The sequence below is a fragment of the Lactuca saligna genome, chromosome 9, assembly GCF_052625555.1.
Source record: "Lactuca saligna cultivar CGN05327 chromosome 9, ASM5262555v1, whole genome shotgun sequence".
In the NCBI taxonomy this organism is placed as follows: domain Eukaryota; kingdom Viridiplantae; phylum Streptophyta; class Magnoliopsida; order Asterales; family Asteraceae; genus Lactuca; species Lactuca saligna.
In genome coordinates this window covers 40,217,524-40,288,669 of record NC_136425.1, presented here as the reverse complement: position 1 = coordinate 40,288,669, position 71,146 = coordinate 40,217,524, and the positions used below count along the sequence as shown (strand labels likewise).

At 34.5% G+C, this 71,146-nt stretch overlaps 7 protein-coding genes across 10 annotated transcripts; 4 read left to right on the top strand and 3 right to left on the bottom strand.

Annotated features, from left to right (window-relative positions):
* Window positions 1–4,271: 4,271 nt before the first annotated feature.
* On the bottom strand, window positions 4,272–4,613 carry LOC145016258 (uncharacterized). The gene has a single exon (XM_078974636.1). It carries the CDS (start codon window positions 4,611–4,613, stop codon window positions 4,272–4,274), a length of 342 nt encoding a protein of 113 aa, XP_078830762.1.
* Window positions 4,614–15,436: 10,823 nt separating this feature from the next.
* On the top strand, window positions 15,437–16,941 carry LOC145014024 (F-box/LRR-repeat protein 25-like). The gene is made up of 2 exons (XM_078972377.1): window positions 15,437–16,544; window positions 16,628–16,941. Exons 1-2 carry the CDS (start codon window positions 15,555–15,557, stop codon window positions 16,718–16,720), a joined length of 1,083 nt encoding a protein of 360 aa, XP_078828503.1. The 5' UTR covers window positions 15,437–15,554; the 3' UTR covers window positions 16,721–16,941.
* Window positions 16,942–19,560: 2,619 nt separating this feature from the next.
* Window positions 19,561–24,070, top strand: LOC145015397 (cyclin-dependent kinase C-1-like). Of its 2 annotated transcripts, none has more exons than XM_078973862.1 (12): window positions 19,561–19,746; window positions 21,355–21,436; window positions 21,564–21,654; window positions 21,743–21,772; window positions 21,884–21,993; window positions 22,109–22,181; window positions 22,260–22,380; window positions 22,469–22,586; window positions 22,653–22,792; window positions 22,879–22,936; window positions 23,023–23,093; window positions 23,205–24,070. In XM_078973862.1, the coding sequence occupies exons 1-12, from the start codon at window positions 19,637–19,639 to the stop codon at window positions 23,776–23,778; spliced, it is 1,578 nt and encodes a 525-aa protein (XP_078829988.1). In that variant the 5' UTR covers window positions 19,561–19,636; the 3' UTR covers window positions 23,779–24,070. The 2 variants fall into 2 exon arrangements, with proteins under 2 accessions (XP_078829988.1, XP_078829989.1); XM_078973863.1 differs by lacking the exon at window positions 19,561–19,746 and adding an exon at window positions 20,902–21,035.
* A 2,255-nt stretch (window positions 24,071–26,325) lies between these two features.
* On the bottom strand, window positions 26,326–39,834 carry LOC145017701 (kinesin-like protein). The gene is made up of 11 exons (XM_078975684.1): window positions 39,398–39,834; window positions 39,036–39,084; window positions 38,890–38,941; window positions 38,607–38,770; window positions 38,381–38,494; window positions 37,849–38,114; window positions 37,726–37,772; window positions 27,061–27,327; window positions 26,926–26,971; window positions 26,726–26,801; window positions 26,326–26,599 (listed from the first exon to the last, which is right to left on the bottom strand). Exons 1-6 carry the CDS (start codon window positions 39,766–39,768, stop codon window positions 37,932–37,934), a joined length of 933 nt encoding a protein of 310 aa, XP_078831810.1. The 5' UTR covers window positions 39,769–39,834; the 3' UTR covers window positions 26,326–26,599; window positions 26,726–26,801; window positions 26,926–26,971; window positions 27,061–27,327; window positions 37,726–37,772; window positions 37,849–37,931.
* Window positions 26,533–27,276, bottom strand: LOC145016256 (uncharacterized). Its single transcript, XM_078974635.1, has 4 exons — window positions 27,061–27,276; window positions 26,926–26,971; window positions 26,726–26,801; window positions 26,533–26,599 (listed from the first exon to the last, which is right to left on the bottom strand). Exons 1-4 carry the CDS (start codon window positions 27,274–27,276, stop codon window positions 26,533–26,535), a joined length of 405 nt encoding a protein of 134 aa, XP_078830761.1.
* An 8,121-nt stretch (window positions 39,835–47,955) lies between the features above and the next one.
* Window positions 47,956–55,047, top strand: LOC145015396 (putative E3 ubiquitin-protein ligase LIN-1). 3 transcript variants are annotated; one of them, XM_078973861.1, is made up of 18 exons: window positions 47,956–48,177; window positions 48,645–49,216; window positions 49,286–49,565; window positions 49,656–49,710; window positions 50,147–50,506; window positions 50,597–50,682; window positions 50,758–51,996; window positions 52,081–52,225; window positions 52,318–52,575; window positions 52,655–52,967; window positions 53,054–53,178; window positions 53,243–53,362; window positions 53,445–53,576; window positions 53,658–53,780; window positions 53,865–53,975; window positions 54,064–54,207; window positions 54,316–54,552; window positions 54,641–55,047. In XM_078973861.1, the coding sequence occupies exons 2-18, from the start codon at window positions 48,652–48,654 to the stop codon at window positions 54,656–54,658; spliced, it is 4,311 nt and encodes a 1,436-aa protein (XP_078829987.1). In that variant the 5' UTR covers window positions 47,956–48,177; window positions 48,645–48,651; the 3' UTR covers window positions 54,659–55,047. The 3 variants fall into 3 exon arrangements, with proteins under 3 accessions (XP_078829987.1, XP_078829986.1, XP_078829985.1); XM_078973860.1 differs by having other exon boundaries at window positions 48,645–49,565; XM_078973859.1 differs by lacking the exon at window positions 47,956–48,177 and having other exon boundaries at window positions 48,628–49,565.
* A 2,503-nt stretch (window positions 55,048–57,550) lies between these two features.
* On the top strand, window positions 57,551–59,732 carry LOC145017278 (cyclin-L1-1-like). The gene is made up of 7 exons (XM_078975337.1): window positions 57,551–57,730; window positions 58,063–58,215; window positions 58,363–58,444; window positions 58,538–58,678; window positions 58,781–58,950; window positions 59,055–59,331; window positions 59,463–59,732. The coding sequence occupies exons 3-7, from the start codon at window positions 58,376–58,378 to the stop codon at window positions 59,652–59,654; spliced, it is 849 nt and encodes a 282-aa protein (XP_078831463.1). The 5' UTR covers window positions 57,551–57,730; window positions 58,063–58,215; window positions 58,363–58,375; the 3' UTR covers window positions 59,655–59,732.
* Window positions 59,733–71,146: the final 11,414 nt, after the last annotated feature.

Below are 71,146 nucleotides of genomic sequence, written 5' to 3'. Positions count from 1 at the left end.
AGTTGATGTTCTTAATCGAGCTCTTCTGAGGATTTTGTTTTAATCATTCGACTCGTTTGATTCAATCTTGTTCTATTATTTTACTGTGTTTATACCGTCATTGTTTATTTACTTGTTCAAGATCTAATCGATCTTCATAGATTAAAAGATTCGTTAATCTCATCATAATTATTGTGAATAATTCTTTTATCCATTAGTAGAACAAAGCTAAATTAACTAGCATCATTCAAAAATATCACAGGAGGGATGGCCTCCAGTTTTGGTTTATAAAAAAATTTATAATTTTTTCAAGTTATATGGAAATGAGGATTTGTAATTTAATATTACAAGTTTTATTATTATTACAGGTCTATCATATGTAATTGTATTTTATTATTACATAGTTTTTTATGGGTTTAGATTTCGAAAATGCTACCATTGATGTAGAATCGAGTTCAAAAAGATACAAACACATACAATGAATGTTATTTCAAAGCTGCAAATTCTTTTAGAATGAGCTAACACAATATTATTTTATAATGAGGTTAGGAACACTCATTGATTTGATGCCTATTATTCCGATAAACATGGTAAATGACAGTGTAAGAATTTATTCAAAACCTTTCAACAAAGCATCATGAAGCAATGAGTACATTCTATGAGCATTCTCATACAATATCATTATTATAAGAATGGTTTGCTAAAATTTACTATTTTTTCTATTGTACAAAAATTTCAAGATTGTTAAATTGCAAATTGTTTGTTTGTGAAGTTTTATCATCTAGAAATACGATTGCAAGTTGCAAGTAACAGGTTTTTAATTCTTTATAGTGGCAATTAAACTAGCTAAAATGTATTCTATGTATTATGTTAGAATGTATTCTATATATTCTTCTAGAATATATTATATGTATTCTGTCAAAATATATAAAGTGATAACATGTTCTTAACCATTCTTAGTTTTTGTTGTATTTGTGATAGGATGGCTGGAAGAATGTGTTAAAGACCTGATAGGAATAACTTGAAGAATGCATAATAGATTGATCACACTCAAAGTTAAAGAATGTTGTAATTTTTTAAGAAATTTGTTCATTTTTGTTGATATTCTTTTAGAATATGTATAATTATATTAAAATGTATAAGACTATTAGTCTGTAAGAATATATGTGTATTTGAATTAAGTTCAGATATATAAGAATAAATTAGAATGTTGTTATTCTTCAACTGGAAAGTCAAGAATCTATGATTATACAATAATATTCTAATAGAATAAAATTATAAAAGAACATCATTATAACAAAAAACATTCTGATGGAATAAAATCGGTTATTTTTACAAATTACGTTAGAATTAAAATTGAATTAATTTAAAATTTCATATTTTAAAATTAGGAGAATTAAGTATCCTTAAAAATCTGAAATGTCCTTTTTAAAATACAAGTAATTTTCCAAAGTACCCTTATGTTGAAATTTGTGTGATTATATGGTGTAAGTTACCCTATTGTAATATCATAGACTCTTAAATGTTGAATTTAGATTCTATTCCATCCGGTGGTCTCTATACATTTTGGCACACAATAGTTAGTAAAAACAAAATAATATATATATATATATATATATATATATATATATATATATATATATATATATATATATATATATATATATATATATGATCGAGTGAGTAGTCAAAAATTGATAAGGATTATAAAGACAAATATTTTCCATAACATTGAAAAAATAAAATGTAGAGATTTGATTTTATTTATCGTCAAAATCTCATGGAATGGTATGGCATTCTGGTAAATATGTGAGAGATTTTGATATTTTCCACTTACTTCGTTTTTTAGTCATAATTTTTTTTTCTTTGAAAAAAAAAACTGAAAAAACCAAAGTTCTTAAAATTTAATTATATACAAAACGAATACAACCATGAAAAAAAAATTAAAAATTATTTTTTACCAAGATAATTGTTGTAAATTCATAATAATAATACACAAAGCATAACCATTTATAAGATACACTGATTAATTCCAAGTTGCTAAAACCATGAAACCGGGAATTTATAATACACATATAAATTCCAAATTCCAAACCATGAACCAAGTAAACCAAGACCATGGCAATTGGCAATTCATAAACTAACCATTCATAACATACATATACCAATTCCTAATTGCAAAAACATGAACTAAGCAACGATAACCATGACAATGTCAATACTATAAAACCATAATAATAATTTTCATATCATTAACCAAAATATGAATTGTTTATTGATATTACTTAACAAAAGATATTAACAAAATACAATATTCATCTTTTTTTTTTTTTTTTTGAAAAGAGAATACAATACAATATTCATCTAAGTTCCTTAACTAAAAGCAATCTTCACACTTCACCAACCTAAATTGATTTCATCTTCTTTATCCATTCAATAAACTCATCGCCAATATAAATACCAAACCCATTGTCAGAAGTAACAATACCATCACCAGTAAAATGGCCATTGATAACAATCATTTTGGAATTGTTATATTTTTTTAAGAGCATGAAATTCTTTGATAACATAGTTGAAAAAGTATGTTTAATCATGTTTTATGTAGAACTTGACTTACATGTGGTTTGCAACAAGGTTAGAAAAAGCAATGACATATTTGTCATTGAATATGGCTAGAAGTAGGGATGAGTTTTTAACCTAAAAATCAAACCAAAATCGCATAGAGGTATTTAGTTTAGTTTCTGGTTCTTAATTTAAGGCTTATTTATTTATTGGTTTTCCGGTTTTGATTCCTGTTCCAAACACCTTCTTAGATAACACATTTCTTAATAGAAGTGCGGAACCGATTGGGATCGAATAGTGGTATTCGGTCTAATTTTCGGTTCTTAGTTTGAGACTTATTCGGTTACAGGCCGATTGCGGACCGAATAAATAGGATACTTTGATCATAACCTAGCTAGAAGGCATTTGTACAAATCAACATGGGGAACTAGGGAATGTTCATAAGTAGGGTACTTTGATCATAACTTAGGTGGTGTTTGTTTTTTTGAGGCAAAATGTCTGCAATCTGCGGACCACATTTGTAGACCTCTGCAGTAGAAGAGGTGGACCAAACGTCTGCAGTCTGAAAAATGAAGACTGTTTGTTTTTTTAACATCTGCGGGCTATTAAAATAAACTGAAATCTAAATAAACTGATTTTTTTAAACTTCAAAATGATTTTTTAATATTTTTCTGACTTTGTTATAAATAATTAACAAATTTAGAACAACTTTTATGTATTATTATATAAAAAATAAAAATAAAAATTGTATGAATTAACGTATACATTTTATAAAAACCAACAACTTTGGTTGCAAAGTTATAACTAAACATTATAATTAATGATCAAAGAATTTGATACATAAATAGATGGAAATCAACTTCGATTTTTTCAATTAAATCCATTAAAAACGTACTATAAATATTTTCTCGAGAAATTGACAATACTGTATTAAATAATGTTTTATAAAATTTGGCAAAAAAATATAAGAATATATTATAATTTTTTTTCATATTTATATAACCAACTTCATCGATTATTATTGTAATAAATTTTTATAAAAAAAGAATATTGTGGTACGTAAGCAAGAGATAAATGAAGTTCAAAAACGAGATTACAAAGTCGGACATCTTGGACGCTAGAATGAGAGACGACATTTTATCTATTAGATAATGAAGATATAAGATTATTGCCAAAAAAAAATACACAATACCTAGATGTAAACCGACATCTCACCCAATAGTCCGCTAAGGATCATGCATAGCATATAGAGGCGAACTTGATGGACTATATAATAATTTCGGAATAGGTGAAAGTAATGGACTATATAATAAGTTCGGATTTTGGAAGAAAGACACTTTAGAAATTACCCGAAGTAATGGACTTTAATTTCTTTACATCCAATCCTTCAAATTCTAACTCCAATGCGATGTTCCATATGTTTTGGGCTTCAGATGAAACAAACAAATTTCCTTATTTACCGGGAACCTCGTACATTCTGGACGTGTGACTATTCGCCCAAACCGGTTAAGTCGTTACGTACTCACGAGGATTCAACCTTTTGAAATTTATTTTGGATATAATTTTTTACTCCATTCCTTTAAATTATGTGAAATTATATTGTAAACTGAAAACTCTTCAAGAAAACAAAATTAATATACTATGATACTATACTATCCACCTATAAAATATTAAATACATTCTTTCTTAATTTTACTTTTTTTTTTACTTTTATTTTGGCTTGAATTATATCATTGCCGGTTCATGGTTTGCTGTTGAGGTAGCCTGAACCGGACTTGTGACGCCGGATACTTAACGGCAACACCGTGCCAACATATGCCACCTCGACACAGCTCATGTGCCACTTCCACCTCATCATGGCCACGAGTAACCACCGCACACGTCACCACCTTACGAGATACATCCCACGTCAGCGCTAGCACTAGCAACAATCCAACGACTGTCGTCGACAGAATCAGCATCGCCGCTCCGCCGTAGCACCGCCCGCTTAGTTGGCTGTAAACCTTGATCGCTGCTATCACCACCAAGTACAAGATCGTCAAATTACCAACCACCATATCAGAAATTGCCATCAAATCACACAGGGAGCAACGGAGAGGAATGAATTTAGGTGAAGAAACGATGAAGAGACGAATTTAGAAGAATTGACAGAGTCTGGAAGGGGTATTAAAGAGGAATGTTTGGTGGGGTTGGGGTTTTCAATGTAGATGTAGTGGCTTTTACGAAAACAAGTTTTGCTTGCTTCATTTACTCTCAAATCTCAATGATATTGGGGGTAGAGCTTATCCACCAAATTTTGTCTTTTTCATCCTTGCAAACTTACAAATAAAATATGTCTTTTTGAAGATCTTTAATTTTAAAAAGGGTCTGAAATCGATATGTAAAGGTTTATTTTAGAAGTTAGTGATTGGGTTTATTATGGACAGTAAATTGAAAATAATTTTTAAAATAAATAAAAACGACTAAAATTATTTTCTTTTATGTTCAATTTACATTTTTCATCTTTTTCCAAATCCGGTCAATAGCAGAATTGTAATTTGATTATAATTTTAAGATTTGTTAGTAAGGAAGTATTTGTAATTTTCGGAAACCGTTATTGGTCTAAGAAAATATTGCAGCATCAACTTTGCGTTTTTGTAAAGTGCCATTATTTTATGACATTTGACATTTTGAGAAAAAATATACCATAGCGATACACAATAACTATTTTAGGGTCTATGAATCAAATATTAGATGGGCTCACCACTCATCACTCATTTTCTCTACAAGTTTAATTTTTCTTTCATTCATCAAAAATCAACAAATTGTCATATTTCACTATTTTTTATTTTTATTTTTTAAAAATAAAATTAATCTTTAAAGTATATAACTAAAATAATAGAATTAATTAAAAAATTATTAATAAATGTAAACATTATATAACATAGAAATATTTCATTATTTAAAAATAAAAATTAAATAATAAAACCTAAAAACCATAATTAAAAATTACATAACAAAAATAAATATCCATTATTCAAAAAGACGTCACTTTGAATCGTTATCATCGCAATCTAAGTCCTAGTCCGAATCATCGGTGAACATATTCAAATATTCATCTGATTCATCAAACAATTTTTTTTTGAAAACGGCAAAACACTCGAAAGCAAGAAGTTACATGAGGCAGAGTAACAGTACAAGGCAGAAAAAGATAAGCATACGAAAGTTAAACAATAAAGAATACAAAAAACTAAGAGGAAAAGTGATTAAAAGACGAAATACACCGATCTACCCATGCACCGCAACCGAGATTACTTCTGTAATTAAAGTTTCTGTAATTAAAGTCATATATATGACAAGGAGATGATGATATCAGCAGTTTTGTTGGAGGTGCACTAATCTTCATGAAAATCTTTTCATTTCTCTCAACCATATATTCCAAACGTTTAATTTTTCATTCATAAATCCAAAATCAAGAAATTATCATATTTCACTATTTTTTATTTTTATTTTTTAAAAATAAAATTAACTTTTAAAGTATATAACTAAAATAAAAGAATTAATTAAAAAAATATTAATAAATATAAATATTAATTAACATAGAAATATTTCATTACTTAAAAATAAAAATTACATAATAAAACCTAGAATCATAATTAAAAATTACATAATAAAAATAAAAAACCATTATTCAAATTATTCAAAAAGTATGTCACTTTGAATCGTTGTCATTGCAATCTGAGTCCTCGTTCGAATCAATATTCAAATCTCCATTTGATTCAAAAAAAAATTGAAATGGTACATAGCATTAAAAAAGACACTTGAAAGCAAGAAGTTACACGAGGCAGAGTAAGAGTACAAGGAAAAAAAAAAGCATACAAAAGTTAAACAAGAAAGAAAACAAAAAACTAAGATGAAAAATGATTAAAAGGCAAAATACATCGGTCTGCCCATGCACCGCAATCAAAATTACTTCTATATTTAAGCCATATATATGACAAGGAATGAGGATATCAGCAGTTTTTGCTGGAGATGCATTAATCTTCATGAAAGTCTTTTTATTTCTAGCCAACCATATATTCCAAACGAAGCAATAGATCACCATAACTAGGATATATTTCTTTTTTGGGCAATTACCCTAAGTAGCCGCAAAGTCAATGAATTCTCTTACGGATGTGAATCTCATATTAGTAATCTCACACCATTTGAAAATCCAATCCTGTACCACCTGAGAATATTCGCACGTAATGAGAATATGATCAACAGTTTCAATCTCTTTATTGCATAGTGAATATGTGGTATTTGTTACATTAACCCCTTCTAGATAGAGCATCCGCCATTGGGATCCAGCTCATTGAAGCTCTCTAGACAAAGCATCTAACTTTTAGAGGAATTATATTTGACCAACTGATAGATTGCCTCTTGGATAGAATGATTTTTGATTCTATTAACCTCCTTATAACGCTAATAATGTAATCCACTTTGGAGTCTAATCTAAAGCTAAAACCATATTTGGAGGTGCACTCCGTATTCATCAAACCAATCTCTTTATAAATTTGAAGAAGTTCATTAAGTTCTACTGCGTCTGTTGGTTCATATCTCCACATCCAAGAAGCCATTGTTTGAGAGACGATCCTCCAGAAGACAACATTTGACCAATTCAAGTGATAACATTTGACCGATTCAAGTTAGTATAGATAAGGGAATTTTGTTTGAAATGGCTCGTTACCGCACCAAACATTTTTTCAAAAGAATATTTTGACCCCAAATCCTGGAATAAGGTTAAAAATCTCCTTAATATCTATCTTTAGCTTAGAAATGGAGTTCACTTCCTTGGATATGTTGCACCATACTCCATTAGAAGATTTCTTTGCCATGTAGGATGTCGGTTTGTTATGTAAATTATGAATACTTTTGATGACTTCTTTTGAAAGACCCTAACTTTCATATTTCTGAAAGACCCAAACTTTCATACTTCACAATACTGTTACTCCAAAACATGCTACATGCATATTCATAAAATAATATTTTACATTGATAGTTTGATTACAAAAATTGGATACAAACCGACTATTACAAAGTGTTATATATTACATAACTACCCAGGATATTGTAATTTATACAAACATAAACTGAAGTACAAAACTAGTATTACAAACTATTCTAAATCTTCCAACAGTATACAATCATACTGGTTACTTATCTCCTGCAATTGTTAAACATTGATAGGGTAAGTGGTGACACTTAGTGAGTTCAATAATAGATACAATATAACGTTATGCCATATATATATACTTCAATATGGCAGAAGCAAAGAGAAACAAGGAACAACAAAGGCATATGTGAATCATGTGTTAAGCTTTCCATATCAATTAATGACTTGATTTAAAGATATACAATCAATGAGACATAACAATTTCCATACTTGATATACATCAATAAAGCTTCGCCCCAAATGACATAGAAGACATAAGATTTATGATTAACATATTGGTAGATTTCAGGCTTATAGCCCTGTCTAACCATTTGTCAATGCTATAGAATAGAATTTATTCTCTTACGGAGACATGCTCTACATGGCCAGAGGCTACGTACCAGTACCAATGTGAATCTAAGTCCTTTCACTGATCACACGGTCAAAGGTATTACTTTTGCTATTAAAATAACGAATAAAATAACACGAGAAAATAACCCGGAATAATAACACTGAAAAACATATAGCACATATATCACATAACATACACTTGTTCTTATATATTTAACTCACCTTGAAATAAACGGGGGTTAAAATAGTAATTTGGGCAACACTTTGGCTCTAAATATAACTTTCTTCGTTGAAAACCAGGAGATTTATTGAAAACCAGGCATTGCAAAGGTAGAGCTTCAAACCGAAAAGATAAATTTCTCAGGCTCTCTGGACACTTCGGGACGTGTTTTGGGCTTTAAAAATGATATTGGGGCTTCGGGGGATGTCAAAATACTAAAAATATGGAAAAAGGGGTCAAAAATGGCAAAAATCCCATTTTACCCGGGCTGGTTTGCAGCTTCCCTTTCATAGGGTGCGAAGGTCGGCCGATCTTAAGGGGGAGTCAGTAGCGAATATACGTGCCAGCAGCAAGAGCGAAGCACGTGGCGCGGCACTGGCTCGGATGCAAGGAGGTGGCAGCGAGGGAGAGAGACACGGATACGAGGTCGTACGCGGACACCTGTGTTGTAACATACCGAAATATCAAGAGTAGAGTTGAAGGGATAAAAGTGTAAATTTTGAAGGGCAACTCGGCGAGTCCATGGATGGACTCGGCGAGTCCAAAGATGGACTCGGCGAGTAGGTGTTGAGTGGAGAAAACCCTAATTCTCGGGGTTGAGCCTTATATAAAGAACTTAACATCCATTCCCCTAGCCTCTTTACTCATCCTCAAGTCCAGAAACCCTTAGCATTCGTGTGTGAGTGGATCAAAGTTCATTTGGGAGCTTGAAGGGTATTTGTTGAAGGAATCTTGGGAGTTTGGAGGCTTGGAGCAAGGGGCTTTGCTTGGATTCGAGTTTCATTGCAGTTGGGGCGTTCTTTTGAGGTAATATCTCGTTCTTGGGCTGTTACTCATATGGATTCATCATTTTGGGGTTTATAGGGAGCTTATCGTGGTATATTTTGGAGTTTGGAGGTTAGATCTGAGGTTGCTACCTCAGATCTGGAATGGGGAAGGTCTAGAGTGCATTAAAGTCCCTGTGTTTGAGTGCTTAGTGAAGCCATCATGTCCCAAACCCTAGCTCTAAAGTGTATAAGGCCAAGATTTCTTTGGATTCATGTAAAGTTTGCCACTTTACGTGATGGATGGGTTGTAGGAGGCTAGATCTATGTTTTGGATCAATTGCACGGCCTGGAATGCTTCTGTATGGATTCAGACCGGTGGTACTCGGCGAGTCACATGGGTGGACTCGACGAGTTGCTTGAAGATGAGTTGGAACTCGACGAGTTGGATGAACAACTCGGCGAGTAGGTTGAAGATAGCCTTAGACTCGGCGAGTCTGTTCTTGGACTCGGCGAGTCTTGTCGAAGAGTCCCAATATTTTCTGGTTGAGTCGAGAATCAGTAAGTCAAGGGATGACTCGGTGAGTTGGGTGCGAGTGGACTCAGAGTTGTTGGACTCGGCGAGTTAGGTCGCGGATTGAGGGTAGTTCTGAGCTTGGGGACTCGGCGAGTCATCGGGTTGACTCGGCGAGTAGAGTCAGTCAGGGGTTGACTTTGACCTTGTCCAAGGGTTGACCAGTTGTCTTCCAGGGGTATTTTGGTAATTAAGGGTATTTATTGAGTTGAGTGTTTTGGTGTTCAGTGGAGGAGTTCGTGTCGGAGTTTGGAGCAGCGGGATCTTATCCTTTCAGCCGGCAGTTTCGAGGTGAGTTATCCTCACTATATCAACAGGGTCTAAGGCACCAAGGCCGGCCCTTTTATCGGATTGAGATCCGGGTATCTGTTGTTATGTTATTGCTTTGATATGTTTGCATCCGAGTAGTTAAGATGGTATTCGTTAGAGACCTGGTTAAGGTCGGTATCCTGGTAGATAAGATGATGTTATGCTAGTGACCGGTTAGGTCGGTATCCTGTTAGAGTATGTTGTTTTATGTGATCTGCTAGATCGGTTTGCCTGAATATGAATTGTTATGTCATTGTATGTTTATGTGCACATGGTTGTTTGGACTAGAGTTGGGTTGAGGCGGGTCCTGCTTCGTGCTGTAGGCCAAGATACCCAGGGCGGACCGGTTGTTCTGAAGGCCCAGCGAGCGGTCCGGATAGGCTGCAGGCCCCACGAGGGCGGACCAGACGTGTCGAGGCTCGGAGAGTGGACCAGGCCGACTGAAGGCTCGATGCGGGCGAACCAGTCATACTGTAGACTCAGAGAGTGGACCAGGTGAGTTGAAGGCCCGGTGCGGGCGGACCAACCACACTGCAGACTCAAGGGACATGATTGGACTCGGAGAGTGGACCAGGTGAGTTGAAGGCCCGGTGCGGGCGGACCAACCACACTGCAGACTCGAGGGACATGATTGGACTCGGAGGGTGGACTGAAGGCCCGACAAGGCGGACCAGTCCCACAGTAGACCCAATACGCATGGTTGTTCTGTGATTCGTTATGAGATAGCATGTTATGTGTATGGAATATGTGGTTGGTATTTTGGGGGTATCTCACTAAGCTTTCGGGCTTACAGTTGTGGTTTAAGGTTTTTCAGGTTCTTCAGGAGACTATGGCAAGGCAAAGGCGTGATCGTACCGCTCCTCGCGTTTATGTTTTATGAAATGGACCTGGGAATACTCTGATAATAAATGTATTGAAAACCTTTTTGTAATAACTTAATGAATTTGGTTGTTTTTGAAAAGTTTAAATTTTATTGAAATTTTGGTCGTTACATGTGCGAGGCGCGTCGGACGCACACGTGTCCGTGGTTCGGTCCAATCAGAAGGTTACACGTGTCGGACTCGAGGTTAATCGTGAGAGCGGTGATGTGGCCAGCACTATTCATGCGAAAATTCTTGAAAATTGTGCCCCAATCTTCTAAAATTCATAACTTTCGCATACGAGCTCCGGTTTTTACATTCTTTATATGCACGCGTAGGTGGGAATATATTCTACAACTTTCGGTTAGACTTCGTCGGCTAATTTTGACTTTAACTTTAATATTATTATTTTTAACAGACTAGGACAGAAAAATCCGTTAAAAATTCATAACTTTTTCATCTGACGTCCGTTTTTATCAGACTTTTTACCGTTGTACTACTATTCACGAGACCTTCAATTCTCGTTTAGGTTGTGTCGGTTAAATATTACTCGATTTTATTTCGAGTTTTTAGCTATCTACTGTTATTCCAAAACTTAGAAAAATCATAACTTCCTCATACGAAGTCAGATTTAAGAGTTCTTTATACGAAAGTTTATTATTTTAATGAGTTCTACAACTTTCATTTAGATTACTCAGGCTAAAAAGTAGTTTATTGAAAACTCACTTCTTATGTCATTCGGCATCGTGCCGGTTTTGTCACGGATCTTCGATTGGTCATAACTTCTTCGTTATAACTCGAATTTAGATGAGGTTTTCGCCTAAATGTTTTTAACGAAATTATTTACAACTTTAAATAATAAAATTTTACTTATTTCAAATTTTATATTTTCGCTAAATTTCACTATTTGACATCTGAATGGAATCTCATAAGACTTCCTATATTTTCCGAGTGATTCAAACATAGTTTTACTTCATTTCTAGTAAAAATATCTGTTAGAATTCAATACTCAAATTCACATAGTATTTCACAATATTATTCATTATAAAACACGATTTCAAAACGTGTATGTTACATCTTTCCATAAACTTCCTTTATCGTTCATCAATCTTCACCACCACTTTATTAATAAAGTTGTGTTATGGGCTATCAAAGTACCAACCTCTAAGCTACCGATTGATTTTGGCACGATAACTATTGACAAATCTACCCAATGAATTTTCTTTTTAAGATCACCATCGCCCCCATAAGAAATATCTTCTAATCTTTTCGAGTTCATCAATGATACCTTGTGGGGCTTTAAAAAGGGGCATATAGTAGTTTGGTAGGGATCTGAAAACAGATTTGATAAGGTTAAGACGACCGCCAAATGATAGCGATTTTGCTTTCCACATCGATAGTTTGGAACTAAGTTTGTCTAGGACCGGCTTCCAGTTTCTTTTGAGTGCCATGTTTGCACCTACAAATATGTTTCACCCAATATGGACGAAGGGAGTGACGAATATCACGATCATATAATTCTCTTCTGTTTGTCATATACTCTTGCGGGCCAAAAGCTACTCATTTGATGTATGGCAAAACTTCATTTTCGTCGTAGTAGTATATCGCTCTTCCTTTATCTTCTAGAATCATATTATGTAATATGATGCACATGTACATTATGTTGCAGCCTTTACACTTCAACGTACACGACATCATTTGCAAATTAGTCTTCTATAATACAATTGTGTTCGGCTTTGCGATTTCTCTTCAACGGAGGTCTTCTTATTTGAAAACATAAACGTGAACTTTGAGCTTGTCAGTTTTGAAAATATGTCACTGTTTTTGCCATGATGGAACCGACAAATGTAGCCTCTTATTGCACGATCGAATCAGACGAACTAGATAACAATGATGACATTGTGGTTGAGTGACCCTTTTGAGAGAAAGTATATGAATTTGTGTGAATAATATGTTAGATGTGTTTGGCATGTATAGTGGTAAATTATATATATATATATATATATATATATATATATATATATATATATATATATATATATATATAATGTTCTAGGTGTTAGGTGTAAACATTCAAAAATAATGAAAAAGGATTTTTTTTTATTTCCATCGAATGCAAATAAAAAACTAAAAAATTCGGCCATACACGAGAGAGAGAGAGAGAGATAGAGAAAGAGAGAGAGTGTGAGAGAGTGAGGGGAGAGAGAGAGAGAGAGAGTATGTGTCTGTGTGTAGGGATGACAAAGGGTACGAGTATACCGGGTCTTGTGTTCCCCATCCACATACCCGAATCTCCATCCCCATCCCCATCAGGGATTAAAAATCTATCCCCATCCCCTTCTCCATTGGGAATGGGATCCTTAATGGATAATCTGGGATTTTTCCCCATTATAAAGTTTTGAAGTTTTATGAAAAATAACTCAATTATATATTAACTAAGAAAACAAAACATAATAGAAATAATATAAAGCACTATAATTACAATGTCTTCAAACACAAACAATAATACTCAAACAATAACATTCAAGTTTACAAATTAAACATTTTTTTGAAGAAAAAAAAGTCTTCCAAAAATTACATGTTTGATTGTTAAAAAACCTATAATCAAACCTACTAATGTAATCGTCTTTGTGAGGAGTAGTTTATCCTTAGCGTTACTATTGTAACAATCCAAAATTTCAGATAAAAATTTTCATTTGATAATTATACATCTCATTCATATATGTTTTCCAAAATTCCATTACATAAACACATTGTTCAAAAGATCAGAGTATCCAAAACAACTCGTGCGGAAATACTGGAGAGTACACGCTACACCATCAAATCGGACCCTTGCCCTTTGAACCAGAAGTACCTGAAACACCTAACAAAACTGTAAGAAAACGCTTGGTGATTTCCCAAAATACACAAAACACATAACCATATAATGTCATGCACATATACACATAAATATGCCATGGACTCCCTCTATGGTCTTCAACCAGGATGTCATTGGCTACCCCCCATGGTCTTATACCCAAGTGCCATAGGCTCCCCCTCATGGTCTTACCAGGTGCCATGGGCTCCGCCCATGGTTTTCTCGTAAATCAATACATACCAAATAACAAACCCTTGCACATTCAACTATAGAAAGGTCATATCAAGTAATGGGCCGACATTAGTGCCTTCGACCCATTGGTATAGTGAGAAGACTCACCTCAATCTGCTGAACACAGAAGTTGCTTGACTACTAGCTCAAAATCTCACATTAAACAATATACAAATAACCCTAGTAAGGAATGTGGTATGACCTAGACATGGGCCCAAAACCTAAGTCCATGTCCCTTCATAATGGTCCAAAGGCCTTTCCATTACTAATGGGCCTAGCATTATAATCCAATTCTATATCGGGCTATAAGGCCCAAAAGGACCAACATGCCATCCTTGGCATAAAAGATAGATTCAAGCCTAAAACACCATCAAGTCCATGCCCAAACACTTAGGGCTCAAAAGATCGAAATACACTAACGACCCAAGACTTTCTGAGAGCGTACACCTAACGTACCTCTTCTTTACGCTTAGTGTAATGAGCTAAGGGGTTGTACGCACACCATACACCATATTACGTCCATCTTACAAACCATTCATGCACAAATTCCATTAATTGCTTAATATATGCAAGCTCTTCACTCAAATTCTAGATCTTGGTCGATGTAATGGTCCTAAGGCATACTTTATGCCTTTGCATGCTATAAAAGATCCCAACAACTCAATATACTTTATTAAGACCTTTCCAAAGGTCTTAACTCATGCATGGAGCCAAATAAGACATCAAGTTTGCATTTTATACTATAAACAAGTCCAAGAGTCTCAAATCTAATCTTCCTAATCTTTGGAGTTGCCCAAACTCCCAAGAGGTGATTTATGGACTCAAAAGTGGAATCTAACAAACCCTAACTCAACAATCAAGGAGATTAGACAAGATGCAAACTTTTTACCTTTAAAAGCTCCCCAAGATGCTCTAGATGCAGGATCCAAAGACTCCTTCCTTGATTAAGATTAAAACACCACATTCTTCTTATTGAACACCTTATAGAAAAGTCACCAAACACACCTTTAAGCTCAAATCTCAAAGTTCTAGCAAAAATAGGGTTTAAGGAGGAAATGAGGCTATGGAGTATGATTAGGTTTGGTCCAAATGATATAAAGTTGCTTAAATAGGGTGCAAGTCAAGAAATTAGGGTTTTAGTCATATGCCACGTACTTTCTGCGTACATGCTCGTACGCCCAACGTACGAGCCTCAGCCACCCAATGCACATTCACGCGTACGCTAAGCGTACCCAAATGTACACCCAACGTACAGAAGGACCTTTTTGCCAAAGAAGAAATACTTGAGGGTAAACAATGGAATACATGGGTTGGAGTGTTACAACTATGATGTGATTGTATATATGTTTTATAGTAGTAAATAAATTATATTTATAATATTTGGCTAATTATCGATCATTAAAATTCTATTTGAATATGGAAATATATATCATTTTTTATATAATGTTACAATTTCGGACATAGTCTTCTTTATAAGGTTGTTTGTTGTTCCAGGGACTAAAAATGTTAATACACAGTGAAGCCGGGCTAAAAGTTTAAAGGTTGAGAAAGAAAGTAGAAAGCTTCTGATTCGTTGTAGACTGTAGACCGTCATATTCAACTTTTGTACTGTTTCAAGTTTCTCAGGGGAAAGCGACGAGAGCTCTCAGCTCTGTACTGTTTGCCGCCGTAGAAATGGCGGAAGAAGGACAATATCAACCTAAAATTTCCCCAAAACGGCTAAAGCTTGAAGAAATCGTTGAGGAGGGGGGAGACGATCGAATTAGTGTGTTGCCTGATTATTTGCTTCATGAAATCCTCTCTCGTTTACCCTCCACAAAAGACGCAATTAGAACAGGTACACTCTCCAAACGATGGGAACATCTTTGGACTTCGGTTCCTACCCTAAGTTTTACAAATACAGATTATTATGATATCTTTTCTGAATCCCCCCGAAACCCCAACTCAAGGTCCGATTTCGTTTCATTCGTTGACAAAACCCTAACTCAATGTCGCCAATTGAAGCTTAAAAAATTCCAAGTGTGTAGCAGTTATGATATCCGATTTAAATCACAAGTCAACAATTGGGTTCGTTATGCTATAAGTCGGGACGTTGAAGAGCTTGATTTGAGGTTTTGGAATAGGGAATCCTTAATTGAAGTTCTGTTGGATGAATATCTTTTCATCAGTTCATGTTTAACTAAGCTGAGATTATACAGCTGCAAACTGAATCCAAGTGGGGCAATTAGTTGGACAAATCTCAGGAGATTGTGTATTTCTTGGGGGCACATTGATGAAGATTTGATTGAAAACATATTATCTGGTAGTCCTGTATTGGAAACTTTGGTATTGAATTACTGCTATGGTTATAGGCGTCTGGATATTACCTCAAAGAGCGTTAAGAAGTTGGTGTTCTCAGGATACATGGATCTTAGTAGTCTATTTGGTGTCAATATTATCGAAATCAATGCTCCTAATATTTCATCACTAACAATCCAAGAGGACTCGGTGTTGAATAAGCTGTTGTTGCTAAATGTATTTTCTTTAGTTGAAGCTAACTTGGATTATACAAATGTATCTCAATGGGAGACAATGTCTGAAGAAGAGGAAGAAGAGATGCTTAAAGGATTAATGCTAAATCTTAGCCATGTCAAGGAGCTTAATATTGGGGATTCTTGTTCAAAGGTAAAATTTCTATTTTTTGTTGTCTTCTATTCTCTTCTCTTCTCACTCACTTGTATTGTTATTTGTTACTGTTGTGTTGGTAGGTTGTGTCTCGTTTGGAAGCAAAAGGTTTTGTATTTCCATCAAATATGAAGTTTCCTGTTATTCGGCATTGGTATGATAATGATTCAGAGTGATTCATTTCAGTTGAAATGGAGGTTGCTGATGCTTTGAATTCATGTCATGTTTAGGCATTTTAGTTAAACATTTTCTGTCTGGTTAATGCTTAATTAGTTGTTACTCTAGAGCCTTTGTTTTTGTTTCTAATCTTTGTAATGGCATTTTCTTGAGCAAAATGGTCAAATGTTCCTTTGTATGACTTATGGAGAAATTATCTAACATGTAAATAATTGCAGCAGACTTTGGATTGCATGCTTCTTGTTTTGGTAAGTGTGTTGATCGATAAGTGCAATTATCAACCATTGATGGATTCTAAAGCTCAAATGGAGTTTAGAAAATCGAAGCAAAGTTAAAAATCATCGTTAATTTCATGTAAACATGTTTAAAAGTCGACTCCACCATTGATGTAGCTTTGAAGCTTAAAAAACTCATTTGTGCTCAAAATCAATTTAAGAGTAAGAGAAATGAAGTAAGATTAGCAATGTAATACTCAAAAACTAACTTGAAACCTCAATCTAACAATACGAACATGATTGATTTTCAGATTTGGAGTTTCCTCCAAATCTTATCTCAAAGTATTAAGAGGTTGAAGATGGATTCTACATTTCCAATGCCTCAAACTCAAGTCTAGCACCATGGCTTTAGTCTTTTTCAAAAGTTTGAAATCACAATGGATTAATCTTTCTTTTTTCTTGTTTTGAAGCTCTAATGGTGAAGAGGAGATGATGACTAGCTTTTGAACTCTTAGGCATTTAATAATTAACACCCTCAACTTTCCTATTCTCACTTCGACCTACATTTGATTTTAAATGACTAGTCTCTTCATATCATATATTTACATATCTAACCCTTCTTAGAAATGTTTCTAACAAGGTCTTCAAAGAGGTTAGTTAGGAAATTTTTTGGTTAAATGCTTAAGTTTTACAAAGTTAACAGTTTTAGTAGTGCCTCTGGCTACGTAAAACCTTGATTTATCCTTAATAAATCATTCTAATGACTTTGAAACTCTAAATTTCATTAACATAAATCCATTTAATTAATTTCTATAATTAATTTTATTATTTTGTACATAAATCAACTATTTTCATTTATTTTCAAGACATAATTCTATATACCAAGTATCAAGATTTTATTTGTCTTCCATGTGGTTCTGACGTCCGGTCTTACGAAAGATATACTACTACATGATGGGTACACCACTCCAATGTAGTGGTTTTAATTTAATAGTTCCGTTTACTTCACATTATTTTATTTACTTATAAAAAAATAAATTAGTGGCATGTATGAGTAGAAACCTTGGATCTTGAAACCTTAAGGCACATGGGATTGTGTCGTGAAGGTGATCGTGAAGACAAACATTCTTCATAACGAGCTGATAAATCAAGCATTACCAGGTAGTTGCAAGGTTGAGAACTGAGCATATATTGTAGTCAGTTTGACACCTGAAGAGCTAGGCTAAAAAAAAACATCAAAATTAATGTTGAATCATGCAACTCTTACCATTGGAAACAAAACATGCTTTGTATCATACTAATAAAACCATATATATTGAGTTGTTATGTAAACAACCACATCAACGAGCAACATTTACTATAGTGGGGCAAGGAACAAGGACCTAAGTTTCGTTAGATATACATGTCAATAACTCATAGCTCATGGCATGTATCCATTTGGGATCCTATAATGCCTATAAAAATGAATGAAGTCCTAAGGACATGGTAGTGTTGTGGAGTTTTAGTTACTAAATTGTTTTTAATAATGTCATGTTTGTCATGAGTAAACATAATATATATATATATATATATATGTGTGTGTGTGTGTGTGTGTGACGGTTTGGAGGTCAACAATGGTGTTTTGGGCCTTAAGAGGCGACAAGGAAAGTATACAATCTTGATAGGGGAAAGTTTATATGTGAAATATAGGTCGAGGATGTATCATATGTTGGGTTTGGGGAAATGGTGTGAAGAGAGTCGATAAGGAGGATGAGGAGGGGGGGGGGGTGTTGTAGGCTACTTTAGGGTGACTCGAGTAATCGACAAGATACATGTGCCGAGTATGTGAAATCATCAAAAAAAATCATGAGATTGGGGTTGAGGTATAGTCTCAGATCAAAAGACTAGGATTAACTCATCAAAAAGTCAAGAAAATCATAAGATAAGGATTGAGACATACTTACAGACCCAAAAGGTAGGAAAGACTCATCAAAAACAACATGACACGTGATGATAGTTTTATTGGAGGATTGATCAAGACAACATAAGTCATGATGTTGTGTATATATGAGTTTTTTAACTGAAAAACCGAAACGGAACTAGTTGGAACCGATTAGTGGTATTCGGTCCGGTCCCCCCCACTTCATCATTTTCAATTTTCGGTACCGGTCTGGGCTGGTTTAGGTACCAAACACCTTCTTAGACAACACATTTCCTAGTATAACAGAACTGAAAACCGGTTGTAAACGATTAGTGGTATTTGGCCTGGTTCTCGGTTCCCCATTCACGCCTTAATCAGTTTTTGATTCTTTCGGTTCCAGACCTATTTACATCTCTAATGTTGTGATAGGCACATGAGAAAGATGCACCGATATGTTGTGTGATCTTATGTAGATTGATAAAGTGTGGGTAGATGACACATAAAATATATAGATAGAAAGATGGTTGATGATTATGAAAGAATGTACAACAATTAATACTGTTGTAGATAGACATAAATGGGACGATGTTAAATAGACTACACAAAAAATAAAATCCCATTACATATATTTAACTGATTTTATCAAATTTGGGCATAAAATATTATTATTTGAGGTTGACCTAGATTGGACATTTGCTACATATAAATGCGCACTACTGATTACGTATAAAAGAATTCGCAAATCATCAGGCTGCCGTTTCTACAAAATCCTTTCTCCTGTAACGAGAGAAAGGGGAGCCATGGCTGGTGCGGCATATGGTCAGCTTAATCTCGAAGAATCGCCATCATGGGGTTCTCGAAGCGTAGAGTGTTTCGAAAAGCTTGAACAAATTGGTGAAGGAACATACGGGTAAAAAATTTCTTGCCCTAATCACAGCATTCTCTTCTTTTGTGATACTATCGTTTTTCCCCTATTGAATTAATGCATCTTTTTATCTCTGGACTCATTATTTGTGTATATATGGTTCCGATTTACCGATTGTGCATAATTATTTCTAGTGTTGAAGTACTTGCTGCTTAATTTAACTTGATAGTTATGTGTATACCCTTTTTATTCGGGAAAAGGATACATGTGGAGGGCTTAATTTGAACTTGATTATCGATGTGGATTTGACATTCTCAAAGGAAAAGAATCAAAAGATGCAAAGTACATTTACCGGATCGCACAAACAAAGAATAGAATAGAATAGTTGTTGATGATGCTATGCGACAGAATTGATTTCAGTATTGCATTTTTCCAAATTAAACTGCAACTTCTTTACTCGAATTCAAAGGTATTCTAAATAATAGATAGATCTGGTTTAGTCATAGAGGAGGAAACTTAGAAGCAGCCATCAGTCTTGCTAATCATAGTTACTAACTTGCTATAGAAAGGCATAAATAGGAGTAGAGAAGTCTATGTGTCAAGTGGATTACACTCACAAGTCCTTGTGTATTTGTGTTTAATAGATCATAGATGGTGTCTCTGATGTCAGCATATGTATTATTAATTATGAAAAAAGATGCTCAAGGTTTGCGGGAATTACTGTGTTCTTCTTCAAATAGCTCAAGAAATTATCAAATTCGGCATCATAAAATCTTGATTCCTTTGTGCAAACTGTTGGTTAGTTATTAACATGATGAAACAAGATCTATATGACTGCTGAAATTGTATCATTACCTTAAATGTATCAATTTGGTGCTATTATAGATTTATAGTAATATAAGGTTATCTGTTTCATTTCATTTAGATCTTCATCTTTAAGAATGCGCAAAAACACCCGATAATCATAGAGTTGTAACAACATTAAAAAGACAACACATTAGCAGTATATCACCAATTTTGGATAGAAAAAACATATATGTATAGCTAATATTTGGTGGTTGATGATGGAATGCTGACTCTAAGAATCCTACTATTACAATAATACATGGAAATGAGTTGGGTTCTTAAAGTTATTTGCAGGAATCAGATTCTTGTTGAGACCTAAAACAGATCCAAATACAAAAAATGGTCATTTGGGAACTGTTTTTGAGAAAATGTGTATTTCATGCTCTTTTTAAGGGAAGATTGAATGATTCCCCTTTTCATCTGTGATGCCATTGCTAATGAAAGTTTCTTTTGTTAGGTGCTGGAAATGCCAATCTAGAAAAATTAAGGTGTCTTGGTTTTTTATAATATTCAATTTCTTTGCTTTCTTAAATGATTTGTATAAAGATAGTTTATCCAATTAAATATGCATCTAAATGTTCCAGAGCCTTAAAAAGGGATCCTGATTTTCTTCAAATCTGGGTGTTTTGCCTTTTTAATGAATATTTTGAAAGAATAGATTATTAGTTATTTTCCTATCATCTTTTCTTATTATCTGTTACCTTTTTTTTTTTCTTATCTTAATTCGCAAGTTAATAAATATATTGATCTAAGGCTTTGTTTATACTTTTCACTTATTATTGTTTTTCTTTTCCATTTTACTATCAGTCAAGTATACATGGCCAGAGAAATAAAAACTGGTGAAATTGTTGCATTGAAGAAGATACGTATGGACAATGAAAAAGAAGGGGTATATTTTCTTTCATTATTTCCATCCATTTTTATGTAAAAGTTCTTAGATATGAGATATCACTTCTTGTAAAACAATTATCACTCTTTTAATTTTCTTTTCATTATTTATTCCCTTCTTTCCACAGTTCCCCATCACTGCAATTCGTGAAATTAAAATTTTAAAAAAGCTACAGCATGAAAATGTCATCAAGCTAAAAGAGATTGTGACTTCATCAGGTACCTAACTTCCATTTTTTTTATTCACAAATACTTTGACCAAATGACCATTGACTTATTATTTTCAATATATCTGTTGTGTTTAAAGGTCCAGAGGTGGATGAACATGGGAAATCAGGTGATTGATTATCTTCATTTTTCGTATTTCTTTATATCTCTCTTAGTTTTGTGTTGATGTTAAATTGTTAATTGTTATGTATGATAATTTTTTTTTTAAAAAAAATTACAGGTGGACACAAGTACAAGGGTAGTATATACATGGTTTTTGAATACATGGATCATGATTTAACAGGACTTTCTGATCGCCCTGGACTTAGATTCACAATCCCCCAGATCAAGGTAATTAATATATCTTTAATTTATTTATAGGAGTTTTTGAGTTGTTGTGATGTGTCAAAAAAAAAAAAAATTTTTTTTTTACTGAATGGTGAGAGAGTATTTTGTTTTGTTGCAGTGTTATATGAGACAACTGCTCACAGGTCTTCACTATTGTCATGTGAATCAAGTACTTCATAGAGATATAAAAGGTTATTTCCGGAATTAATTCTTTAATTATGAATTCTCTAGAGTCTAGTGTCAATAAATAATAATAAGCATTTATTCAGGTTCTAATCTTCTGATTGATAATGAGGGGAACTTAAAGCTTGCTGATTTTGGGTTAGCTCGTTCATACTCTACAGATCATAAAGGAAATCTCACAAACCGTGTTATTACTTTGTGGTATAGGTAACTCACCTGCTTAATTATACTATACATTTATATATTAATAATAATAAATTTAATTTCAATTGTGAGTGTTTATGAATTTGAGCAGACCTCCTGAATTGCTACTTGGAGCTACAAGATATGGTCCATCAGTTGATATGTGGTCAGTTGGTTGTATCTTTGCTGAACTTCTGCATGGAAAACCAATCTTAACTGGCAAAAACGAGGTTACTTTTAATCAACATTTCTTTTTTTTTTTTTAATTTTTTTGTTAAAATATAAATATATTGCAGCCTGAACAATTGAACAAGATATATGAACTTTGTGGGTCCCCTGATGAGATAAACTGGCCCGGAGTTTCAAGAACCCCTTGGTACAGCAAGTTTAAACCAAGCAGGCAGATGAAGAGGCGAGTCAGGGATGTTTTCAGACAGTTGAGCTCTCTCCATTTATTTTTATTTTTTTAATTAAACAATAACTCCAACTTTATTCTGCTTTCTTTTCAATTTTTATCCACAGCTTTGACCGTAATGCCCTTGAGTTACTAGAGAAGATGTTGACTCTCGATCCTTCACAAGTACACTTTCTTTCTCTTCCACCACAAACTCACTCTAATTTCTATTATTACATTTTCTTCCTAACTTTTAAATACCATTTTAATAGAGGATTTCCGCAAAAGATGCATTGGATGCTGAATATTTCTGGACTGATCCCTTGCCTTGTGACCCAAAAAGGTATTTATCGTCTCCATTTGATAAGTTTTCTAGGGCTATTTTCGTCTTTTACATATAAGTGACATCATGTCATATTGTCATGTGTGTTTGTGCTGTTGATGTTATGATCAGTCTGCCAAAGTATGAATCCTCGCATGAATTCCAAACAAAAAAGAAAAGACAACAACAGAGACAAAACGAAGAAATGGCAAAAAGACAGAAAGTCCAACACCCACAGCAGCACGCGCGATTGCCACCTGTCCAACAATCCGGTCAACCCCAACCACAGCACTGGGCGGGCGGGCATAACAACCACCCGATGGGAAACAACCCGGGTCAACCTCCATTGACCGCAGGTGGACCTAGCCACCATCAATATGGAAAGCCTCGCGCAGCTGGGCCCAACCGCTACCCGCCAGGTGGAAACCCTAACCCGACCGTGGGTGGTGGCGGGTATTATCCGGATCGGTCAGCGGGTCAAGGTGGTGTTGGGTTTAGTGGTGGGCCGTATCCTCCGCAGCCTCGTGCGCCGGGTGTCAGTGGGCCCAGGGGTTCTTCGGGTGGTTATGCGCCACCGAATTATACGCAGAATGTTCCGTATGGTGGTGGGTCTGGGGCGGGTGGTGGTGGTGGTGGTGGTGGTGGGGGTAGAGGTCCTAATGTAGGGGGTAACCGCAACCAGCCGTACAACTGGCAGCAGCAATAGTGGTGGTATTCGGGAGGTGATTAGGAGAAAGTTTTGGAAAAATGTTTAATGGGGGAAATGAATGAACATGTACAGTTTGTTTTTAGGTTGGAAAAGTGTTGTAAGATGGAGTGGTGTTTTTTTGGCTAAACATTATGTCGTGTGTTGTCTAGACTCAGACTCTAGATTGGGTTTCATTTATTTTTGTATTTAAGTGCTATTCGATTTGACTTGCTAGAGGCCTCACAAATGTCATTCAAAACGATTTGATGTAAAAAGTTTGGAAAATGACATTTTTCCGTTTAAGATTCTACTTTTTTTACAAACTCGTTTTTGTTTGCTCCCTCAAGTGTCGTTATGTTTTATATATATATATATATATATATATATATATATATATATATATATATATATATATATATATATATATATATATATATATATATATATATATATATATATATATATATATATATATATATATATCGAAGTTATGTTAATACTTCGAGGGAAAAAGAAAAAAAGCAGACAAGACCAATTTTAGTATAGTGTCAAACTGAGTCCAAACACTCCAAAGAGGGATTGAGTCCAAAAAAACCAATTGTTATGTTTGATATGGAGTAGAGAATGAGGGACTCGGTCCAATAAATTCAACAAATTCGGTCATTGCTTTCCAATTGATGGACCGGGAGAAAAAAAAAAAAAATTCCCATTTTGTTCTATTATTTTGGCATATGCCTCCACTAGAGAAACCAAAGAAAGCTATTGCCTATCGCTTTTGGTCGATTTGTTGCTCCAATTTGCTCTCGCTCTATTCAACCACCATCGTCTTCTTCAATGGACACACTCTTGTTCCCCATAGATTTCTTCTCTACGTGGTTTGTTTCATCGTTTTCGGCTGACAATTTCAAAGAGAAGTCAAAAGGTGCATCTGATGTGACTGAATTCGTCTAGGTTATGATTTGCTCTTGAACAGTTTGTGGCCAATCGTTAAAAAATGGATGAAGAATTCGTCCACTTAATGATTTGTCTTCGTCAATGAATTAGATTTTGATTTTGATGATTTTGTTTCGTGATTTCAATATTTAGCTGCGTCCAACACTCCATCGCTGAATCGAATTACTTCAATTTCTTACGAATTTACTCCGATTGCTCAAAAAAAAAAAAATCTTAGAGAATTTTGTTTTTATTAAACCTTTTGATATTGATATTTTTTTGGAGTTAATGAGTTAAACTCTTCATATCAACAATTTTTTTGAACTTTTTAGAATATATGAGTTTTATGTACAAAGGTAGACATTCAGGCTTATGTTTATTGGTTTCATTGGAAGATTTTATAATTGGAAGAAAGAAAAAACGTGCATAGATACAAAAAGGCAAGATGACAAAAACAATAATGCAAATTTAGTTAGAAGATCAACATAGATACAAAAGGGCAAGATGACAAAAACAATAATGCAAATTTAGTTAGAAGATCAAACTGAAAACACAATCTTAATACCACAAAAAGCTGAAAGCAAATATCACAACTCCATATAGCAAGCACACATACATTCTTTGTTGCTATTTTGAAGTGGTAAACTGGTAATGAATTTTTTTCATTGAAATTCTTTGTATATATTCATGATGTAATGTTATAAACTAAATGGTAAATTATATAAAAAAAATATTATAAAAATATTGTTTGAGGGTAATATAATCATTTCACATGCAAAATCAAACAACAAGTTTCAGTCAGAATTTAAATCAGTTAGAACTCAGTCAGTTCTAACCCAGTTAGCAACTATCAAACGAACCTTTAAGCATAAATTAGAAATCACAATTAGAACCACCCATATAAATGATACCATAGTCAAGTCAGCCGAGGTATTCTTGTAGCACCACTCCCTCCAACTTTATAAAGGGATGATACTTCAATTTCTTACGAAAGAGCGAGAGAACTTCTCTCTCTTCCTTCCACTTTGTCTCTATTGAGGTGTTTTTTATTCACACGATTTTTTTTTTTACTTTTGGCCATCAAAATTTACAATTTTACGTTTTGACCATCAAACAAAAACTAGTTAGGGTATTTTTGTTATTTTGTGAGGAATCTAATATAAATGATACCATAGTCAAGTCAGCCGACATTATTTGAAAATTTCAAAGTTGAATAAACATTATTGATTCGTTTTAACATACTTGAATGTCCTTTATGTGTATTGCCTCCAAAACTATAATAATTTAAAAAAAAACAATCCCCACCCATCATAATTTTTTTTTATTATTATTATTTTTTTTTGCCTCTGGTGATGCTTGACAACAATTGTGTTGCTGAAGTTACAAGCTTACTTTTACACCCCTTTTTCCTTTTCTGATCACTTACTCATTTAGAATCATTGTGTTGTCATTTATATTCTTATCGTGAATTTATAACTTTGCTTTTCAACTTTCAGAAGCCATATATCTTTACCTTTTAAATCACTTTCATCAATCTTGTTAATGAAACACATTGGTCATATTTACTCGATAAAAATCCATTTACATTAGAAAAAAAAAACATTCTGTCACATAGTTTTTCTAAAACAAATATTTTTAACACAAAAACAACATTTATATTAATTAGATTTATACATACATGACACTATCCTCAAGTTATCTACATCTGAAAGCACAAGATGCTTCAAAACATTCAAAAACAATCCTAGCAGATGAAAAAACACAACCCTAAACTAACATTCTCTAAGTGAATGAATATAAAGTAAGTTTAAGTTTTTATATATGGAATGGATAGAGGCATCACCAATCACCAAATTGTTTAATTCTGAGTGTAAGATATATAAGTATAATAGTTCCCAAGCTTGACCTGAAAAATACAAAAACAAAAATGTTAAGACTACATAATTCTCTTTTTTCATTTGTTGATTTATAGTCTTATTAGTTATAAACAGAATGTTGAAATAATAGCATAATATGTAGATTCTCAACTTACAATACTGAGAACAGAAGAAGAACTTTTCTTGAATTGAAGGAAGAAGAACGCTTGTATTTCCTCATTCTGGGTGCCTCTACATCAAGGAATCAAATGAATTAAGCGCATAATCATAAAACAGACTAAAATCCACCATTTATGATCCATGAATTCTAATTTGGTAATTTAAAAAATGGATATAAATTAATATGGTGAAGTACCTCGAATAGAGAACTTGGGTAAGATCAGGTTGTTATTCATCAGCAACTGCATGGAGATGGAGATAATTAATGCTTATATAGACCAAATTGAACAAACAGTATGAATATTCATATTATATAATTTTCTTGACTCACCATCTGTCCTTCCTCATTCTTTAAGTCACCAACAGTTTCTTGATTGATTCCAGGTGTCTCTGACTTCCCCTTCTCGATATCTACATCTTTTTCAATGCACACAGAATAAGGATCTTCTACATTTTCCACCATTTTCATGACAAAGGTTTGGGTATTCATGAGTTGATCATCCAAATCCAATGAAAGATGGCTTTTAATGAGCATGTAATCGTCCATGGAAGGAGCTTGATAAAGCAACAAGAGTAGTATATAATAAGAATCAGAATCCTGCATCCATCCAAAATAAGAATTTCCTCAAAATAGGATATATGGTTAAGCAATGTTCAGATTTAGCACTCATATAAGGTAATAATATGATTGCACAATGTATACGATGATCGTAGACGTAATTATTACAGAATGGCACCAGCTGACATAATACTGAGCCACTATCTCTATCACAATTGTAATTAATATTCATCGGACCCACAATCTCTCGAAATCAACCACCAAGACCTATCATACTACTGTCTACTGAAAACCTGAAATGAATACCGATTCAAAGAGAATCGATTGGACCGAAATGATGCGCAGTTTCCAGTATCAATTTGGGGAAAACTCGATAAATTAGGAAATACTAGTTATATTCAATTACCTTTACGGAAGCACGTTTTCCAATAACATGCAGTTTGCGATTTCGATTACGATGAAGAAGAAGAAAGTTAGACTTAAGTTAAGTACTTAAGTTAAGTTAAGAAGGTAGATATATACTGCATCAGTTTAAGAAACGAGAATAGGAAATGCAGAGCATGAGACGTTGAATTCACCTATTGAGTTGATTGACATGGATTAGAGTTTAGAGAAGGTGTAGTGTAGGTAGGTTGAAGTTTAACCTAACGAAAGAGATAAACAGAATGTGTGATGAAGCTAGAGATGAGTGACGAGGAATACATGAAATATGTGAAGAAGGTGTGTTTGTTGACGGTGTTGATTTGGTGTGAGCATTTTAGAAAGAGAGAAAGAAAGAACAGAATGGTCCGTGGGACTACAGTAGAAATAATAAATAGAGTAGATTACATTTAAAATCATTTCTATAGTTTAGTACTTTAGTTTAACTTTTCTATGTTTTATTTTACTATTGGTAATTTTTATGGTTTTATTTTATTTGGATTTTACTATCTGAGTCCAAATAAATTGACTATTATATTTTTATTTATTATATATTTTGTTTTCATTTTTATATTAAGATGAAGTATGAAGTACAAGAATGGTCCATGTGGTTAGGAAATGAACGTGTATCTAGTCTCTTATTTTTTTTTTAATCCAATCGATTCTCAATGTTTGATTTTGTAACGTGTCTAGTCTTCAATATAATTCTCAATTTGGTTTTAGAGTTAAAATCCCCTATGTATCTAGCATATTAGGGTATTTTTGTATTTTCATTTTCATGAAATACTACCACCGCTTTAAGAAATAGAAGAGTTAAGTTATTGTGTTGTCATTCTCTCCATTACACATAGTCGTATACCAATCACATGCACGATTACGATTATCTTAACGTGAAAACCCTAAGTACAACGACTTGAAGGTTGACAGATTGCAATGGTAATATGACACATTCATTCTCAAATGACAAAAACTGATGTTGGTGAATGATATGGTATGTTTCACCAACTTTTAGTTGTTTGTTATTGATTGTAAAAGTTTAAAATAAAACTTAAAGTGAACTCTAAACCTCGAAAAGGAAGTATATCCATGTGAATAAATTTGTTTATTTACGATACATGGATACCTTCTCCATTCATGACATTGATGAAATGATGGGAGAACTAGGGTATGTGTGAGAAGGTAATATGCTTTAATATTACTTTCAAATACCTTTTGGCGATTTAGATAACAACCCTGCACTTTTTGATTTACGATACATGGATACCTTCTCCATTCATGACATTGATGAAATGATGGGAGAACTAGGGTATGTGTGAGAAGGTAATATGCTTTAATATTACTTTCAATTACCTTTTGGCGATTTAGATAACAACCCTGCACTTTTTGATACCTTGGAGAATGAGTTAGACAACGATTTAGCCAATGACCTTATTGTGGAGTTGGACAATGAACATGTTGTGGAGTTAGACAAAGATTTGGATAATGGTCCTACACCCACTAATCCCTTGGAGAATGAATTGGACAATGATTTAGATAGTAACATATACCTTATGTCAATTACCCATTTATTTGGAAACAATGGAACCACTTTTGCACAATGGATTGGATAATTCTAATAGGTTTTGACATCCCCGTTTCACGATCAGAAAATACTGATTTATTTATGCTTATTTAAAATCAGAGTATCATTTTTAAAGAATAATATTACGAAATTTGTTCCAAAAAACATGATAATAATAATATCAAAGCATTTTTTTAATAAATGTATTTTATTTATATTGAAAACGTTGGAATGTCATTGTCAATACAATACATAATCATAAACGAATATAATACAAGCCATACACTATTTTATCTAAACTACTAACCTATAAGCATCCATAAATTGGTCATCATAACATCACAATTGTGCTCTAGTGCCACTACATGTAGTACAAGAAACTGAGTGGTTAGTCTTGGAGATCTGGTGAGCATATAGGGTTTTCAACTCACTATAATTAAATTATATATTTTCATCAAAACATTCAATCCGATTACCCTTTCTCGTTATACTCACTTTCTATCCCTAAAGCATCTAATTCAAGGGACCTACTGTAACATACTGATGATGAGGTATTTTCAATTTTAACCCTAAGTATGAAATAATGTTGCATTTTAACCCTTAGGTTTGAGAAAGATTGCAAGAATGGCCCATAGTGGCATTTTGGTAATTTTAGCCAGGAGGGTAGTACGTTGAGCATACGTTGTGTATGTTAGGTGTACTCAGGCGGACCTAAGTACACTGGGTGTACACCACGAATGCTGGGCGTACGCGGTAAGTTCTCAAACCCAACATACGTGGTAAATCCTCAAACCCTAATTTTTAGGGTTTTTTTTTCCAAATATAAGCATCATTATCTCTTATTTCTCATTCCCTCACCAGCCTCCATCTGAGAAAATTGGCCCTATATCTAACCCTAAGTAAGAAGAGTGCATCTTGAGCTTATCTTTGTGTTTTGTGGCATTCTTGAAGAAGAGTAAGGCGGTGAGAAGAAATTGGAGCTTGAAAGCAACTTGGATATGAGATTATCTCCTTGCTAGCAACCTCCAGGAGGTAAAAAGTTCATAACTTGATCACCCTATCTTATAGATCTACCCATTTCTTCATTTTGGGCACTTTTAGTCCCAAATATGGTGATTCTTGAGCATGGTATACTCTTAACCAAATAAGTTGTCCTTTTGGACCTTATGAGGGGTCTTGAGTCATAAAAATGTGGTCTTGATGCTTAGTTTTTATCCATGCATGCTCTAGAAGGTCTTAAGGCATTAAGAAGTTGGGATTTTGTGTATTAAGCACTTAATGGACATGTAAAGTCATAAAGTTGGAAACTTTATGACTCTTAGTGGTATTTTGGCCTTGGATTTGAAAGTTGGATGTGAGAGCTTAACGCATTAAGCTCTTATGGAAAAAAGAAGATTCTGAGCGTACACTGCACGTATGTATTCAAACTCCCGACTCCGGTCAAGGCAGGATTATGCCCTGCGTAGTAGCTGAGTATGCCCCGCGTACTCAAATTAGTGGACCAAGTGGACTCCTTGACCCGTTGACTTTGACTTTAACTTTGACCAGGGTTGATCAAGTTTGACTTAAAGGTATTTTGGGAATTTAGAGCAGTGTCCTGTTCATCTATCTTTTCAGACTGAGAGGTGAGTTTTACTCGTTGTATTTGTGGGTCGAAGGCACCAATTCCAGCCCACTAGATTATGTATCCTAGTATATAGAATGTTGTTATGCGATAGTGATCTGTAGACCTGTTTGTAAGTCTGTGGACTGGTCATATGATTATCTGTTTATTTGATATATGCTATATGTAATGTATATTTCATCATTGTATGGTTGGGTTAAGGCGATGCTGCTTTGTGAGGAAGCCAACAAACCTGAGAGCAAGCCAGGCATAAGTTGTAGGCCTAAGGGGCAAGCAAGACTTATGTTGTGGGATCAGGAGTAAGCCAGACATGAGTTGTGCATCAGAAGGCAATCCAGACTCATATTATAGACTCAGGGTACTTTGGGGGACTCACTAAGCGTTGACTTACAGTTTCAGTTTTATGTTTTAGGTACTTCAAATGACCGTAGGAAAGTAAATGTGTGATCACGCACATCTTCTTGGTTTTGATGATACTGATTTAGGACACTCTGATATGCGATTTCTACTTTTGAGAACAATGTTTTGTAAATGTTTGGTTTTGGTTTGGGTTTTTATCTGAAACAATGATTTTTTTTTTTGTTAAAAAATGAAAAATTTTGCTTTGATTTTTGGGTGTTACACCTATTATATTATCCTTTGAGATCTTAATGGTGTTTTGGTCACTTGAATGTTTAAGGAAGGCTTTGTTGAGCTAAGTATTAGCTAGCAAGCTCATCTCAATCTCATGGTGCATCTTCTTGACTCTTATAAGCCTCCAAGTTCTCATCTTTTTGGTTTACTTTTTGTAGATCTAGGTTTTGAACTCATTTCCTTCATTTTATGTTGTTATGAATGGTTGATTTTGAAAAAGTTGGCTACTTTATCACTCCCTGGGGTCCCTTGGTCATCATATGATTCAGATCTAGTCTTTAATGATGATTGGTGCGATACATGAAGCTTTGACTCTATTTCTTAACTATTTTTTACCTAGTCTTGAGAGTGACATCCATTGGACATGCATATCCATAAAGTAAGGGTTTTTATAGTTCATTTGAAGGTAAGGAACCCTTTTGGAAGGTATGAGCAAATGACTTAACGAATTAAGTCATTAATGAGAAAAATGGTTTCTGGCAGTAACCACGACGTGGCCAAAAGGTCACTACGTCATGGTGGGGTTCATCCTTTTGATTGTTTTGTCTGGACATGCTCACGATGTAGCCAAGAGGTCACCCATCGTGTTATCGGTTGACTCGGTTGACCGTTGACTTTTGACCAATTTGACATTAGGTCAAACTTTAAGGATTTGGGTTGTTGTCTAAGGGTTTGTTCTGTGTTTGGTGTTAGTCGGTTTGCAGTTCTGATCAGTGCAAGGAGCAAGAGAGTGTTGTTGTGCTTCTTCGGTTCTTCGGTTCAAGTGAGTCTTCTTAATATACCACATGTGACATTGTATATCCTTTGTATATAGTGGTACTGTTAGGTACGGTATGCTAGTTGACTAGGATAACTCTTTGTTATGCATCTGTAGTGTAGGAAACTTGGTGTCATGGTATTTTAGACTGATATAGTCTCGCCTGAGGATTATGTGATACTGCTAGATGTCACGATTGGTTAGGGTAATAATAGTATTGATTGTTTGTTGAATGATTATCCTAGGGGTTGTATGTAGTTAAGTTGGATAGCATGGGAACTCTTGGTCTAAAGCCTACTGCATGGTTCTTGTTTCATTTATTACTTTTGGGTGGATCACCTGTTCGGGCAATTATACAGAAAACCAGGATGTATCCCCCGAAAATGGAGTTTGGGTTGCGCTCATTATGTATGGTTGGATGGGGGCCATATGTGAGTCGGGATTGGCCCGTTACGTATGATTTATTTATGTGGATAGGAGATCTGGTTGCTCAATGTTAGAGTCGATGATTTTATGTTGATGCATTATATGTATGGTGGAATATGTGGTATACTGGGGAACTCACTAAACTTTATGCTTACAGTTTTAGATTAAATGTTATGTAGGTTGTTCGTGAGAAGAGTTTGATGGGACTTTACACACGTATCAAAGATACCGTTTCCACGGTTTTGTAAATTCAACTCTGATAATGTATGATCTCAATCAAACAAATGTCACTCATTGGTTTTCTAGATAAGGATTTTAACTGGTTGATATATTTTATAAATGAAAAATCTCTCTGTAATTTTGGGACGTTACAGTAACCCATGGTGTGAAATTAGAACATTCAGATGCATTTACATATTCATTATTGCTTTAAAGTTAGGTTCACAACCAGAAAAATGACTTTCTTGGTCTTGATGGTTCTTTCATGAAGGGTCATTCTCAACATAAATTCTAACAGTGGTGGTAAGTAGATTTGGTCTTTCAGTTTCTTATTGTTATGATTTGGTTTATTGGACTTTCATGTGCAATTTCCTTACATACGAATTGCAACATAATAATGACACATATCCTTTGGCGGGTGTTGTTGAAGCAAAAAAAATATTTGGCTTTGACTTGGGTTCGTTTGTATGAATTGGTTTGATCTAATCCAATCAAATGAATTCAAATTGATTTCGATTTTCAAATCATTGATCCAAATAGTCCAAAATAATTTCAAATCTGATTTGATCCAATTCAATTACAATTTGGTTGGATCGGTTTTTATAATATGGTTTTCAAAAACTAGAACATTTTAAAATGACATATAATTATAATATTATCTAATTTTACAGAAGAAAGAAAAACAAATTACTTAGTTGTAATTTAAAATTTATAAACAACTACTAAGAAAGTATATTATAGTTTAATACTTTATGGATAAAAAACTTTTGAGATAAAATACATATATATGTTTTGTATTAGGTGAAACTTTTTGAACCCATTTGAAAAAATATATTACAAAATTAATAAGTAATTATAGATATATTAAAAATAAATAAATAATAAATTGGTATTCGGTTTTTTTGGACTATTTGGTTTTTATTTTGTAAACCAAACCAATACGATATCCAAAATAATAAATTTGTTTTGTTGAAAACCACTCCCAAATATTGAACCAAATACTCCAGTAAAAAATGTCCAATCGAACAATTCCGTTTTAACCAAATAGTAAACTATATTGGTTTTTAACTTGTCTCGATGACGATTTAGGTTTGCACACTAATTCGAATTTCACTTTTATAAAAGATAGACAAAAGGTAACAAACATCTATATGCAATTTACATATATAAATTCATATTTACTTTATTGGTAGAGCTATTTACTAAGTACTAACAAACGTTTATATGTAATTGGTAGTGGTAGGGTGTTCTATCTCAAAATACAAGCTTGTTTCCCTGGGCAAAAAAATCGATATTATCTTCGTCACAATCGTGAGAAGATGAAGTTGTATTGGAAGGGTAAACCATTGAAAGATGAAAATACCCCAGGTGTGCAAGGCACGTGAGAATTTAACTGTGAAATCAAGAAACCCCAAACAAAAAGTGAGTTTTTGATTAAAATAGTGTTATTGAAAAAAATATTTACCAATTTAGTATAGATTCAAAAATATTTATCAAACTAGTGTTTTTCTTGTTTTTCTTATATATTTTCATTTTTCTTGTTTTTATTTTATTTAAATATTAGGTTTTTTTTTAATTTCAGTTTTTTACATTTTTTTTAAATATCAATTTTTTATTTTCTTTATTTCAGTTTTTTTCTTTTTTTAACATATATTTAACAGAATATAAAAAAAACACACAATCTCATGCATTATTCGTCAATTAAAAATAAAATATTTTAAGATAATTATGGACTTCGGTAAGAAAAAAAAGATACCTTATTACTTTCTCTTTTGTAAATAGAAATCAAAATAATAAATAATCTTTGTGTTCACGAAACTCATCCTCATTACTTAAATTACCTAGGAGGTAGTGAAGAAAAGGAAAAAACATTTTAAATAGATATGTTGTGCCTTTCTTTTTAATATTTTTATAAATATTATGTCTAATATAGTTATATGGGTTTGTTTGTTTTTATCTGTTTCAAAAGAAATTGGAAAGAGTAGTTTTGCTTTTGATAAGTTTTTTAATATTAAACTGATTTAGACTTCATCAAAATATAAATTTGAATATATATGTAAATTTTTTAATTTTAGACGGATATATATATATATATATATATATATATATATATATATATATATATATATATATATATATAATTTTGAAATTTATAAGGATATTAAAGTATTATTGAAAGTTGGCAATGACTAACATAATTTATTAAAAGACCATCATATCATTTTTAATATACGTTTAACCTAGATGTTTTGACGTCATTTAAAAATTAAACATTGTATTACTAGTAGAAAGATTTCTATCGGAACGAAAAAAAATCTACGTTTAATGTTATTATTTGTGAAGGATGACAATAATCATTTATAATAGTGTAATAAGTTAAAATATCTTATTTTTAATTGATGATAATGCATGAAATTCTGTGTTCTCTTTTTGTTTTTTATACTTTTTGAAACATACTAAAAAAAGTAACAAAATCATATTTAAAAAAAATAAAAAACAGTAAAAAACTGAAATAAAAAAAACAACATTTAAATGAAATAAGAACATAAGAAAAAAACGCAAAACAGAAGAAAAATGAAAAAAACACCAATTTGGTAAATATTTTTGAAACTATATTAGATTGATAAATATTTTTTGAAACTATATATATATATATATATATATATATATATATATATATATATATATATATATATCCGTCTAAGATTATTTATTATTTTGATTTCTATTTACAAAAGAGAAAGTAATAAGGTGCATTTTTTTTTCTTACCGAAATCTATAATTGTCTTAAAATATTTTATTTTTAATTGAAGAATAATGCATGGGATTGTGTGTTTTTTTTATATTATGTTAAACATATGTTAAAAAAAGAAAATAAACTGAAATAAAGAAAATAAAAAAATTGATATTTAAAAAAAATGTAAAATACTGAAATTAAAAAAACCTGATATTTAAATAAAATAAAAACAGCAAGAAAAATGAAAATATATAAGAAAAACACTAGTTTTGGTAAATATTTTTAAAACTATACTAAATTGGTAAATATTTTTTTCAATAACACTATTTTAATCATAAACTCAACAAAAAGTTAAATCAGGGACTAAACAAGCAAGCAAGCAATCCCACCACTTTTTCCATTCTATTGCGATGATAGTCCCCTACCCTCCCCTTTCTTCTTCCTGTTTTGCCATTGTTGCTTGTTGGAATTGCTTGAAGTGAAAAACGTAGAACCAAACAAATACATGAATTTGAAAAAGAAAGAAAAAACTCAGCACGAATGTTGGGTCTTTGTACAAACAGGAGATGAATTCAATACTTTCTTACATTAAGTCTTAAGTTTCTTGTTCTTCATAACCATAATCTCAAACTGAATGTTGTTGGAAAGTGTTTCGATTGAGTTTTTATATAATTTTTGCTGATTTTTGTTAGAAACTGCGATCCATTGTGATTCTACTCAACTAGATATTCATTTGAATAGTATGATATGTTGTACTGGTTGATTGTAATAATGTAGGTTCGCTTTAACATTGGATGTTAGGGACATGAGCAGCTTTTAAGAGGTTGTGGGTTCCATGCGAATCGTACTACTAAATAATGAGAAAGACATTATGTCTTTTACCTCTTTTATTTTATGCTGTAGTTGACAAAGTCGTAAGATACTTGCTACAACTATACGACATGTTCGTTGATACCTTTTTTATTTTAGGTTACATTTATTATACTTCATTTTTGGGTTAACAAATTATAATTTACAAATGGTAGATATTAGAGTGATTTTTAAGGAAAAAAATGTAGCCTTGTGCCTTGAAAATTACCCATTTATGTGAAAATGTATTCTTTACTGATAACAAATCAAACACGTGAAATTGAATAATTACCCAAAAAGATAAACTGGCTCATTGGTTTAATAGTTCCAAATAAACATGCTCGTTTATATACCACTTCCAAGAGTGCATTATTTTTTTAAAAAAAATAAAACAATTGTTCTTTGTTATAGTTTGTCATCATAATCAAATATTGTTGATTACTTATGAATTCAAACAAAATGTTTGTAAGTCAAACCAACCCGACCCAAGTCATTTGACATGTTCTTAGTTACCACCTAAATTCCATAATATAAAGAATTAAATTAATTGTTCTAAGAGTAATTTTGTAATCATAATCACTATAATTATTTATTTATGAAACCTCATTGTCGATAATCCATTTTGTTTTGCGTCGTCTCCAAGCAGTAACAAGTTCGTCTTTGTAATTACTTGGTTTTTGAGAAACTGGTGATGCATCTATAAACTTTACATTCCTTTCCATTCCGACGTGATGACTTGTCATGAAAATGAGCGACTTTTCGCTTTAATTCATTAGGTATGTGTTTGGTATAAACTTAAAACAAAGAATGGAATGTAAAGAAAGCGTATGAAAAAGTGTTTGAGTTTTCATTTTGAGATCTCATGTATGGAAGTTCACACCTCAACCACTAGACTTCCATTGTGGAGGCTAAGGGTGCGTTCGATTGTAGAATATTGTTTTCATTTTTCTAGAAAACGTTTGAGAAAAAACTTGGGTTTTCATTTTTAGTTTTCAATATATGATGGTTTTAAAATGTCATCCAATAACATTGAAGCGCAACTCCATTGAGATGGAGAAGAAACAAAGAATATTGATGTAAGCACAAATTTAAATAAAATCCTGGAAACATACTATAATTGATCTCCAAGAAGAACTTATGTGCTATGAATTTCTCATCTTACTCAAATTTCATCTACAACTGCATAAATAAATAAATAAATAAAAACGAACCTTGAGTTATTTGAGAAAGCTTTACTTCTCAGCCTCGGGTTTCCAACCTACATCATGCAAAAGTCAAAATACCACTTCTCTTTCTGTTAATAAATTTATTAAAATTAAAATAACAATTCATACCTCACATTTTACAAACTAAGCTCTCCATTAATCTATACATAAAATTTAGCCTCACCATCATATTGTAAAAAATATGTTTGGGATTAAAGCATATAGTTTTCTTCAGTTGGTAGTTGCTTAGCAAGTGAAACAAGAAAACGTGTTAGGTGTCTTTTAGCTTTCATTAATCCTACATCTTTTTCTCCTTCTTTATTATCCTCTGATGATGATGTGGCATTAACACGATCTTGCATAGAGCAGAAACTTCTAACAAGTTTGCGTAACTCCTGAAACGCAAGACTATTCGAGATGAGAACAAAGTTTTATTTTAGATTAAGTTACAAATTTGGTCCCTACGCTTTACACAAAATTGTAATTTCAATCCAAATTCTGAATCCTCCTTAATTATTGTTGCGGATACAGTCCATGTTGTACGCAACCAAATTCCAACCTAGGGACAATCTGAAAACGGGGACTGAAGTTTGATTTTTTGGAAAACCATAGGGACCAAATTTGTAATTTAGTCTTGAATTTATGGAATCGACTAACTTACTTGACGATCAAAGTCAACGCTATTCAGAGAGTAAATCTCATTAGTGATATCGACGTCTTTGTTAACTAATCCATCAAACCACCTGGTTGCTATATCATGGTAATCGCAAGACTCCTGATATGAAATGTAAACAGATCAATAATTATATTTAAACTTCAAATCTCTTTTAAGTTTTTAACTAATTAATTTTATCTTATTGTATATTCTATAATAATATTTAATATACCTCCTCTTCTTCCTCATCGGTGATTTCTTCTTCCTCTTCATTGGCGTCTCCGATACCTAATTTATCTGAACCAGATAACTCCTGAAACTTTTGAACATCACTGTCTTTCATTGCTTTGATCAATCCTTCCATTAATTCAGGCTCCACATCACGCAATAATCTTCCTATAAAGAAGTAGTAAGTAGTTAAAACTTTGAACAGAAGTGAAGTCAAAAAAATGAACACTACATATTCAGACCTATCGTGTGTATAAATTAGGAAAAGTATGTCATGCAATTCATACCAATATAACTGAACTGCCTTCTCTTCCCCTCCCGAACATCACGACCTAATCTCTGTAGTAAATTAGAACATGTCTTTAATTCTTTGTCATCATATTAAACCATATATGATCAGAATTATAGTAGTAGATCTATTAATTAGTCTCACCTTCACCAACATGAGAGCATCAAACACTTCTTTTTCAAGTGAAACCACTCTACACAGTAGACAAAAAGAAAAATAAGCTTTACTAAACTTTCACGCAAGATAAAAATAAAGCATCCGTTCAGGTGGGCTTTGACAAGCATTCTTTATCAGAAATCTCATTTGCAAAGTGCATGTTTAAGGCTAATGAAACACTAAATCGATCTGAATATAAGAATTCAATGAGAAACTCAATTGGGACATTTAATGAGGCAGTAGTATATGAGTGAAGTTGGTAGAATTTCAGTATTCTTATGCATTTGTATTCGGCTACACACATACTGCTTCACTATTTTACTTGAAACCGAGAACTGTTTGGATTTTACCTGAGGATGCGTTTAATTTGAGAATCGTTTAAGTCGGCAAGCTCCATACCCCAGCGAAAAGAGCGACGAGCCTGTCGTTTCTTCTCGTTCCGGCTCTTCCGTTCTGCATCTGAAGAATTCGATTCGTTGTCGCTCTGACTGAGTTCGGGCGGTAACGGGGCGTCGGCCGGACGTAGACCGCGGGATCGAGACAAATGGAGATTCTTCCGGTGGATAAGAATTGAAGGACTTGTTCCCGTAAAGAACCGACGGTGTATGAATCCTCCGGTGGAAGAAGTCAACACTTTTGAGTCGACAAGAGAGTTTATGCAGCGCCGGAAAGGCAATTTGGACGCCGGCGAGACGATTAGCGGCCTGACAAACTGAGCCATTGGTCAGCTCGTTGTGAGTTGGTCCCAACTCCGGAACCCCTGTAACCTAATCAACTACTATTGAGGCCCAATAATAATTTTACTATAAGGTCCATAAGGATATAAACAATAGGTAGAGGGCCCTATTATTTTGTGGCAAAAGTAAACCGCAAATATTGATCTAAAATAATAATAACAGGGGTGAACCCATGCTCCGCCTGGGCCGAAAAAAAATTTGTTGTTCATATAGATTTTTCATGTATATTAAAAAAGAAACATTTATTTACAATCTTTTCTAGATTTAAGGATAGTATGGTCATCTACTCAAATTTTAGAGAATATGCTATATGGATCTTTGCTTCATTTAATCGAAATAAAACACTACATGTGATACGGCCCCAAAACCAACAAAAGACATCATTACGGCTAAGGCCATGTTTGATAGTTTCTCAATCAGAATTGACTGAGTCATACCTAACTGGGCCTGAAGCTCTGAGTGCTTCTTGCTATGATTGAAATCATGTTATTTGATTACGTATGTGACTGGTTGTGTTGAGTGTTGGAAATAACCATTTTACTCTTCTGTTTTGTTTTGTGTTGAAAACACATGTTACATTAGTTTTTGCATATGCCTATTACACTTAACTATGAAATATTGAATATCAAATTGATTTGTAATACCCAAATGTTAAATTCAATTACAGTTAACAGTTTTTATTTCAATTTTACCATTACAAATACTCTTTGTAAACATGTACTAAAAAGTCACAAACTATTTTGAATTTACCAGTTATTAGAGCATGAAGACTTCTTTATCTTAAAGCTTTTCTGGAAAGACGCAACCATTATGTTTGTCATCATAGGTAGATCTAAGAACCCATGTCTCAAGATTACTTCCCAAAATTTTTATTAATTCTACAAATTAGTTCATAAAACACACTAAACAAAACTAGAAAAATAACAAACATTATTAGCAACAATCTTGTCAAACAGTTGGTGTGTAACAATTCTTCACCATTTCTTCATCTTCATTCTCATCCCAAGACCCATACAAAATCGATCTAGGAGACCCATAACACTCACCTTGACTTTCCTTAACAAACCCATAATACATCATCAAACCACCATTTCCAATATCTTCAAAGCTTGATTCGTTAACACCATAATCCATTTCCATGCAACGATACATAAAATTCAATGGGTTTGAAACAACTCAACACCTTTTCGACCATAAGAGTTAAATTGATTGATGATTGAAAGTCATTACCCACCACCCAGACCATATAAAAAACATCCAACAAAAGGAAAATAAAAAAGAAGGCACATGTGTCGTATAAATCAAGAACCCATAAATATAAATGCCTTGCTTTGATTATAAAGACTACAAGACTCACTTAGGCAAGTGATCGAACATTTAGTGGGCATATGAAAATCCAAGGTGAATTTGAGGCTATTCTCGATAGATTGTTTTCAATTTATCAAACGTGAATATTACCTAATAAGTCGCTTAGCACTCACTTTCAAAATCGATTAAAGATGAAGAGGATTAGTAGTGGTGGAAGAAGAAGTTGTTCGTGGATTGAAGGAGAAGGAGAAAGAAGAATTCACGTTGTTTAGGAGCAAAGAGATAGAGAAGGGCAAATAAATGAAACTAGTGCGAAGGACTGAGTCAGCTACTTTTTCTATGAGGACCGAATCAGGTGTGCAAAGAACTCTAATCAAATAAGCTGACCAACTGACCCGGACCGAGTCATAAAAAAAGGTCTTGATTGGACCGAGTCAGGTCACAATCAAATACCCCCTAAGTAAATACAAGAAACTGAAACATAGTTCCATCATTTTGTTTATTACAACATTATATATTCATTTCTTTCGACTACAACATTGTGCTTCAAAAAATCTAACCAAATATAGTAATGACATCCAACTACAAAGCAATTTACAATGTGGTTATTGAGTATATTTTTCAATGTATATTGTCCTGATAAGGAAAAAATAAAAGTACAATGCTACAATTTGATAGATTCCACAAAGATTTCAAACTTCTTACCAATTTGTTTGGTACTGAGGTATGACATGTATGACATTGTTTCCCCACTCAAGAACCCGTCAACCATCGAACCTCCCATAATCAAAAACTTTTCTTCAAAAAGATGAAAATTTTAATTTCAACCTACTATTATTGACCAACAAAATATCACATGTGTATTATATAATACTTTTATTCAACGTTCTACCTTTTGAACAGTTGTATTGACATTACACTTTTGTTTCAAACTGTGACAACCCGAAAGTTTTATCTTGTACACTTGTTCAAATCTACCAAATATAGCCTCGTTTTGTTATCTTTTAGCGCGGTTTTATGGTCTATTTGAGTGTTCTAAGCCAAGTATAATCTAGGTATGGGTCCGGGGATGAGTATTTATGAGTGTAACACATTGCAATTGAGCTAAACACACCAACACAAGGTGTGTGCAGCCGCACACACCTTGTACGACCACATACCCATCGCAACCGTACACCCAGCCTCACACCCACCCTAACCGCACACTCCCCTCAATATATGTGGCCCTTGGTCATTTTAAACACTTTTTCCACTCCTCCAAGGCAAGAACTCGTTTTCTCTCAAGTATTAACCATCTTCCACTCCTAGATCTGCAAATTGTAAGTAGTTCTTCCTCCCATTTGATGATTCATTACACTACCTAATAAGAATCTATCATTTCATCCAAGAATCTACTCATTTTGTTTAGATCTTCAAGTGTTCTTCAAGAACACCAAGAACACCAAACTCATCTTCTAAGTTTTGGACCTCAAACACCCCTAAACACTTCTCTACTGTAAGTACCACTCTATATGCTTGTTACTCACTGAATATATTCATTTGAAAACGTCCAAAACTTGATCAATGAGGAGTGTACGTTCGTACACCCCTTGTGTGGTCGTACACCCCTCTAATTGGTGCTTAATGGCCTCAAAACTCATGTTCTAAGCCAACATTTGATCAAGAACACTCAGGGAATGCAAAATAAAGACTTGAAATACACTTTCGACCATTTTTACATGTTCATCAAGGGTGTACGACCGTACACCCCTTGTGAGGCTGTACACACCTTTTGTAAGGCCTAAAATGGCATTCAGCTTACAATAAGGTCGGGAAATGGTCAAAACACCTTCCTTAGAACTTTCCTAAAGCTTGGAAACATGTTTTTGGCACACTGGGTGTGCGGCCGCACACACACAAAACCCTTGATTTTGTGGCCTTACACTCCAATATAGGGTCATGCACCCCTTATGTGCAACCATATGTGTTGGTAACACTTAATTGTAAGTGTTTTTATGTCCCTAAGGCGTGTCCCTATCACCATTAGTGGTTATATACATTAAATATATTCATATATGTGTAATTGTATGTTAAATAGGATTCATTTGTGCTCAAGACTCCAATTGACACCCAACAATCTTTTATGGGGGGGTGGAATACAAGTTGAAACATTTTAGTTATTACATAAATCACGTGTGATTAATAACTATCAAACATATGGATTTACTATACTTTTAACTGTGTTATCAAACAAACTACTTCAAAATGGTTATCAAACCCTTTTACAATACTAAACTGTTTACCAAACTTGTTTTTATATGCCAAACCCTTTTCTTTTAACTATTTCAAACTTATATATTGTCAAAACCGTGTCTATTGCATATATAGTTATATAAGTAAGGCTTGAAGGACTTAGGACTGACAACTCACTTTATTTCCTATTCCTTGTTTGGTTGTGGACTTAGAGTACCCTGTTGTTTATCCGAGTATCATTTGATCCTTAGTTATATATATAGTATATATGTATACACATAAAAACTTTTATTTCAGTTCAACACACTCAGTCATACAAACAACGCTACTAGTAAACTATAATAAGTATAGTTTAGGAAGTTATTAGTCACTATTTCTAATACAATGAAACGTACAAAGAGACTGTTCATACATGAGTCAATACTTACTATAAAGAGAAACATATAGAGAATACTATAACGAGAAACAATACATACTATACATTATACGATAGAACATACTATGAAGAGAAACTAAGGGAACTTACACAATACTATACATGAGAATATACTATACAAAAATTAGAATACGATAACTAGAATGTGAATACTACTTCTGATACAACAATACATTGTTGTATCACATTGTAACCAGAGTCTCCTGGAGGGAGAGCGGGCATCGTGTGTATAGATCTATACGGGACAAACACTCCTACACCCCGACTGCTAGCTACAGTCCCAGCTGGTAAGGCCAAGGGGTGACAAAATGTCACCTCACTATTTTATGACACCAAAAGGTCATCAGGTATTCAGTTATCGATCAGCATGGTTACAACCAGTTCACATTTAAACCTTTAATTAACCGACTAAGAATTAAAGGCAATAAGACTCCCCAAGGGGTATAACACATTTAATAATACCTGGAGTCTTTATTCTATCAACCCCAGTCAGTAGTGCCACTGTTGAGATAAAACATTGTTTTCCCTATTGCATTTACTTTGTGATCTTCTCACATAAATGATAATGTAAACTATATTTTGATAATAATAGTTGTACTTGGGGAAAACTCATACATTCACAAAAGAACAAACATACAAATAGCCGGGTCTTGGTAGAAGACTACATTTAAGTAGAAAATATAGGATTTTCTAGGAAGTACAAACATTTACAAACATTTACAAACAATTACAAGCACTTACATTGCACTATTACAAACATTTATATACAAACAATGACACTAAAATACTTATGAACTCACCAACATTTTTATGCTAATACTCTCTTTCAAAATAACTTGGATTCTCAGGGAACCAGTAAGACAAGTACACCCATGCAACTTTTGAAGGACGAAGTAGATCCAAGACTCGTCTTTATTTTGATTGTACATTTTTGGTGTCATTTAAACTTACAAAAGAACACACATGTATTTAAATATTCTATTAATGCGATGGATGTTGTTGCTTGTTTTATTATTATGCATTTTTGTGATACTGTTCATGATGTCCTCCGCCCCAGAACATTTCCGCCGTTACGGTTTTAGGGTGTGACACAAACCTACAAGAATTGTATTGGCCTGCAAACAAAAAGAGAAAGAGATAAAGAATAATAAAATTAGTTATTGTAACGTCTCAAAAATACGAGTAAAATTTTTCATCTTAATTAAGTTAAAGTCATTCATTTATTGTTCTAAAAGACGATCAGAGTCAAAGTATTTTCAAAACATCAGAGTAATTTGCAAACATTCAATGCGGAATAAAACTCCAGGGAATGCAGTGCGATCAAGTCAGACCCTTCCTTTTGAAAATGGAAGTACCTGAAACCATAAACATAAACTGTAAACACAAAGATTATTGAGTTCCCTAAAGTACCACATACAACACAAATATATATAAGTAACACCCAAGTTCCAGTATGGTTTATGTAACATCCCAAAAAATATAGATAAAATTTTGTTTTTAAATTCATTCAATTCATAAGAAATTGATATCAAAATATTCAAAAGAGTCATATTGTAATCATGTTATCATAGTACAAATCCCAAAATCACTAGGTGTAGAAAAACATAGAGTGATGTGGTGCGATCAGGCCGGACCCTTCCCCTTTGAACTAGAAGTACCTGAAAGAGAAACTGAAAACTGTAAGCACAAAGCTTGGTGAGTTCCCCAAAATACCTCATACTAACAAACATACTGCCAAATATATTTGGGTGTTGGCCTGCCCCTTCGGTCTATTTCAACTGGATATTACCAAGCATATTTGAGTGTTTGCCTACCCCTTGGTCTATCTCAACCGGATATTATCAAGTATATCTAGGTGCTTGCAATCCCCTTTGGTCTATTTCAACCGGTTACTGGGTCTATTTCAACACTACTACTACAACATAATATCATAACAGAAATTACAGAGTTATCAAGAAGATATAGGCATAACTGATAATTATCACAAAGACAATCATCATACTATAACATAAACTAGTGGGCTGGCTTTTGTGCCTTCGACCCACAGCTACTACGAAGGAAGACTCACCTCGGACTGTGGGTATCAAATCGCACTCAGCGGATAACTCGTGAACTCATCTCCCTATCGTATAATCATAAAACCCTAATTAGAAATTAAGTCACATTCTAACCCGAAGGTCTAAAACCCTAATTCTTGACTTAAGGCAAAATGGCTCATTTACCTTTGCCTTATTGGGCCTCGTTTCCTCCAAGGCCTAAATCTACAAAACCCAAAAAGGCATCCAAACCCACTATAGGGCTTTTAAGGACCAGTATGGCCCAAGAACCCTAAACATGGCCTTAGGACCGAAAATGACTTGCCACGATCAGGTGGGCCCGAGGCCCAACTTACTAAAGTCTAAAGCCCATCACCAAACGAGCCCAAAAATCTTTTAGGCCTACTGATTACGTACACACGACGTACTTGGCTTGTATGCCCAACGTACGTTGGTGTTGACCAAGGGTCGAGGCGATGTCCCAGTACACGCAACATACACTTGAGTACGCATGGTTTGCTGGTCTACCAACCCATATTCACTTCTATGTCTTAATCTATTAAAACCTAAGGTTCAAAACTTAGATCCAGGCCCCTAAAAACGTCCCAAGCCATAAAGTCGCAAACTTTATGCTTTAAGCACACTTGTATGGTTCCTAACACTTGCATGGTTGAGGCTTAACCATCAAGGTCCGATTTTTATGACTCAAAACATCCTCAATAGCTCAAAAGGACAACTTATATGGCCTGAAGTTTCTCAACTCCAAGAATCCAAACTATGGGACCAAAATATACCATTTTCTACCCTAAACCTAAGTATGCAATGATCAAGGTTTAAACTTTATACCTTCAATGGGCCATAAATATTGCCAAACTTTGGGATCTATAAACCCTTTCTACATCATTGCTTCTTCCCTAGATTCCTTCTTATTCAAAGACTCTAAAGAACACCAAAAGTTCTCAAGGAAACTCACAAATGCACTAAAGGGGGCTTAGGGTTCGAGATTAACACAACAAGGGAAATGGAGGCTGAATAGGTAAAGGGCTTGGGGGGGCTTAAGGTCCTTAAATAGGGTGCAAACCCTAAAAACTAGGGTTTGTCTCAGACTCACATACGCCATGCGTACTCCACGTATGCCCAACATACATGGTTAAGTCCCACAACCAGGTTATTTGCAACATGTTTCCGCATAATGTAGCTATACTCTGACATATTTGAATTGAAAATTTTGGGTTGAAAATAGAGACATTACATGTGGTTACAAGAATAACTTAGGAAACAACCCCATGGAAAGCAGGAATGTAGTAATCGAGGCTCAAATAAGCCACCGATCAATTGTAAAGAAGGTAGGCGGAAATGAAACATGGTTGTTGGATGTTATAGAGACGACATACTCAAGATGGGGAATGAGAGGCAAGACAAGCTAAACTTCCCTCATACCATTATCATCGCCACCAAACTTTGGTTTTGGGGAAATCAATATAACCTTCATTACCATTGTTGAGTATGCATTCAACCCAGGGCATAGGTTTCGATTTTGGTGAAAGCGATCTAACATTTATTACTAGTTGCATTGGTATCTGATGGAGATGATGATGAAGCGTAAAGATGGTAAACAATCGCATTGGTGTGGATCTCGACTGTTGAGATGGTGCATCAAGGTTGATGATGATGAGTTTTAGGGTAAGGTTAAGGTGGAGAAGAGGTGACTCAAGAAGGGAGTGAAATTGGATATTTTTTGGTTTTTTAATTTAAAAAATATAAAACTAAATATAAAGGAATTAAAAAACTATTTTAAGACATATTGCTCATTTTGGTATGGATCTAAAATCACATAAAAATAGGCCAAAACCACCTAACACGCAACAGATTATATATTTTGTTATACTGTTAGTATCTTTGTTATTTTAAACGTTTGTAAAATAATTTAACTAATAATGAGCTTATTCTTTTTGTCTTTAACGGTACCTCCTCAGTATAATAAGAAAATAATATTTCCCGCCAAATTTCTTTCCCAGAGCAATATTTACAAGTTTCAGAAAGTTGTTATTTTAAATGCTTGTACATCATGCAGCAGAGTTGTATATTACTTGGAATTTTAGAATTTGAGTCAACCAAATAAAGTGAGTTGACAATCAACCACAATCGCCGGCCGGCAGTTTTGGAAGCCGGCCTCTCTCTCTCTAGAATACGTTGGATCGGGAGCGTCAATCTAATCGTTGGTTGATCAATTTTCCAGCTCTTCATCAATCGTATTCTTCATTTGATTTTTTTATTGTTACACTTCTACTTGTTGCTTAATTGGATACTCAATCCTTATTCTTCTCGTTGAAGTTTATTGGATCATGACCGAGTACTGACTGGTAGTAGCAATCATTACTGTAAGTCGTCTCTATTCCTGTTAAGTTTATGTATACGTGTGTTGATTGATTAACTTTTGCACCATTAATCGATTGATTAGTGTGGAGCAGGTGAAATTTGTGGAATAAACTGCTTTCAGTAATATAGTTTGGATTACAGAGATTACTGCTTCTGTTCTATGTGAGGAACACTAGCAGTTGCCCTTTCGTTAGTTCAGTGTATTTGAATTTTGAACATACAGAAATCAGTAGAATTCAGGTTTTACAAATTGATACTCACCTGGGTGAGTTGAGGTCGAACTGATTTTGATCTCAATTCGACTTGGATTTGCAATAACTTTTCATCAACATATCCCTGTGTAGTAATTTTTTCACAGGATTATATGTGATTGTCAATTTATCTCAAAGTCTAAGAGAAGTTAATGTCAAATTCGAAAGTAAAATTTTAGTCCTTCTGATAAATACATTATCATGGCTGGAAACTATAGGTTTTCAATGGATCAAGATGATATAGCCAGATCCTTAATCACCACAATTGGGAGTTTCATTCAAGACAGGTTGCTTGATCAAAGACAAAGGGCCCTACAGAAGGAACAATGTGGTGAAAGATTAGCAGCAGAAGATGAGAGCAGTAACAAAGACACAGCAGTTAGGTATTCTGATCAAGCAGTTTTGGCAAATTTGGATTGGGGTATGGATGCTCTTGAGGAAGCCATTAATACATCCAACACTGAGACAAAAATGGCAAGACTTGATCATGCAGAAAAGATGTTACAAGTTTGTGCTATGTTGAATTCCAGTGATAAAACCGCTGGTGTCCCTAATTTCTATCTCTCTGCTTGGGCTCATCTTAACCTTTCTTACTTATGGAAGTTAAGAAACAATGTCACAAATGCTGTTCTTCATGTTCTTGAGATGTTTTCAATTGACCCCTTCTTTTCAAGGATTGATTTTGCTCCAGAGATCTGGAAAACACTGTTTCTCCCTCACATGAGTTCTATTGTTGGTTGGTACTCAGAGGAAAGGCATAGGATTATGATGAACATGATTCCAGATTCAGGTGATTTGTCTTTCACTGCTGATTTTGACCAGTATTTTAATGAATCCTTGGTTTTGTCTATGAGGCCAGATCAAGCAGAGAAATTGCAAAAGTTGGAAAAACATTATGGGCAATCTTTGGATGAGAATACCAGGAATTACGCAAATTACTTCAAAGATTGCATGAATCATAATCCTGAAACTAGTAAGAAGGCAATTCCTATGATGCCAATCGCAGAGGCTCCTATGACTCCTTTGCATGAAGTGAGTCGCAAAATTCCAGATTATGTGAGATTTGGTCCCATATTGCCTAAAAGTGCAGGGTTCTCACCAGTTCTAAAACCTAATAAGAATTCTAGAGAAGCTTCCAGGTTAGTTTCTTATCTTTTTTTCTTTCTCTTCTTATTCAACTTTCACATATAAATAAAACTTATGCATTTCTGTAATCTGAAATGGAACAGTGCCACTCACATCGACTCTGAGAACCAAGAGGATTCTGCTGCATGGGATATTCAAGTAAGTGGCTGTTTCTTTTTGACTTAATGGGCTTAATGGGTTGGACCTGAATCTCGACAACTATACATGGTTGTTTCTCTTGTATTTAATCTGGACATAATGACTTAATGAGTTAAGTCAAAAAAACTTGGCTTAATGTATTAAGACACTAACTCTTTAACTATTTGCCCTTCCTTATCTCACATTAAAAGATTAAAGTTAAAATTGATGAATATTGTAAAATGTTTTTTGGAGTGTAAGGGTAAAATGGTCATTTAGTCTCATACAAACGATTTATTCGGTCCAGAAAAGAACATACTTTATGTAGGAAGCATGTTATCCATACATATATCAATACCCATTCAGCCACAAAAAGAAATAACCCCTAAGAAGATAACCACTCAAAATTGATCTGTTTATTGAATATCCATAAGTTATATTACTGTTTTTCATACAGGAGGGAATACCAGAGGAAAACGATGAATCTGACTATGAACCAGATGAAGATGGAATTCAAAGCATAGAATCACTTCCAAGTGTTGAAATGAGCAATAATTATAGAACTGAACCTAATGGACACACATTGAAGGAAAAGAATCGATCATTTTCACCTCAGATGTTCTCTCCTGTAATCTCAAGTAAAACATCCCCAAAAGTTTCATCTCCAAAACAAGATGGAAACAATAAGGTCACATCTACCTCAACCCTACGCCCCAATCGATCAATGGATTATAAAGTTGCCACTTCTTTGCCTTCTTCACCATTAGTGCACCATGATCTCAGTATTAGCTCAGCAGACTCAGATAATGAATCTAGAGTATGTCTCAAAGTTATGACTTACAAAAACAAAAAACTTTTCTAAATTGATGGCTTATTACCTATTACTAATTGTTGCTTTAATGCTTAGGATCATAAGAAAAGTGTTAGGACAAAAGTTGGACATGGACGAAGTTCTAGTATTGCAAATATGAAGACTCAGACATCAGATAAAAGGTAACTAACTATGAGTCATTTTTCTATTGTTGTTTAATTTTGTCCTAAATCTATATTTCTTTTCTGAAATTTCAGCTTCCATGGAGAATATGATAATGGAAGCCCAAACTTTGGTTCTCCTCAATCTTCTACACAATCAAGGCCACCAAAAGATTTTGTATGTCCCATAACTAGCCATATTTTCAGTGATCCAGTAACCCTAGAAACAGGTCAAACATATGAAAGAAAAGCCATTGAAGAATGGATGAAGAGAGGGAACACAACATGTCCAATCACAAGACAACCTCTCTCAGCCAATTCACTCCCAAAAACAAATTATGTCTTGAAAAGACTCATCTCCTCATGGAAAGAACAACATCCAGATCTTGCACAAGAATTATCATACCCTGCAACACCACAAAGTTCCCATGGGAGCCCTTCTTTAAGACAAATGTCACAAATCCAATCAAGAACATCAAATCCATATGACTCCAACAATTTCAAACCAAATAGATTCATGCAAGCTACAATCGCCACGTCACCAACGAGTGTGATTTCTCAAGCTGCTGTGGAATCAATCATCAGTGGCTTAAAACCTTTCATTACATGCCTTTGCACCTCAGAAGATTTGAAAGAATGTGAAACAGCAGTTTTGACAATTTCCAAGATGTGGAAGGAGTCGAATGCTGATTCGGGTGTCCATGCTTGTTTATCAACTTCAACAACAGTGAATGGATTCATTGATGTTCTATCAGCTTCTTTAAGCAGGGAAGTTTTAAGAACAACAGTTTACATTCTATCCGAGTTACTAGTAGCTGATGAAAGACTCAGGGAGATTCTAACAAATGTTGATCTTGAATGTTTAGCTGCTTTACTACAAAACGGTTTATCCGAGGCTGCTGTTCTTATATACCTTCTGAAACCCTCGTTTTCTCAGCTCTCAGAGTTTAACTTAGTTCCATATCTTATTCAAAACATATGTAAACAAGATGAAGAATCCAAGGATTCTGAACTGGTGATGAATCCAAAGGATGCTGCTGTAGAGTTAGTGGCACAGGTTTTAATCGAAGGAGATGAGAATAGCAGGAATTCTAATGCTTTGAGTGTTATATCTGTGAATGCAGTGCCTTCTTTGGTTATGTGTTTAGAGAGAGTGGATACACGACAATCTGTTATGTATATCTTGCTGTGTTGCATCCATGCAGATAGAAGTTGCAGGAATTTAATAGCAACAAGAATTGACTTGTGTTATGTTCTTGAACTTTTTCATGCTGGAAATGAATATGTCAGAGGCCTGTGTATAGAATTTCTCTGGGAGTTAGTTCAGTTAAACAGGTACGTTTCATCTTTTGTAGTACTTATTATTATTATTTGATATTACGATTAGTACATTACCTAATCTAGTTAGGGCTTTTTTAGGAGAACATTATGCAATCAGATTTTGCAAATAATAAAGGATGAAGGAGCATGTAGCACAATGCATACTCTTCTAGTCTATCTTCAAAATGCTCCAATGGAGCAACAGCCTGTCATTGCATCTCTTCTTCTTCAGCTTGATCTTCTGGTTGACCACAATTATCTCTATCATTTCAAATTATCCAATCAACAAAAGCTTGAATCTTGAGTCATCTTTAATAACTTTTCTCTTATTTGTAGGTTGAGCCTAGAAAAATGAGCATTTATCGAGAGGAAGCGATTCAAACACTTATCGAATCCCTCCCAAAAAAAGATTTCCCAAATTCACAACTTGCAGCTCTTGATGCCTTGTCATCTCTTTCAGGCCACCTTAGTGCTTCAGGGAAGTCTCTTACTGAAGCCTGGTTACTCAAGCTTGCAGGATTTGATCAACCTTATGAAGATTCTGTGAAGAAAGAAAACCTCAAAGTTAATGAAAACGAACCAATTGAGAATATGGTTTGTTCTTTTTTTTTTTTTTTCATCTTACAATTACAAAATCCATTCGATAAAAAAAAAACTCATGTTTTTATTGTAGGACAAGGAAGAGGAGATAGCTGCAAACTCTTGGGAGAAAAGGATAGCTTTTGTACTTTGCAACCATGAAAAGGGTCTTATATTTAACGCATTAGAAGAATGTCTAAAGAGCAACTCCATAGACATGACAAAGAAGTGTCTTTCCATAGCCACATGGCTCATATACATGCTTTACAATCTGCCCGACACAGGTGTCAGAGAAGCTGCCCGGAAGGCTTTGCTTGACCAATTCATATACATTCTACAATCCTCCAAGAATCTTGAAGAGAAGATTTTGTCAACTGTTGCCCTGAGAAGCTTCATTAGTGATCCAGGTGAAATCAACCATATCTCCACAATTCACCTTGTTCTATGTTAGACATGACATGACAAAACAATTTACTAATAATTGTTTGTTCAGGTGCTCTTGTTGAACTTGGTAGCTACGCTAAAGGCTTGTACAAAACCTTGAAAAAGCTCAAGAGAAGCTCTGTGGTTGTCACTGACATAATGAAAACATTAATGAATTTGCCATCTGTCAATGCAGTGAGTACAAACCTTCAATATGTGTACATTTTAACATAATCTTTCCTGACTCTTTGAATTCCAGGCAGATATGTGGAGTTGTTCAGAAGGGTTTGAGCTGGATACATCAATGAATGGAGAGGTTCTATCTTTGGTTAACATAAAAGGTCGACTGATAAGTAGCCATTCTGATGGAACCATTAAGGTGTGTAAGAAATAGCAAATGTACTTTCATCTTCTTAATTTTTTGAGTGATTGGTATTAATTTTTTTTTTTTCTACAATTAGGTTTGGGATAGTGGGAAAAAGGCGTTAAGGTTGATTCAGGAGGTTCGTGATCATGCAAAAGCTGTCACATGTCTTTATGTTTCACCTTCAAGTGATAAGATCTATAGTGGTTCCTTGGATAAAACAATACGGGTATGCCTATCATTTTATTTTCCTTTTCTAAATAAAACTTACTTTCACCGTTTTTAACAATTTATATTTTTTCACCCCTAGGTATGGGTAATCAAACAAGAAGGAATCCACTGTATTCAGGTTCATGATGTTAAAGAGACTGTCTGTGGGTTGGTAGCTGACGCAGATTTTGCATATTTTTTCTCTCAAAGTGCTGGAGTCAAGGTTAGATCTCTAAACTCAAAAGACCTTTTTGCCCATTAGGGTAGACCTTTAAAGCAAATGCTGACTAAATTACATCATGTGTAGGTTTATGGATGGTCTGGAGTTATCAAGAATCTCAACATCAAACAAACTGTAAAAAGCCTTGCCTTGAATGGGAATAAACTGTATTGTGGTTGCAGTGGTTTCAACATACAGGTAATAATAACATATAATTCCAAATCTAAATTCTCTTTCCTCACAAATAAAACATTTCAAAACTCTGAATTATATAAACTGTCATCAGGAAGTAGATTTGCGAAAAAACACATCAACAACATTTTACGCAGGAGCAAGAAAATTATTGGGTAAACAATCAATCCATTCCCTATATATTCAAGACAATCTTCTGTTTGTGGGTGGAACATCAATAGATGGAATTGCAGGAAAGGTAGTAAAAAAAAACTATAAAATAAAAACTACAATTTTTTTTTTTTTTTTTTTTTTTTTATTAACATTATAAAGTTGTTAATTGCCAAACTGTTGGGAAATCCGGTAGGTATTCTCTCTATCAAACAGAGGAGTAATAGGATCATTATCAACGGGATTTGACATTCAGTTGTTGGCTGTGAATAATGATTTCATATTCGGAGCTACAAAAAGTGGGAGTATTGAGGTGTGGTTGAAGGAAAGGTTAACTAAAGTTGCTTCCATTAAGAATTCCAAAATCACATCCATGGCATCAGATGTTGATGGAGAAATGCTATTTGCTGGCTCTTCTGATGGCAGAATTCAGGTATGTTAATGAATAAATGGTTCGCATATATGCATATGGCATTTTTGTGTGAATCCAAATTGACAATTTTTTGTATGTTGATTTTCAGACTTGGGGTTTAGATTGATATATATGTCATATGTGACAAGAAAGAAGATATATAAAGTGGTGATGAACAAATTGAATCCACAAGCTCACAACTAGCACGATGAAAATTTCCATGTGGTGTTTTTCACCTCCATATGAATCCTGTTAATAAATACATCAGAGACTTTGCATCCCTTGTTCAAATAATTAGTTCTCTTGCATTTGTTGTTTATTGTTGTAGTCGCATCATTGCACATTCTTTCTAGGCACATGTATAGTAATGTCCAACTTTGATAAAATTATAATCACCCCTAATCAAGACTATATTGCATCATTCAACTTAGACTCTTTATGGACAACTGTCTAAACCCTTCGCATGTGCACCTCTAATTTTGTGAAATTGCATTACAGTTTGACCAATTTTGGTTATTTCCTATCATCACTTTTTGGTTAATTTGCATCAAATTTATCCTTTTTGGTTATTTCCAAGTCTTCATTATTGGGGAAGATTCATAACGAATTTCGGTATTTTCTCAAAATGTAATGATTTTTTTAATTAAGATGTTCAATGTTTTGAAAATTTTATCTATGTCGGTGACTATTAAACAAATAAAAAGATGGTTCCGGCTTCCAATTCAACATTAAAATTACCAGCTATTTTTTACATAGATTAATGGTGACGTAAAACAAGAAAAGTTAATAGTTTGGTATGTTATACAACGAGAAAATGACCAGAAGTTTGGTCACAAATAGCATTTTGACTACTTTTATTATCAAACTGAAATAAACTAAATCCATACTCCATATTTTGTTTCTATCTCGTCATACAACATTTGATGATATGTAACTTGTTCATCGGTCATGTTTTGCCACAAAAAACAAATGTTATTATATAAAAAAATGATTAAATTATTATGTAAATAGCTATGATCATTACGGATTTAATATTTAATATTGTAGATTAAAATTAAAAATAAATTAATCAAAACATATTAAAACTTTAAACGTTAAAAGACATAAAATAAAACATCTATACCTATATATTTATATATCTATAATAATAACGGTACAAATACTTGCACTAAATTTATTTGAAACTCTTACTATATATAATTCAAGAGTTTTATAACTTATGTCACTATAACTCAATAGTTGATTATTATTATTATTATTATTATTTTAATAATTTATGGTTAATTATTAATCGACACTTATCATATTTATTGTTTATATATATATATATATATATATATATATATATATATATATATATATATATATATATATATATATATATATATATATATATATATATAAACTCACACACACATGAGGCTTTTTGGGTTTGGAAAACAAGATGAAGAAAAAAATTACTTAAGAAATTACAAAGCCCTACTTTGGGGTGTATGCATCCTTGTATATCGAATCAAGTCACGAGTTTAAATTTCAGATTTTAAGGTACCGATGACAGATATGATTTTATTTTCATTCTTCATTATTCTTGTTGCGTCTTTATCTATGGAAGGTATCTTTAAAATCCAAGTCATTTTTTTGGAAGTATGTTTACAAAACAGGTGTGTATTGTATCCCATGGCCTTTGTTTTTGTTTATTATAATTTATTTTGTGTATTGTTTTTTTAACTTTTGAACCAACAATTTGAATGTGTGGAATTTTCGAGTTATTTTTTTGGAAAAATATTATCTATTGTACCATATAGCCTTTGTTTTTGTTTATTATTATTTTTTTGTGCATCATTTTTTGAACTTTTGAACCGATAATTAAGTGTGTTTGAAATTTCTATTCTTTTTTTTTTTTTTTGGAAAAATATTCACATTGGGGGTTATTGTAAAATTTTTGGAGGATCTCATGTAATAGACACCGTAAAATATGATTTGGGCATTGATATGACTTGAATGGATGTTGACCCATCCAAGTGTAAAAATCCGAAATCAAAATGGAGCCTCGTGTGATATGAACCTTTATTGATAGTTAGGTTGAAGAGTTATGCTCGACACGATATTAGTTAGGGTTTTATTCTATCGTTTGTCAAAATATCATGTTGTTTATAGTTAGGATTTCAAGTTGTCCTTTTATAAATATTCAACCTCAATATTAACATTAATCTATTTTATAGTTAGGATTTCAAGTTGTTCTTTTATAAATATTCAACTTCACTATTAACATTAATCTATTTTATCACATGGTTTCGTATCCTGGTAATATTTTATATCAATCTTTTGATTTAGTATAAAAAAATATAGTTATTTCATGGTTAATGCTATTCTTAGAAAGACTTAAATTCAATTTTACATAACTCTCACTCCTCACCCACTATTTAGGTATTTATACAGGACAAATGAACTTGTACAATACCCAATACCCAAGCCTAACCGAAAATCCCTATTCTAATAAAAGAATAAGTTTAATCTCCTATTGACAAGTGTCATATAATTAGAACACCTTATTAATGTTATATATCCATTATCATGCCATTTGTCAACCTATTAATTATTCATTTTAAATTTCAAAATTTTAATTTTTTCACTCTAATTACATTAAACTAATAATTCATTTTTTATTTAAATTTTAAATTTTCCCACTCTAATTATATTAAATTAATAACATTAGATTGAAAAATAAAATAAATTTAATACATATTATAAGATGATATAACTTAATGTATTTATTTAAATCAACGATTATAATTTTATATAATTAAAAAAATTTATTTTAAATAATAATTTATTTAAAATAATTAATTAATAATTTTGACTTTTTATATGAAAATTTAATTAATTTTATAATAGTTATAAACTAATACATAAATAAATAAAATAAAATAAAAAAATATAATTGGCGTGTACTCTACGATTCTTTGTATATTGTAACCGCTCCTACTCATATTAAAATCGTTAAAGGGAGCCCGAATTTTCAATCTCTGAAAAAAAGAAACTCAAGCCTTCGCTTCGCCCCCGCAGCCCTCTCTTTCTGTCTCCCACTCTACGCCTTGCCCACTCCCGCCTCCGGTCATCTTCCCGTCGTGATTCCGATAGCCTCCTTCTACCTCCACCCACTGCCGCCGCTACCTGTTAAGGGATATTGAATCTTGAGGTATTTACAACTTCCTGTTTTCGAAATACATAATTCTTCGTTACTCGTTAATAATTATTTATTTATTTGTTTTTTATTTATTGTTATATTTTAATCGGGTGAACTTACGTAGGGTTTCTTGAATATCGATTAATTTGTTCATTGTTAATTTGTAGTAGTTAGTAGTGTTAATAATTCAATTTGTTGAATTAATCCGGGAAATTTTATCTATTACAATTTACAATGATTCATATTTGAACCCTTAAGGTAGGTCATAATAAGGTTATCCATGCTTCTTAAGAACAATAATATCCCTCAACCTTGTCATAACCATTTTTTCCTTGTCATTGCAGTATCTCTCAAGTCAACCATGGTTTACACAGCTATCGATACATTCTATCTCACAGATAAACAACTTAAGAACACACCTTCAAGAAAAGACGGAATAGATGAAGCCACTGAAATGGCACTTAGAAGATATGGCTGTGATCTTATACAAGAGAGTGGTAATTTACTCAATGTGTATCCTCTTTCTAAACTCTATATATACATTTAATTTTTTGTTTTTATTCATCCCAAATCCATGAGAGTGTGATTTTACACAGATATTGATTAGATCATAGAAGTTCTTAACCATATAACATAACATGCAGACCACAACAAGTAATGGGCACAGGTCAAGTTCTTTTTCATCGGTTTTATTGCAAGCAATCATTTTCTAGTTTCAACGTGAAGGTTTGTCACTTTTACTCATTTCCATTCATAATATATAAAGCTATATTTCTTGTTTGTTGCTAACATGCACTTCTTATTCTTTCTTGTTGACAGAGAGTTGCTGCTACTTGCATTTGGCTTGCATCAAAACTAGAGGAAAACATCAGGACTCTAAGGCGAATCATCTATATTTTTCACATAATGGAATGTAGAAGGGAGAATCTACCTTTAGAGCATTTGGATACATCTTCGAAGGTGTTTAATATTTGATATTAGGTCAAGAACGTGCTTTAGTTGAAAACCCAGTTTATATCCCATCTGAAATTCTGAATCATGCTTTATGTTTTTGTTGTACAGAAATATCTGGAATTAGAGGCGGATTTGAAAAGATGCGAACTACAAGTACTGAAGGAAATGGGTTACATCTGCCACGTTGAACTTCCTCATAAATTCATGGTAGCTTACCTTGAAGTTCTTGAAGCACCCCATCAGATGATACAAGAAGCGTGGAATATTGCAAACGACAGGTATGTAATATGGATCCCATTATCACAAGTACGTAGGATATTTTAAGATTCTTTTTAATTACTACTAAATTCACTTTTTGTTTTTTTTTTTTTCTTTTCAACAGTATGCGTACAACTTTATGTGTGCAATTGAAGAGTCACGTTGTGGCATGTGGTGTTATTTACACTGCAGCTCGCAGATGCTATGTTCATCTTCCTGAAAACCCTCCATGGTGGGAGCTATTTGATTCCAACAAAAAGGAGGTAGAAGAAGTTTGCAGAGTTGTAGATCACTTATATAGTCTACTACCCAAACCACAATATATACCCGTATGCAAAGAAGATGGTTCATTTACAATGTGTAATACATCATTGGATTCACGATCCCAACCTCTTGCAGAGGTCCACCTCTCTCTCTCTCTCTCTCTCTCTCTCTCTCTCTCTCTCTCTCTCTCTCTTTTGGTTTTTACCTTTCTTCCATTGTTGTGTGCGTATTATGAATTTAGGTTTTCTGTGTTTTGTGTTTTATATAGGAAGGTACATCAAGTGGTGATCCACTGATGCTTGATGATGCAAATACAAGGAAGGATGAAGCAGAAGCTGTTTTAAAGAGCAAAGAACATGTAACAGAGGAAAAAGAAAGGAAAAGGAAAAGGAAAAGGAAAAGGAAAAGTCACAACTGTAAAAAGGACCGATTCCAGAACATACTTCCTAGAAAACATTAACACTTGAAATACTTTTTGTTAAAGTAACGCTTGTACAAAATCTTACTTTAGTTTACATAGCTTTACTTTTCAAATCAACATGAATTCCATATTCCACTTCATCTACATTCTTCGCTTCTTTAACTTTATATGGATGGCAATGTTTAAATTTATGTTGATAATAATATCCCATATAACATTAATTTGAAAAGTTACAAAAACCCACAAAATGATATGAGAGGTAGATGTCCCATTCTTAAAATGTCATATTTGCCTTTTATACATTAAATATATGCACTTTTTAAATATCAGAATATCATATATGCTATTTTTCAACAACAAAAACTATACAATCAATGCATCTCAAGATGAAACGTTTTAATTTTTAATTATTATAATAATTCTAATATATAAAAAATGATTATAAACTAAGGGTGAGCATTTGGACTGGATCAGACCAGCTCTTGGACCGGATTGGTTTCGAAGAATATTGTGGATCGTGGACCGGACTGGATGAGACTTACCGAATCTAGATCCATGTCGGGGTCTTGTCCATGTTTTCCGGTTCTTGGACCCGTTTGGACCGGTACAATTTTACATGCACACGATATAACTTGTTAAACTGCGTTTTTGGGTTTGATATATCTCGTTAAAACGAATATGTTGTTGGGTTTGATACGTTACAACTCGTTAAAATGAATATTTTTTAGGTTTGATATGATATAACTCATAAAAATGAATATGTTTCCATTTCTTGTGCCATATGGAAATTAATAAGACGTTGTTTGATTACAGTATATGGAACCAAGCATACCGAGACATTGTCCAAGATCGTTGGCTAAATTGATGGAGCACTGGTGGGACACTAACCCCACAAAGAGGCCTTAGATGAAAGATGTGGTGGTTATATTAGAAGAAATTACAAAATCAAAAGAGTTGCAATTGAGGTCGCAACATCCAGAGAGGTTTAGTTCAGTTTTTTTTCAAGCTTAGAGGATGAAAGTGCACAGCAAAGTAGAAAAAAAGAAAAGAAAAAAATGAGCAAGTTAGTGATATGAACGTGGTCGATTTTGTACACAATCATCTGAGATGTTAATGTGTATTGTTTTCAACCAGGCTAGACGTTGTATACCGATGCCTTAGGCCGGATGGTATCGTATGCGGGGAAGGCTGTGGGAAGTGTCCCACTATACGGAACACCGCACCATCGGTGCGAGGAAGAGGGTGCGGGTGGGGATGCCGCGTTCTCACTCCTCTTCCTATTGGTTGTTTATTTTTATTTTATTATTGTTTTTTTTATTCAAATGGCTATATAACCGTTATTATATATATATATATATATATATATATATATATATATATATATATATATATATATATATTTCTTTTATTACATTGTAAATACCACAACATCCAACCATTTTTTAACCCATACTTTTATTCTCTCCAAAAAATATTAATCAAAATATCATCATCTTTATCATCTGATTCGACGGCTCTAAATGAGGCTAAGTTTATCGGTTCCGTCATCGCGAAAACGGTTGCATACTTTCAAAAATTGACTAGGCGAAACATCACGTGCACGATCTAAACCAAGAAAGTCGTGGTTGCGTAGAAATCACGAAGCCAGACACGATCATTTTATAGAAGATTACTTTGTAGATGACGCCATCTACACTGTAAAGTTTTGACGTCGGTTCCGGATGAGGAATAAACTATTATTACGTATTGTTGGCGATTTGGAAGGCCGTTTTCTATATTACCCATTGTAATATAAGATAATTCAATAAAACCTAAATGTTAGGAGATAATTATGGATTAAATAATGATGATTTATTTGATTGTAATTATTTTTATGGATATGGTTAATAATTTAAAGACAAATTACTAATCCAACCAAATTCATTAATGACTTCTCACTTTTTTGCAAAAATTTAGGACTTATTTCAAAATATCCATCTAAACCGTAGGTGGTTGAATGGTCTACTGTTTCGTCCATTTACCTACTATTTTGATTTTAGTATATAAGGATTTTTTTTTTTCACTTTTCATTACGAAGCCGTAGACGAAAAAATGGTCTGTTGTTTCCTCTGAGAAATCTATTGTTTCCTAAAGAGTAGATTAAAAATGATCTACTGTTTCGTCTAAAAACCTATGTTTTTTTTTTCAAAATTTTACCGTATTGTTAATTAGCAGTAGTTTTTGTATATAGGAATAACTTTTTTTTTTTTTTTTTTGAAAAAAACTCGTAGGTTTCTTACGAAACCTACGGTGTATAAGTCCATAATGCACAAAACCGTAGTTTTTTTAACCCAAAACCGTAGACTTCTACCCAAAATCGTAGTTTTCATTAAAAAAAAAGAGAAAACAATAGATTTAATCTAAAACTGTATTTTATAGAGAGAAAACCTTAGGTTTAAAAAAAACCCTACGGTTTTATATCTTCAAAATGATTTTTTTTAATACTAAACACTAAACAGTAGACGAATTAGCAAAACAGTAGATGGTTCTAAAAACCTATGGTTTCGTGGGCTATTTTGGAACAATTTCTAATTTTTGGCTAAAAATAGTTAATTACTTTCTTAATTTGGCTAGATTAGTAATTAGTCCATAATTTAATTAATTGATTAATTAAAAGATAATTAATATATCCATAATTGGCTACTAGATAATTATTAATTGGATTAAATAATTAATATTTTTAGGTTGTTTGGAATTTAAAATTAAAAGGTTTAATTTTGGAAATTTAAAATAAGAAACCCTAAAATATATCCTTATGGATTTTATAAATCTATATGTGGTTTAAATTTAATTAAATTAAAAGTTTAATTAATTAAAAGATTAAAACCTTAGTATTTTAAAAATATTTAAAATACACCCTATACTATATGTGAGATTAAGAGTTTAATAATTACTATATGTATAAGAAAGGTCAGTCGAATCGCTAGTACATCTCATTCATGATACTGGTCTATAAGGGGAGTTTAAGGAAGCGGCATATAAAATGACCGCCATTGGGTGTCCACTCTTACCCATCACTCTCTTGACTAGCGGAGGGTCGTTAGCCGAACGGGTTCGATAGGACATTTAATCCTCATTAAAAGTATAATGATTAAGTAACTAAACCATTTTCTAAAATCTCATTCTTAGTTACTTTAGGAAAAATGTGAATTTGATGCTGACCCATGAAATTGCACATTGCACCTTATTGGTCGTTAGTAGAGCATGTGTGGTTAACCGACACACTAATATAGACTAATATTGTTGGCAGTGGGTGTCTCGTAAATTATCATTGATTAATGGAGCGTGTGTTGTTAACCGGCATCCCAGTCACAAAGTGAGAGCGTAATCGAGATTAAACATACCATTGAATAGTTCAATGAACCACAAAAGATCTAGGAGTTTCATAATATTGAAATTGGTAAATGTTTTACCTACCTAAAATAGATTCGAATTTGATTACGACATCCCTCTTCAGAATTCGAATCGAAAATATGGATCCTAGCCTTAATTTAAATTTTGGGTTAATAATTAAGGATTAAAATCAACTAACTTGAATTTTCCTTTCTCCCTTTATAGCTGTCGAGTTCAGACGACAATGGTCTTCCACATCCTTTTGGAAATGGTTTTCCGTATAAATCTGAAGATGATCTTCCACAAGTTGATCAAGATAAAAAAAATGTTCCCTTCTTCAAATGGTGGAACTGGAAATCATGCTTCTTCAACTCTTCCTCCACCTCCACCACTAATTCTCCCCGACCCACGTTTTATTCAACTTGAAAAGTTCAAGGTTACTCAAGCCTTGTTGGCATGCAAACACCTAGATGGAGATTTTGTGTATGCACATGTTCTGAAAATGAAGTCGCCAATTGACATATTGGGAATGTTGCGTGTCATTTTCCCAAGGGAGCTAGCCGTTGACTTGGTTATTCACTCGTTTCCTGAGTCATATAGATAGTTCATTAAGTACTACTATATGATTATCCACGACGTGACCCTAATGATCTGACATATTTGCTAATTGCTACTGAAGCAGAAATGATAAAGAGCACTGGTCAAGCAAATGTGTTTGAAGGATCTATCTCCCCAAACTCCATGGACAATAGCAACAATGGTAGTTTGGAAAAAGGTTTCTCTTTCCAATGGAAAGGGATCGGCCAAGCTCAAACCGTTTGTGTAACATCCGAGATTTACCATGTAGTAATATTATTTATCTTATTGAATAATGGGTTGTTTTGGGTTGGGCAGGATAGTTGGGCTTAAAGAATTGGACTGCAAAGGGCATTACGCAGGGCGTACCATGCCAGGTACGCTCATTGTACTCAAAAGAATTGGGCGGGGAGGCCATGCATGTATGCCTAGCGTACCAAGGGTACGTGCAGCGTACGCGCGCAGGTCCTAAACCCTAAATTTTAGGGTTTGATCCATATTTAAAGGATCTTATGTCCTTGGACCAGCCTCCCTATCACCCTTAAGCAACCACCTCGAAAACCCTAACCCCCCTTTTGTGTATTTTTGCCATTTAAGAGCTTCTTTGTGTGATTTTGGTGTTTCAAAAATGTAGGGGTATGAACTCACAGTTGTTTATGCATGTGTTGGACAACAAGACTTGAAAAATGACCCTCGAGTTGATGTATGCGGGATTAACGGAATCCTAATGATGATTAAACACATACTTGTATTTAAATTAGCGAAACCATTAATTTAAGTGTTAGAAAACACTTGTTTTTGTGTTAGGAATAGTTACCGAGATTGTTTGAAGTGAAAGGGTGGGTTTTTGGTCAAAGTTAAATCCGAAAACTAGATTCTCGGTCTTGTGTAGTTTTCGGCCGAAATCAGGTGTTCGGTTCTTCTGGTGTTTTCGGTCCTTTGAAGGTATGAAGACTGTTCTTGGTGTTCTTGAGGTATGAAGATTTGAAGGTTTCCTCTTGAAGATCTAGGTGTTCTTAGATGATCATTGGTGTGATTTGGGAGTGTTTTCGAGTGAAAAAGTGGGAAAATGACTAAGTTTTCGGATGAAATGGATATATACGATTGGGTATTCAGCCGGAGATGGGTTCTCGACCGAAATCGGTTTTCGGCCCGAGGGTTTTCGGCCGAAAACGAAGTGCTGAACAATTTTTGCTGTTTTTTGAGGGAAAACTTGATTCTCGAGTGTTTTTGGTTCCGAAACTTATATAAAATTTATTTATATAATATAAATGGTTTTCTAACCCTTACGAACTTAATGGAATAGATAAAATTCAAAATTTTATTTAATGGAATTGATTTTGTTGACTGGTAAAGCATCGGGTTGTCACATCATCCCCCCGTTAGAGGGAATTTTATCCCGAAATTCTTTCTATAGAATACAATCATGGACTAGGAAAAAGATGCGGGTACTTCTGTTTCATCTGGTTTTCTCGCTCCCAAGTGAGTTCAGGTCCCCACTTGGCATTCCAGCGAACCTTCACTATCGGTATGCTACTTTTTTTTTTTCGTTCGTTTGACTTCCCTATCCATGATTTCGACTAGTTCTTCCACGAAGTTAACACTCTCGTTGATATCGATTTCATCGAGTGGAATCACAAGAGTTTCGTTGGATAGACACTTTTTAAGATTTGACACGTGGAAGATGGGATGTATGTTGTTAAGCTCTTGAGGTAACCGGAGTTTGTAAGCTATGGGGCCGATCCTAGCAAGGATCTCGAATGGCCCAATGTAACTTGGATTAAGCTTTCCATGCTTTCCAAAGCGTATCATGCCCTTCCAGGGTGAGACCTTCAATAGAACGCGGTCACCAATCTAGAATTTCAAGGGTTTTCGTCTCTTGTCAGCGTAGATTTTTTGTTTATCCCTAGAGGCTTTTAATCGTCCTCGGATTTGTACGCTTTTTTCTATGGTTTCTTGAATGATTTTTGGGACAGTGAGAGTGCTATCAGGGACTTGTCCCTTAGCTAGCTGCGTGTCGCCTACTTCAACCCATCACAGAGGGGATCTGCACTTACGACCATAGAGAGCTTCGAATGGAGCAACCTTAATGCTGGTGTGATAGCTGTTGTTATAAGAAAACTCAACCAACGGCAAATGGGTATACCATGACTTGTCGAAATCGATAACACATTCCCTTAGTATATCTTCGAGCATTTGAATGGTTCTCTCACTTTGCCCATCGGTTTGTGGATGATAAGTTGTACTCATATCCAACTTAGTTCCAAGAGCCTTCTGAAGTGACTACTAAAATCTCGAGGTAAATCTACTATCTCTATATGAGATAATAGATATAGGCACACCGTGTAATCGTACTATCTCTTGGATGTAGGTTCTAGTCAGTCTCTCCATTTTGTATGTTTCTTTGATTGGCAGGAAGCAGGAGGACTTGGTCAGTCTATCAATGGTTACCCAAATAGTGTCGTGACCACTCGGGGTCTTAGGTAAATTGGTGATGAAGTCCATTGTGATTCGTTCCCACTTCCAATCAGGTATTTCTGGATGTTGGAGTAAACCTGAGGGCTTCTGAAATTCCACCTTGACCTTGGCACAAGTTAGGCACTTGCCCACGTAGGTAGAAATCTTAGCTTTCATGTTTGGCCACCAATAGAGTTTCTTGAGATCCAGATACATCTTTTCTGAACCTGGGTGAATGGAGTATCGAGTTTTGTGGGCATCATTCATGATAACCTCCCTGTAACCACCGAACTTTGGGGTACATATTCGATTCATGAAATGACGGACTCCGTCTCCCTTGATCTCAAAGTTCTTTTCCATTCCTCGCAGAGTTTCACCAGCTGAGCTATAACGCCCCGTTTCTGGTACTTAATTGATATACTTTTATATCATTTGTATTAGTGACTCGACGAGTGGCAACCCTAACTTGTCGAGTAGATGCGAGGTTGAGATGCTGGTTTAAGTAATCTACTCGCCGAGTCCGCACTTGGACTCGACGAGTAGGTCGGTCTGGATGAAACCTTAATTAAAGGGTTTACACCCTATTTAAAAACATTATGAGTTTCAAGTCCAGCCTCCATCACCTCCAGAGCATTTCTTTCGAAATCCTAATTCCCTTTTGGCAAGCTTGACCTTTCTTAGTGACTTGGAGGGTTTTTGGTGCATTGTGTATATAGTAGAATAGTTGGAAGGAAGAAGGATCAAGGGAGAAGGACTAAATCCAGGAGCAACATCAGTTTCTCTTCACTTTCAGGTAATCAAGCTCAAAACTTGACTTTTAGTTTTATAGATTTTGTCCTTTGCCCCTTTATGGAGTTTTGGGGTCAATAAGCTTGATCCTTAAGACTTGGGCGTCCCAAGTTGATTCACCTTCAAATCTAGACTCTAGAACCGAGTTCATGGCATAAAGATGCAAGCTTTATGGCTATATTATCCCATTCACCCCTTTAGACCTCATTTTGCGTCCTTAAAGCTTATACTTCCATGCATGCACGTAAAGTTCATAACGTTACATGCTAGATTGATCTTAGAAGCCCATATCTACCTTTTGGATGAGAGTTGTACGTCAGAAATTGAGATTATAGACTTGGACAATAGGCAACTCGACAAGTTGTTCTTGGAACTCGGCGAATCCGAGGCTTCAGTCCCCAATCTGTTATGGTTCAAATGGACCTAGCTGAGTGATAGCAAGCATATAGATGAGTCCAGAGGAGTGATTCGACATATTGAGATATAGCCTCAATTTGGAAATCATGGGACACGACGAGTGTTAGAACACACTCGACGAGTCCAAGGTAATCTCCTTACCCGCAAGAACAGACTCAACGAGTTGTTCATACAACTCGGCGAGTCATAGTATGGACGTGTTCATATGTTGAAGATGAACTCGATGAGTTGTTCATACAACTCGACAAGTCGGATGAAGATTGACTCGAGGAGTTATAGAAGGAGAACTCGGCGGGTCTTTGCTAAGCTCGACGAGTAGAACCGGGTAAGGGGGCAGAAGAAAGGATAAGGACTCGGCGAGTTAGCGGCCCCACTTGGCGAGTCGGGACAAGTGGAAGTTGACCTTGACCAGGGGTAAAATAGTCACTTTACCCTAGGATTTGTTATCAGTGTTTGATTAAGTGTCTTTGTGGTAATTGTAGTCGGGGAGTTACCGGAGCAGCAGACAGACAGTTCCCGATCAGCATTTCTTTAGTTAGCCTTACGAGGTGAGTTTCTTCTAGTAGGAATGGGTCTATGGCCACAATGCCGGCCTATTTAGATAGCAGTAGTTCAATATGTTTGATGTCTTTGTGATTCAGGCATGTCTATGTGTTATGTGTTACGGGATGCGGTCCGATACAGTATGCAGTATATGTGTTATTGTCATATGTTATGATTATGTTATTCTATGTTCAGTGAGTTCCCGACTCTGGTACGATGCAGTGGGAAGGGCCCTAGTTAGTTCTGGACTTCGGTCTGATGTAGTGGGCAAGGCCCAAGTCAATTCCGGAATCCAGTCCGATGCAAAGGGCGAGGCCCTAATCAGTTCCAAACTTCGGTCCGATGAAGTGGGCAAGGCCCAGTATGTGCTTTATTTGTTATTGCATGGTATGTGGTAGTTTTGGGGAGATCACTAAGCTTCATGCTTACAGTTTTCATTTTTGGTTTCAGGTACTTCAACTAGCAAGGGGAAGGGCTCAGGTTGATGGCATGGCACACACCACAGTTTAGCCTGGGAGTTACACTTTGATATTTTGACACAATCATGACATTAGATTTGATTTGATACATTTATTATGACATTTTGAGATACACGACTTATGGTCTTGTTATATGACATTTGGATATTATGGTTTTAGTAATGTTTTCAAATGAAATTTTTGGATTATATTTTTAGGATATTTCAAGTTGGTATCAGAGCCTTGGTTTGAGGAATTCAGACACACTCTCGGGTGTGTCTGAACTCAAACTGAGGAAATGGTATAAGGTTTTCAAAAGAAAAAAAAATTCAAAAGAAACTTTTGAAAAAAAAAACTTAAAAAGAAAAGAGTTTTTGAAAAAGAAAAAGAAGAGGTGTGGTGCACGCGATCGGCCGAGCTCAAGTAAGTACTCCCAAATTACCAATACAAGTTTATGTTATGATTATCAGTTTCAGTAAAACAACATGCTAGAATAGGACTAAGGATCTAGGAAGGATACCTTTTGTGCCTGCTATATGTGTTTCAGCTTTATGAGAATTTCATGCTAGTATTGAGTAGATAGTAATAGGATAGCCTGTTTAGGTTATGCCTGATAGTATGAGCTTAGAGTCATATGCTAGTACAGATTCTTGTTAGAATAGAATTGCTTGGATTAGATTTCCCTTTTTTTCTGAATGCTACTTGCTTTGTGCTTTGTGGGACTCTGAGTGATGGGAGTTGGCCATTAGGTGAATACGTTACGCCAACGTGTGATCAAGGTTGAATAATCTCAGAGGACTGGATTTGGCCATGTTGCACAGATCTCGTTTGAGTCTAACCGTTGTAGGGGCGAGTCCATTACTCGAAGGATTATCCGAGCCTCATCACATGTGATGGTATTCAAGTAGTGGCTAATTGGCATTACAAAGACGCCTTCAGTAGCTTAGGATTGGGTGGGAGTTGGAGGTTCCCTAGGGCAAGCCTATGAGAGTAGCAGAGATCGGTAGTAGTAGAAGGGACTTGGTGGAGTCGAGGCAGTTCTTGAGGAAGGTACAGATAGATGTGGAAGGTAGTATGGGACCGTACTACTGAAAGCAGAGGATCCGTACTCGAATTAAGAAGGGATGAGATAAGACCAGGGAACTCGTAGTTGATATGATCCCTCGATATATAATTGTATTATGATGTTGTCGTTATGTGTTTTCAGAATGGTGGTTTTGCGCCCTAGACTAGCAGTCTGCAGTTCTGGTGCCGGAGAGGGATCAAGTTCAGGCTCGGGGGTTGAGCATTTGGATGAGTAGACCAGGGAGTCCATTTCCTCAGAGATCACACTCAACATACTTGGGCAGACTCCTGTGATCTTCGGTTCGATCAAGGAGGGTATTTTGGTGCTTTTGGATGAGAGGATGAGTATGTTCCAAGCTGATGTGGCGGCCATGTTGGGGTCGCACACACTCACATTCAGGGAGTTCAGGGCTTGTGGAGCTCCAGATTATCAGGGGGCCCGAGACCCCATCGCGAGTACCAGATGGTTGGCTGATGTGGCAAGACATGTCATCGGGGATGATGCGGCTCTTGATGCTATAACCTGGATGGATTTCTTGACTAGGTTCAAAGCCGAGTTCTCACCTATTATTGAGGTGCATCAGCTTTCTAGGGAGTTACAGGATCTCCAGCAGATGACAGAGATAGTGATGGAGATTACCGCAAAGTTCAGGGAGAGGGCTCTTCTCGTTCCTCAGTACGCAACAGATAAGGAGACGAAGAAGGCCCGATACCATGAGATTTTGAGGAATGATATCAGACAGTTTGTGAGCCGTTCCAGCTGTAAAATGTTGGATGACATGATTGCAAGGGCTCGTGAGAGGGAGATTGATTTGGAGATGGAGAGGAAGAGGAAGCCATATATGGTATCTGGCACAGGGAGTTCGGGAAAAAAGCCTAAGGTATCCGATCACAGACCTAGGGGACAGCAGAGCCACAGTTAGTGTGGCAAGTGTGGGAGGTTGCATGACGGAGTGTGCACGACAGGGAGTTCCGGCTGCTATAAGTGCGGTCAGACTGGGTACATGAGCAAGGATTGTACCGCTACTACCACTACGACTCCTACCTCAGCAATCTGATCTGATGTTCTTTTAGTGCAATCAGAGGGACCACAAGAGGTCCCAGTGTTTGAGCTTAGTAGCAGCAGGGAAGGTGGCAGCATCTTCCCCTGCTACTTTGAGGATTACAGACGATCGTCCGGGCCGGGCTGAGGCGCCAGTGGCGAAGAGCAGAGCCTTCCAGATGACGACAGAGGAGGCGTGAGCGACTCCTGATGTGTTGACGGGTATGTATTTTCCTCTTATCTTTGTATTTAGTATTGATTGTTTCTAATGATTATGTGTTTGTGTATAGGGTCGCTCTTAGTGAACGACATTTCAGCTACAATATTGTTTGATTCGGGGGCTACCCGATTGTTTGTCTCGCTTGCACTTAGCAAGTGATTTAGCAGAGTTTCAGGGGAGCTATATTGTCCACTTGAGGTTGAGATAGCAGATGACAGGACCGTTAGGGTCGAGAGTTTATATAAGGGGTGTTCGCTGCGATTATTTGATGAGCAGTTCTTAGTGGATTTGGTTCCCATTCCCCTGTGACAGAATAAGGTTATAGTAGGTATGGATTGGCTGAGCTCCAATGGGGAAGTAATCAATTGTGAGCTGCAGTTAGTGAGGGTTCGCACTCCTAGTGGGGGAGAGTTAGTGATTCAGGGTGAGCTGCAGGAGATGCTAGACAAGGGTTTTATCAGGCCTAGTAGTTCACCATGGGGAGCCCCGATCCTATTTGAGAAAAGGACATGTCACATCGCATGTGTATAGACTACCAAAGTTGAACAAGGTAACGGTGAAGAACTGTTACCCACTTCCAAGGATAGATGAC

What these genes read in the sequence shown, in the direction of transcription:
- LOC145016258 (XM_078974636.1), bottom strand. Translation starts at nt 4,613, where the DNA reads ATGGCAATTTCTGATATGGTGGTTGGTAATTTGACGATCTTGTACTTG.
- LOC145015396 (XM_078973859.1), top strand. Translation starts at nt 48,628, where the DNA reads ATGGCTGGAAACTATAGGTTTTCAATGGATCAAGATGATATAGCCAGA. An exon ending in GAGTTAGTTCAGTTAAACAG is followed by an intron (nt 51,997 to 52,080) that starts GTACGTTTCATC and finishes GGGCTTTTTTAG; the next exon opens with GAGAACATTATGCAATCAGA. An exon ending in CCTTGGATAAAACAATACGG is followed by an intron (nt 53,577 to 53,657) that starts GTATGCCTATCA and finishes TTTCACCCCTAG; the next exon opens with GTATGGGTAATCAAACAAGA.
- LOC145015397 (XM_078973862.1), top strand. Translation starts at nt 19,637, where the DNA reads ATGGCTGGTGCGGCATATGGTCAGCTTAATCTCGAAGAATCGCCATCA. An exon ending in GGATGAACATGGGAAATCAG is followed by an intron (nt 21,773 to 21,883) that starts GTGATTGATTAT and finishes AAAAAATTACAG; the next exon opens with GTGGACACAAGTACAAGGGT. An exon ending in GTCAGGGATGTTTTCAGACA is followed by an intron (nt 22,793 to 22,878) that starts GTTGAGCTCTCT and finishes TTTTATCCACAG; the next exon opens with CTTTGACCGTAATGCCCTTG.
- LOC145017278 (XM_078975337.1), top strand. Translation starts at nt 58,376, where the DNA reads ATGGGCACAGGTCAAGTTCTTTTTCATCGGTTTTATTGCAAGCAATCA. An exon ending in ATTTGGATACATCTTCGAAG is followed by an intron (nt 58,679 to 58,780) that starts GTGTTTAATATT and finishes TTTGTTGTACAG; the next exon opens with AAATATCTGGAATTAGAGGC. An exon ending in TGGAATATTGCAAACGACAG is followed by an intron (nt 58,951 to 59,054) that starts GTATGTAATATG and finishes TCTTTTCAACAG; the next exon opens with TATGCGTACAACTTTATGTG.
- LOC145014024 (XM_078972377.1), top strand. Translation starts at nt 15,555, where the DNA reads ATGGCGGAAGAAGGACAATATCAACCTAAAATTTCCCCAAAACGGCTA. An exon ending in TTGGGGATTCTTGTTCAAAG is followed by an intron (nt 16,545 to 16,627) that starts GTAAAATTTCTA and finishes TTGTGTTGGTAG; the next exon opens with GTTGTGTCTCGTTTGGAAGC.
- LOC145016256 (XM_078974635.1), bottom strand. Translation starts at nt 27,276, where the DNA reads ATGGACGATTACATGCTCATTAAAAGCCATCTTTCATTGGATTTGGAT. An exon ending in AGAATGAGGAAGGACAGATG is followed by an intron (nt 26,972 to 27,060) that starts GTGAGTCAAGAA and finishes ATCTCCATGCAG; the next exon opens with TTGCTGATGAATAACAACCT. An exon ending in ACCCAAGTTCTCTATTCGAG is followed by an intron (nt 26,802 to 26,925) that starts GTACTTCACCAT and finishes TCCTTGATGTAG; the next exon opens with AGGCACCCAGAATGAGGAAA.
- LOC145017701 (XM_078975684.1), bottom strand. Translation starts at nt 39,768, where the DNA reads ATGGCTCAGTTTGTCAGGCCGCTAATCGTCTCGCCGGCGTCCAAATTG. An exon ending in CAAATTAAACGCATCCTCAG is followed by an intron (nt 39,085 to 39,397) that starts GTAAAATCCAAA and finishes TCTACTGTGTAG; the next exon opens with AGTGGTTTCACTTGAAAAAG. An exon ending in AAGGCAGTTCAGTTATATTG is followed by an intron (nt 38,771 to 38,889) that starts GTATGAATTGCA and finishes ACTTCTTTATAG; the next exon opens with GAAGATTATTGCGTGATGTG.